Source organism: Oncorhynchus mykiss, chromosome 4, assembly GCF_057628025.1.
Source record: "Oncorhynchus mykiss isolate SJ-2025 chromosome 4, ASM5762802v1, whole genome shotgun sequence".
NCBI classification, from domain to species: domain Eukaryota; kingdom Metazoa; phylum Chordata; class Actinopteri; order Salmoniformes; family Salmonidae; genus Oncorhynchus; species Oncorhynchus mykiss.
In genome coordinates, this window is record NC_143025.1 from 95,569,318 (window position 1) to 95,641,406 (window position 72,089).

Consider the following 72,089-nt stretch of genomic DNA (forward strand, 5'->3'; position numbering starts at 1 on the left):
CTAATGCCAGAATGGCAACACAGCGTTCCGCCAGCTCGACTCCACCAGCGTTCCATAGCTACGACACAACACACACACACCCCTCCTCTACACCACACACACACACTTCCCCTGAAACTCTCTCTTTTTCTCTCTTTCTATCTCTAGTTAAACTCCTCTCTCTCTCTCTCTCTTTATCTCTGGTTAGGCTTTTCTCTCTCATTATCTCTAGATTGGTTTCTCTCTCTCCCTATATATATATATATACAGTGCCTTGCGAAAGTATTCGCCCCCCTTGAACTTTGCGACCTTTTGTGAAGAATCAACAACAAGTGGGACACAATCATGAAGTGGAACGACATTTATTGGATATTTCAAACTTTTTTAACAAATCAAAAACTGAAAAATTGGGCGTGCAAAATTATTCAGCCCCTTTACTTTCAGTGCAGCAAACTCTCTCCAGAAGTTCTGTGAGGATCTCTGAATGATCCAATGTTGACCTAAATGACTAATGATGATAAATACAATCCACCTGTGTGTAATCAAGTCTCCGTATAAATGCACCTGCACTGGGATAGTCTCAGAGGTCCGTTAAAAGCGCAGAGAGCATCATGAAGAACAAGGAACACACCAGGCAGGTCCGAGATCCTGTTGTGAAGAAGTTTAACCTTTCTGATCTCCCCATCCCGGATCCGGGTTCGTGAATACAGACTCAAGCTCATTACCATAACGCAACGTTAACTATTCATGAAAATCGCAAATGAAATGAAATAAATATGCTAGCTCTCAAGCTTAGCCTTTTGTTAACAACACTGTCATCTCAGATTTTCAAAATATGCTTCTCAACCATTGCAAAACAAGCATTTGTGTAACAGTATTGATGGCTAACGTAGCATTTAGCATTAGCATTCAGCTGGCAACATTTACACAAAAAAACAGAAAAGCATTCAAAAAAATAATTTACCTTTGAAGAACTTCAGATGTTTTCAATGAGGAGACTCTCAGATAGCAAATGTTCAGTTTTTCCTGAAAGATTATTTGTTTAGGACAAATCGCTCCGTTTTCTGCGTCACGTTTAGCTATGAAAAAACCCCTGTATCCAGGATTGTGTAAATCTATCAGCAAGCTCATTAGCATAACACAACGTTAACTATTTATGAAAATCGCAAATGAAATGAAATAAATATGCCATCTCTCAAGCTTAGCCTTTTGTAAACAACACTGTCATCTCAGATTTTCAAAATATGCTTCTCAACCATAGGAAAACAATAATTTGTGTAAAAGTAGCTAGCTAGAGTTAGCATTTCGCGTTAGCATTTAGCGTTAGCATTAGCGTTAGCATCCAGCACGCAACATTAACAAAAACATAAAAGCCTTCAAATAAAATCATTTACCTTTGAAGAACTTCTGATGTTTTCAATGAGGATACTCTCAGTTAGATAGCAGATGCTCAGTTTTTCCAAAAAGATTCCTTGTGTATTAGAAATAGCTCCGTTTTATACATCACATTTGGCTACCAAAAAAAATCCATAAATTCAGTCCTCAAAACGCAAACTTTTTTCCAAATTAACTCCATAATATCGACTGAAAACATGGCAAACGTTGTTTAGAATCAATCATCAAGGTGTTTTTCACATATCTCTTCATTGATACATCGTTCTTGGACACATGCTTTCTCCCCTGAATCAAATGGTAAAGTAGAAGCAGCTGGCAATTGCGCACCGAATTCGACGCAGGACACCAGGCGGACACTTGGAAAATGTAGTCTCTTATGGTCAATCTTCCAATGATATGCCTACAAATACGTCACAATGCTGCTAAGACCTTGGGCGAACGACAGAAAGTGTAGGCTCATTCGTTGCACAATCACAGCCATATAAGGAGAGAATGGAAAACAGAGCTTCAGAAATTCTGCTAATTCCTGGGTGATGCATCATCTTGGTTTCGCCTGTAGAATGAGTTCTGGGGCACTTACAGACAAAATCTTTACAGATTCTGAAACTTCAGAGTGTTTCCTTTCCAAAACTGTCAAGAATATGCATAGTCGAGCATCTTTTCGTGACAAAATATCGCGCTTAAAACGGGAACGTTTTTTATCCAAAAATGAAATAGCGCCCCTAGAGCTCTAACAGGTTTAAAGCCGGATTTGGATACAAAAAGATTTCCCAAGCTTTAAACATCCCAAGGAGCACTGTGCAAGCGATAATATTGAAATGGAAGGAGTATCAGACCACTGCAAATTTACCAAGACCAAAAAAGCAAAATCTACAATGGAATGGTTCAAAAATAAACATATCCAGGTGTTAGAATGGCCAAGTCAAAGTCCAGACCTGAATCCAATCGAGAATCTGTGGAAAGAACTGAAAACTGCTGTTCACAAATGCTCTCCATCCAACCTCACTGAGCTCGAGCTGTTTTGCAAGGAGGAATGGGAAAAAATGTTAGTCTCTCGATGTGCAAAACTGATAGAGACATACCCCAAGCGACTTACAGCTGTAATCGCAGCAAAAGGTGGCACTACAAAGTATTAACTTAAAGGGGCTGAATAATTTTGCACGCCCAATTTTTCAGTTTTTGATTTGTTAAAAAAGTTTGAACTATCCAATAAATGTCGTTCCACTTCATGATTGTGTCCCACTTGTTGTTGATTCTTCACAAAAAAATACAGTTTTATATCTTTATGTTTGAAGCCTGAAATGTGGCAAAAGGTCGCAAAGTTCAAGGGGGCCGAATACTTTCGCAAGGCACTGTATATATACATATATATATATATATATATATATATATATATACTGTACATACTGTACATACTTAATATATATATACATACATATTTAAATATATATACCTGTACATACATACATACATACATACATTATTAATATATATATATATATATATATATATATGTATTACTATATATATATATATATAAATTTAAGTATATGTATATATATATAGTGTATGTATATATATTTATGTATGCATATATACATACATATTTAAATATATGCACATAAATACAGACATGCATACATACATTCATATTTAAATATATGTACATACATACTTAAATATATATATATATATATATATATACATATATAGTTATACATACATACATATTTAAATATATATATACATACATACATATGTGTCCCTCTCTACTTATACTGTTCTCTCTCTCTATCTCTAGCTATACTGTTCTCTCTCTATATCTCTAGTTATACTGTTCTCTCTCTCTATCTCTAGTTATGCTGTTCTCTCTATTTCTCTAGTTATACTGTTCTCTCTCTATATATCTAGTTATACTGTTGTCTCTCTACATCTTTAGTAATACTGTTCTCTCTCTATATTTCTAGTTATACTGTTCTCTCTATATATCTCTAGTCATACTGTTCTGTCTCTATATCTCTAGTTATACTGTTCTCTCTATATATATCCAATTATAATGTTCTCTCTCTATCTGTAGTTATACTGTTCTCTCTATATCTATAGTTACACTGTTCTCTATCTCCCTCTCTAGTTATGCTGTTCTGTCTCTATATGTCTAGTTATGCTGTTCTCTATATCTCTAGTTATACTGTTCTCTATATCTCTAGTTATACTGTTCTCTATATCTCTAGTTATACTGTTCTCTATATGTCTAGTTATACTGTTCTCTCTCTGTATCTCTAATAATACTGTTCTCTCTACATCTCTAGTTATACTGTTCTCTCTGTATCTCTAATTATACTGTTCTCTCTATATCTCTAGTTCACTGTTCTCTATCTCCCTCTCTAGTTATACTGTTCTCTCTATATCTAGTTATACTGTTCGCTCTATATCTCTAGTCATACTGTTCTCTATATATATAGTTATAGTGCTCTCTATATCTCTAGTTATACTGTTCTCTCTATATCTCTAATTATACTGTTCTCTCTATATCTCTAGTTCACTGTTCTCTATCTCCCTCTCTAGTTATACTGTTCTCTCTATATCTAGTTATACTGTTCTCTCTATATCTCTAGTCATACTGTTCTCTATATATATAGTTATAGTGCTCTCTATATCTCTAGTTATACTGTTCTCTCTATCTCTAGTTATACTGTTCTCTCTCTATCTCTAGTTATACTGTTCTCTCTCTATCTCTAGTTATACTGTTCTCGATATCTCTAGTTATACTGTTTTCTATATTTCTAGTTATACTGTTCTCTATCTCCCTCTCTAGTTATACTGTTCTCTCTATATCTCTAGTTATACATTTCTGTCAATCTCTAGTTATACTGTTCTCTATGTCTAGTTATACTGTTCTCTATATATCTAGTTATACTGTTCTCTCTCTTTATCTCTAGTTATACTGTTCTGTCTTTATCTCTAGTTATAATGTTCTGTCTTTATCTCTAGTTATACTGTTCTGTCTTTATCTCTAGTTATACTGTTCTGTCTTTATCTCTAGTTATACTGTTCTGTCTTTATCTCTAGTTATAATGTTCTGTCTTTATCTCTAGTTATACTGTTCTGTCTTTATCTCTAGTTATACTGTTCTCTCTCTATATCTCTAGTTATACTGTTCTCTCTCTCTATCTCTAGTTATACTGTTCTCTCTCTATATCTCTAGTTATACTGTTCTGTCTTTATCTCTAGTTATACTGTTCTGTCTTTAACTCTAGTTATACTGTTCTCTCTCTCTATCTCTAGTTATACTGTTCTCTCTCTCTATCTCTAGTTATACTGTTCTCTCTCTCTATCTCTAGTTATACTGTTCTCTCTATATCTCTAGTTTACTGTTCTCTCTATATCTAGTTATACTGTTCGCTCTATATCTCTAGTTATACTGTTCTCCATATCTCTAGTTATACTGTTCTCTCTCTGTATCTCTAATTATACTGTTATCTCTATATCTAGTTATACTGTTCTCTCTATATCTCTAGTTATACTGTTCTCTCTATATCTAGTTATACTGTTCTCTCTATTTCTCTAGTTATACTGTTCTCTATATCTCTAGTTATACTGTTCTCTCTATCTCTAGTTATACTGTTCTCTCTCCCTCTCTAGTTATACTGTTCTCTCTCTATCTCTAGTTATACTTTTCTCGATATCTCTAGTTATACTGTTTTCTATATCTCTAGTTATACTGTTCTCCATCTTCCTCTCTAGTTATTCTGTTCTCTCTATATCTCTAGTTATACATTTCTGTCAATCTCTAGTTATACTGATCTCTATGTCTCTAGTTATACTGTTCTCTATATCTCTAGTTATACTGTTTTCTATATCTCTAGTTATACTGTTCTCTCTATCTCGAGTTATACTGTTCTCTCTATCTCTAGTTATACTAGTCTCTCTATATGTCTAGTTATACGGTTATCTCTATATCTCTAGTTATACTGTTCTCTCTATACCTCTAGTTATAGCTAACTTGGTATAGAATTTCTTAAATAACTCAGGTTGAATCCCATCAGGCCCTGGAGCCTTGCTGCTCTGCATTGACTTGATGGACTGAATAACTTCTTCAAGGCTGAGAGGAGAGTCACGGTCATCTGCAGCCTCAACTGTGGGAGTCTCCAGTTCACCCAGAAGTGTATTTATATGCCTGTATCTGATGGAAATTCAGACGTATACAGGGAGGAATATAAATATTTGAAGGTGTCATTGATCCCCCGTAGGGTCATAAATCAAACTATGAGAGGAATCTCTAATTTGGGGAATCAGACGGGAAGCAGTGCTGCGTTTTAATTGGTGTGCGAGCAGACGACTTGCCCTGTTGCCATATTCATAGTAGATACCACGTGAATGCAATAGTAACCGTTCTGCATCTATAGTGGACAAGATTATGAAATCAGATAAGTGTTGCTTATATAGCTCTGGAGATGGCGTCAGGGCATATTGATGGTCTGAGTTAAGGATGGCTTTAGAGTTCTTCTAGTTTAGATTCCCCAGTTTTGTTGAAATGAGAAGAATAAGAAATATGTTCTCCTTTAAGCCGTAAGTGATTCCCATAAGAGAGAAGTGAGAGGTTGAGCTTGTCCGATTTGAAAAAAGAAAATGATCAACAGAAGCAGAGATATCGTTACAGAAACCTCCAACAGAGAGGAGGAGGAGTTTGTCCTGATAGGACATGATGTCGAAGTTAAAGGTCCATGGTCAGAAATTACAATGGGTACATATTCACAAGAGGTGACATTTGGAAGTAACGTGTGATCAATAAAGAAATAGTCAATATGAGAAAAAGAAAAGAAAGAATACTCTCTTGCCTGGGAATTCTGAAATCTCCAGGGATCTATACACCCATTCTGAACCATAAAATCTGAGAAGGACTTTGACATAGCAGAAGGAGACATAGTTCTGGGGTTGGAGCGGTCTAAAGCCGGGCTAATAACACAATTCAGATCCCTGCCAAATATCAAAAGATGGGTGTTCAGAGAAGGGATTTTCCCCAAGCAACCCATTGGCAAATTCAATATAATTAAAATTGGGAGGACATACACTGGCCAATACTACAGGTGTGTGTCAAATGGTGCCAGTTATGAATAAATATCTCCCATTACCGTCTGAAATAACATTAGCAGTAGAGAATTGTATTATTTTACTAACCAAAATTGCAACCCCTCTGGCTTTTCTTTTTTCCAAAGCTTTGCCTTTGGAAAAACTGACTAAACCTGGAGTTTTGTAGCCTTGAGTGATCTTTAATGCGTAAATGAGTCTCTTGTAAAAAAAATACCACATCTGCTTTTAGCTTTTTGAAATGGAAGAAGACCCTAGAACAGGATTGTTCATTGTGCATTCCAAGAAAAAGGCTTTATGGGATTAGGCCTACCTATTCCTATATTACTATTATTAGCGATGGTAGCCATATAAAATATGGGAAAAGGTGTGAAAACAAACCAAGCGTTTTCAAAGATAACAGAGAAAACTGGAATGGAAAGAAAAACCCCAAATAGGACCAAAAAAGCTCACTCCTCCTCAACCCATCCCTCCCACCCAACCCAAAGTCTCCTCCCCTCCCAACCAACCCAAAGTCTCCTCCCCTCCCAACCAACCCCAAAGTCTCCTCCCCTCCCACCCAACCCAAAGTCTCCTCCCCTCCCAACCAACCCCAAAGTCTCCTCCCCTCCCACCCAACCCAAAGTCTCCTCCCCTCCCACCCAACCCAAAGTCTCCTCCCCTCCCACCCAACCCAAAGTCTCCTCCCCTCCCAACCAACCCCAAAGTCTCCTCCCCCTCCCACCCAACCCAAAGTCTCCTCCCCTCCCACCCAACCCAAAGTCTCCTCCCCTCCCAACCAACCCAAAGTCTCCTCCCCTCCCAACCAACCCCAAAGTCTCCTCCCCTCCCACCCAACCCAAAGTCTCCTCCCCTCCCAACCAACCCCAAAGTCTCCTCCCCTCCCACCCAACCCAAAGTCTCCTCCCCTCCCACCCAACCCAAAGTCTCCTCCCCTCCCACCCAACCCAAAGTCTCCTCCCCTCCCAACCAACCCCAAAGTCTCCTCCCCTCCCAACCAACCCCAAAGTCTCCTCCCCTCCCACCCAACCCAAAGTCTCCTCCCCTCCCACCCAACCCAAAGTCTCCTCCCCTCCCACCCAACCCAAAGTCTCCTCCCCTCCCACCCAACCCAAAGTCTCCTCCCCTCCCACCCAACCCAAAGTCTCCTCCCCTCCCAACCAACCCCAAAGTCTCCTCCCCCTCCCACCCAACCCAAAGTCTCCTCCCCTCCCAACCAACCCCAAAGTCTCCTCCCCCTCCCACCCAACCCAAAGTCTCCTCCCCTCCCACCCAACCCAAAGTCTCCTCCCCTCCCACCCAACCTCAAAGTCTCCTCCCCCTCCCACCCAACCCAAAGTCTGCTCCCCTCCCAACCAACCCCAAAGTCTCCTCCCCCTCCCATCCAACCCCAAAGTCTCCTCCCCTCCCACCAAACCCCAAAGTCTCCTGCCCCTCCCATCTAACCCCAAAGCTCCTTCCCCTCCCCTCCCACCTAAACCCAGTCTCCTTCCCCTCCCCTCCCACCCAAACCTAAAGTCTCCTCCCCCTCCCCCTCCCACCCAAACCTAAAGTCCCCTCCTCTCCCACCCAAACCCAAAGTCTCCTCCCCCTTCCCCTCTCCCTCCCACCCAAATCTAAAGTCTCCTCCCCTCCCCTCCCACCCAAACCCAAAGTCTCCTCCCCTCCCACCCAAACCCAAAGTCTCCTCCCCTCCCACCCAAACCCAAAGTCTCCTCCCCCTCCTGCTTTTAGGTAAGGACATTCAATAAGCATAGCACTTACACAAATTACTGATGATTGGCTGAGAGAATTTGATGATAAAATGATTGGGGGGCTGTCTTGTTATTCAGTGCAGCTTTTGACATTATTGATCATAGTCTGCTGCTGGAAACGCGTATGTGTTATGGCTTTACACCCCCTGTTATATTGTGGATAAAGAGTTACCTGTCGAACAAAACACAGAGGGTGTTCTTTAATGAAAGAACCTCAAATATAATCCAGTTAGAATCAGGAATTTCACAGGGCAGCTGTTTAGGCTCCTTGCTTTTTTCAATCTTTACTAACGACATGAGTAAAGCCAGTGTGTCTATGTATGCGGATGACTCAACACTATACACATCAGCTACTACAGCGACTGAAATGACTGCAACACTCAACAAAGAGCTGCAGTTAGTTTTGGGTGTCAAGAAATAAGTTAGGCCTAAGTATTTTGACAACTAAAAGCATTGTATTTGGGACAAATCATTCACTAAACCCTAAACCTCAACTAAATCTTGTAATAAATAATGTGGAAATTGAGCAAGTTGAGGAGACTAAACTGCTTGGAGTAACCCTAGATTGTAAACTGTCATGGTCAAAACATATTGATGCAGTAGTAGCTAAGATGGGGAGAAGTCTGTCCATAATAAAGCGATGCTCTGCCTTCTTATCAATACTATCAACAAGGCAGGTCCTACAGGCCATAGTTTTGTCGCACGTGGACTACTGTTCAGTCGTGTGGTCAGGTGCTACAAAAATGGACATTCGGAAAATTGCAATTGTCTCAGAACAGGGCAGCACGGCTGGCCCTTGGATGTACACAGAGAGCTAATTTTAATAATATGCATGTCAATATCTCCTGGCTAAAAGTGGAAGAAAGATTAATTTCAACACTACTTGTATTTATGAGAGGTATTGACATGTTGAATGTACCAAGCTGTCTGTCTAAACTACTGGCACACAGCTTGGACACCCATGCATACCCCACAAGACATGCCACCTGAGGTCTCTTCACAGTCCCCAAGTCCAGAACAGACTATGGGAGGCCCACAGTACTACATAGAGCCATGACTACATGGAACTCTATTCCGCATCAGATAACTGATGTAGAATCAGATTTAAAAAACACATAAAATACACCTTAAACCTGGTACAGACACATGGATAAACACACACGATAACATACACACTATACATACACGTGGATTTAGTACTGTACATATGTGGTAGTGCTGAGGTAGAGGCCTGAGGACACACAGTGTGTTGTGTTTTCTGTGAATGTATTGTAATGTTTTTAAAAATTCTATAAACTGAATTAATTTTGCTGGATCCCAGGAAGAGTAGCTGCTGCTTTGCCATCAGCTAATGGGGATCAATAATAAACACAAAATACAAATTGGGTGTAAAAAAGTGATGAGTAAGTAAGTATGATTCAGTAAGTAAAAAAATTAAAACAGGAACTGTAGCCAAGCGATCAAAGAAAAAGGATCTTCCAAACATGTACTGTAGCATAAATAACAACCACAGAAGACAGTACTAGTGTTTTTATCAGAGTTCAATAGTGTTTCTGCAGAGTAGAAAAGGAATGGCAACAGAGTGGAAAAAAATCTAAACATACCTTTGACTTGGCTATGCATGCTACCTGGCAAAAGAGTAGGTCAAAGATCCAATCTATGGCTGAGAAGTGACAGTCGAACCAACCCTGGGTTGTTCCTCGTGGGAGTCGAAGTGTAGCTTACCCCCGGCATGTTCAACGTGGAGACGAGCAAGGAAGTGGTGTGAGAATTTCACTTTCTTCTCATGAAGGTTGCGTTTCACATTGAGAAATGTAGCTCTTTTCTTGGAGACACTCAAGCTGAGGTCAAGAAAGATGAACACTTTGCGTCTGCCGAAGTGTAGCTGCCCTGGAGGATGCGCACCTTGTCAAAATGAAAACGGATGATAAACACTAGGCTTGGAGTTTTCATCTCCACCCGCGGAGGATGTGGCCAATGCGGTGGGCTCTGTCCAGCTTCGGAGGTGATGGAACTCTGGCCGGACCCAGCACCTCCGCAAAGAAGTCTGACATGAACTTAACTGAGTTAAGTTAAGTGCTTCAAGTTTTTCTGGTATACCAACAACCCGAAGATTGCAACGGAGAGAATGGGATTCCAAGTCATCGGTCTTGTTAGTCAGCTTTTGGTTTTCGGAGCTCAGACGGCCGACTGTTTTCTCAAATGCTACTGTGCAGTTGCTGTAGTCACACAGTTCAAAGCCGTCAATTCATCCACAGAGGCTCGGACACCATCCAGGATGGCGGAGAAGGGAGCCAGAGCAGCATCGATGGCAGTTTGGAGCTGAGTGGCTCGTAGCTGTTATTTCCGATACCAGAACCGTAGGGAGGTTCTAAAGATCTGCGAGGATTGAGACTCCAACGCCATTACCACTCACATCGCAGTTGAAACGTTGTTTACTGGCCTTCCGCTCCTCAAGTCGTGTGAATTTGAGTCAAAAAGCGAACTTAAGAACTCATCAATCAAATAAAATATGTAAGAAATTGGAATGCAAAGTACAAATTTGGCAAAATGAACTAATCCTCATCCAGCTCCTTCTTCATTCACATGCTGAACCAGAACTTTAATTTCATTTTTAAGTAAAACTTCTTCAGTGCTCTTCCATACCTCTTACATATCACTCCTCATCCTCAGCAATGCTGTTTACAGCCAAGGCATTCCAGAACTGCCTTCGATTTGCATCAGAGGACAAAGCTTTGTGACGATGACCATCTTCTTGGACTCTCATTGCTTATTTAGATTGCCGGATGGACAATGTCAAGAATTAAACCTTATTTCATGATGACGCCGACAGAGATGGTCGCCTCGCTTCGCGTTCTTAGGAAACTTTGCAGTATTTCGTTTTTTTAATTTATATTTTATATTTCTCACAATGTTACCCCAGGAAATCTTAAGTCTTATTACATACAGCCGGGAAGAACTATTGGATATAAGAGCAACGTCAACTCACCAACATTACAACCAAGAATAGGACTTTCCCGAAGCGGATCCTCTGATTGGACCACCACCCAGGACAATGGATCGGATCCCAGTAGGTGACCCAAAACAACGGCGCCGCAGAAGGGGCAGACGGAGCGGTCTTCTGGTCAGGCTCTGTAGATGGACACATCGCTCACCACTCCCGAGCATACTACTCGCCAATGTCCAGTGTCTTGACAACAAGGTCGACGAAATCCGAGCAAGGGTTGCCTTCCAGAGAGACATCAGAGATTGTAACATTCTCTGTTTCACGGAAACATGACTCACTCAGGATACTCACTCACTCAGGAGTCGATACAGCCACCCCGTTTCTTCACACATCGCGCCGACAGAAACTGTTATGGTGCGTGAATGAGGACCCAAAAGCGAATTAACAAAACAGAGTTTCTTTAATGACGAAACACACGTAGGCTCAGATGGACAGGCAGATTCTGACAGGACAGGACAAGGTTGCAGCAAACACGACGATAGTCTGGTTCAGGCATGAGTAACACAAACGAGAATCCGACAAAGACAGAAACAAAAACAGAGAGAGATATAGAGACCTAATCAGAGGGAAAAAGGGAACAGGTGGGAAAAGGGGTGAAGAAAAGGTAACCTAATACGACCAGCAGAGGGAGACAGGGTGAAGAGAAAGGACAGAAACAAGACACAACATGACAATACATGACAGTACCCCCCCACTCACCGAGCGCCTCCTGGCGCACTCGAGGAGGAAACCTGGCGGCAACGGAGGAAATCATCGATCAGCGAACGGTCCAGCACGTCCCGAGAGGGAACCCAACTCCTCTCCTCAGGACCGTACCCCTCCCAATCCACTAGGTACTGATGACCACGGCCCCGAGGACACATGTCCAAAATCTTACGGACCCTGTAGATAGGTGCGCCCTCGACAAGGATGGGGGGGGGGGGGGGGAAGACGAGCGGGGGCGCGAAGAACGGGCTTAACACAGGAGACATGGAAGACCGGGTGGACGCGACGAAGATATCGCGGAAGAAGAAGTCGTACTGCGACAGGATTAATGATCTGAGAAATACGAAACGGACCAATGAACCGCGGGGTCAACTTGCGAGAAGCTGTCTTAAGGGGAAGGTTCTGAGTGGAGAGCCAAACTCTCTGACCGCGACAATATCTAGGACTCTTAGTTCTACGCTTATTAGCAGCTCTCACAGTCTGCGCCCTATAACGGACAAGTGCAGACCTGACCCTCTTCCAGGTGCGCTCGCAACGTTGGACAAAAACCTGAGCGGAGGGGACGCTGGACTCGGCAAACTGAGACGAGAACAGCGGAGGCTGGTACCCGAGGCTACTCTGAAAAGGAGATAGCCCGGTCGTAGACGAAGGAAGCGAGTTGTGGGCGTATTCTGCCCAGGGGAGCTGTTCTGACCAAGACGCAGGGTTACGAAAAGAAAGACTGCGTAAGATGCGACCAATAGTCTGATTGGCCCGTTCTGCTTGACCGTTAGACTGGGGGTGAAAGCCGGAAGAGAGACTGACGGAAGCCCCAATCAAACGGCAAAACTCCCTCCAAAATTGAGACGTGAATTGCGGACCCCTGTCCGAAACGACGTCTGACGGAAGGCCATGAATTCTGAAAACATTCTCGATGATGATTTGTGCCGTCTCTTTAGCAGAAGGAAGCTTAGCAAGGGGAATAAAATGAGCCGCCTTAGAGAACCTATCGACAACCGTAAGAATAACAGTCTTCCCCGCTGACGAAGGCAGTCCGGTGATAAAATCTAAGGCGATGTGAGACCACGGTCGAGAGGGAATGGGAAGCGGCCTGAGACGGCCGGCAGGAGGGGAGTTACCGGACTTAGTCTGCGCGCAGACCGAACAAGCAACCACGAAACGACGCGTGTCATGCTCCCGGGTGGGCCACCAAAAACGCTGGCGAATGGAAGCAAGCGTACCCCGAACGCCAGGGTGGCCGGCTAACTTGGCAGAGTGAGCCCACTGAAGAACGGCCAGACGAGTAGGAACGGGAACGAAAAGAAGGTTCTCAGGACAAGCGCGCGGCGACGGAGTGTGAGTGAGTGCTTGCTTTACCTGCCTCTCAATTCCCCAGACAGTCAACCCGACAACACGCCCCTCAGGGAGAATCCCCTCGGGGTCAGTGGAGGCTACTGAAGAACTGAAGAGACGAGATAAAGCATCAGGCTTGGTGTTCTTAGAGCCCGGACGATAAGAAATCACGAACTCGAAACGAGCGAAAAACAGCGCCCAACGAGCCTGACGCGCATTAAGTCGTTTGGCAGAACGGATGTACTCAAGGTTCCTATGGTCAGTCCAAACGACAAAAGGAACGGTCGCCCCCTCCAACCACTGTCGCCATTCGCCTAGGGCTAAGCGGATGGCGAGCAGCTCGCGGTTTCCTACATCATAGTTACGTTCCGACGGCGACAGGCGATGAGAAAAATACGCGCAAGGGTGGACCTTGTCGTCAGAGGGGGAGCGCTGAGAAAGAATGGCTCCCACGCCCACCTCTGACGCGTCAACCTCGACAACGAACTGTCTAGAGACGTCAGGTGTAACAAGGATAGGTGCGGATGTAAAACGATTCTTGAGGAGATCAAAAGCTCCCTGGGCGGAAACGGACCACTTAAAGCACGTCTTGACAGAAGTAAGGGCTGTGAGAGGAGCTGCCACCTGACCGAAATTACGGATGAAACGACGATAGAAATTCGCGAAGCCGAGAAAGCGCTGCAACTCGACGCGTGACTTAGGGACGGGCCAATCAATGACAGCTTGGACCTTAGCGGGATCCATCTTAATGCCTTCAGCGGAAATAACAGAACCGAGAAATGTGACGGAGGAGGCATGAAAAGTGCACTTCTCAGCCTTCACAAAAAGACAATTCTCTAAAAGGCGCTGGAGGACACGTCGAACGTGCTGAACATGAATCTGGAGTGACGGTGAAAAAATCAGGATATCGTCAAGGTAAACGAAGACAAAGATGTTCAGCATGTCTCTCAGGACATCATTGACTAATGCCTGAAAAACAGCTGGAGCGTTAGCGAGGCCGAAAGGAAGAACCCGGTATTCAAAGTGCCCTAACGGAGTGTTAAACGTCGTCTTCCACTCGTCCCCCTCCCTGATGCGCACGAGATGGTAAGCGTTACGAAGGTCCAACTTAGTGAAAAACCTGGCTCCCTGCAGGATCTCGAAGGCTGAAGACATAAGAGGAAGCGGATAACGATTCTTCACTGTTATGTCATTCAGCCCTCGATAATCTATGCAGGGGCGCAGAGACCCGTCCTTCTTCTTGACAAAAAAAAACCCCGCTCCGGCGGGAGAGGAGGAGGGGACTATGGTACCGGCGTCAAGAGCTACAGACAAATAATCTTCGAGAGCCTTACGTTCGGGAGCCGACAGAGAGTATAGTCTACCCCGGGGGGGAGTGGTTCCCGGAAGGAGATCAATACTACAATCATACGACCGGTGTGGAGGAAGAGAGGTGGCCCTGGACCGACTGAACACCGTGCGCAGATCGTGATATTCCTCCGGCACCCCTGTCAAATCACCAGGCTCCTCCTGTGAAGAAGAGACAGAGGAAACAGGAGGGATAGCAGACATTAAAAATTTCACATGACAAGAGACGTTCCAGGAGAGGATAGAATTACTAGACCAATTAATAGAAGGATTATGACAAACTAGCCAGGGATGGCCCAAAACAACAGGTGTAAAAGGTGAACGAAAAATTAAAAAAGAAATGGTTTCGCTATGATTACCAGAGACAGTGAGGGTTAAAGGTAGCGTCTCACGCTGAATCCTGGGGAGAGGACTACCATCCAAGGCGAACAAGGCCGTGGACTCCCTTAACTGTCTGAGAGGAATGTCATGTTCCCGAGCCCAGGTCTCGTCCATAAAACAGCCCTCTGCCCCAGAGTCTATCAAGGCACTGCAGGAAGCTGACGAACCGGTCCAGCGTAGATGGACCGACAAGGTAGTGCAGGATCTTGAAGGAGAGACAGGAGTAGTAGCGCTCACCAGTAGCCCTCCGCTTACTGATGAGCTCTGGCTTTTACTGGACATGAAGTGACAAAATGACCAGCGGAACCGCAATAGAGACAGAGGCGGTTGGTGATTCTCCGTTCCCTCTCTTTAGTCGAGATGCGGATACCTCCCAGCTGCATAGGCTCAGCACCCGAGCCGGCAGAGGAAGATGGTAGTGATGCGGAGAGGGGGGCAACGGAGAACGCGAGCTCCTTTCCACGAGCTCGGTGACGAAGATCAACCCGTCGCTCAATGCGAATAGCGAGTTCAATCAAGGAATCCACGCTGGAAGGAACCTCCCGGGAGAGAATCTCATCCTTTACCTCTGCGCGGAGACCCTCCAGAAAACGAGCGAGCAAAGCCGGCTCGTTCCAGCCACTGGAGGCAGCAAGAGTGCGAAACTCAATAGAGTAGTCTGTTATGGATCGATTACCTTGACATAGGGAAGACAGGACCCTGGAAGCTTCCTCCCCAAAAACAGAACGATCAAAAACCCGTATCATCTCCTCCTTAAAGTCCTGATACTGGTTAGTACACTCAGCCCTTGCCTCCCAGATTGCCGTGCCCCACTCACGAGCCCGTCCAGTAAGGAGAGATATGACGTAGGCGATACGAGCTGTGCTCCTGGAGTAAGTGTTGGGCTGGAGAGAAAACACAATATCACACTGGGTGAGGAACGAGCGGCATTCAGTGGGCTCCCCAGAGTAACACGGCGGGTTATTGATTCTGGGCTCCGGAGATTCGAAAGCCCTGGAAGTGGCCGGTGGATCGAGGCGGAGATGGTGAACCTGTTCTGTGAGGTTGGAGACTTGGGCGGACAGGGTCTCAACGGCATGTCGAGCAGCAGACAATTCCTGCTCGTGTCTGCCTAGCATCGCTCCCTGGATCTCGACGGCAGAGTGGAGAGGATCCGAAGTCGCTGGGTCCATTCTTGGTCGGATTCTTCTGTTATGGTGCGTGAATGAGGACCCAAAAGCGAATTAACAAAACAGAGTTTCTTTAATGACGAAACACACGTAGGCTCAGATGGACAGGCAGATTCCGACAGGACAGGACAAGGTTGCAGCAAACACGACGATAGTCTGGTTCAGGCATGAGTAACACAAACGAGAATCCGACAAAGACAGAAACAAAAACAGAGAGAGATATAGAGACCTAATCAGAGGGAAAAAGGGAACAGGTGGGAAAAGGGGTGAAGAAAAGGTAACCTAATACGACCAGCAGAGGGAGACAGGGTGAAGAGAAAGGACAGAAACAAGACATAACATAACAATACATGACAGAAACAAACATCTCTCTGGTAAGAAGAAGGGTGGGGGTGTATGCATTATGATTAACGAGTCATGGTGTGATCATAACATACAGGAACTCAAGTCCTTTAGTTCACCTGACCTAGAATTCCTTACAATCAAATGCCGACTGCATTATCTATCAAGAGAATACTCCTCGATTATAATCACAGTCGTGTACATTCCCCCCTAAGCAGACACCTTGACCGCCCTGAAAGAACTTCATTGGACTCTGTAAACTGGAAACCACATATCCCGAGGCTGCATTTATTGTAGCTGGAGATTTTAACAAGGCTAATCTGAAAACAATGCTCCCTAAATCTTATCAGCATATCGAATGCGCGAACCGGGCTGGCAAAATTCTGGATCATTGCTACTCTAACTTCTGCGATGCATACAAAGCCCTCCCTGGCCCTCATTTCGGCAAATCTGACCATGACTCCATTTTGTTGCTTCAAGCCTATAGACAGAAACTAAAACAGGAAACGCCCGTGCTCAGGTCTGTTCAACGCTGGCCCGACCAATTGAATTCCACGCTTCAAAATTGCTTCGATCACGTGGACTGGGATGTGTTCCGGATAGCAGCGGACAACAACATTGATGTATACGCTGATTCGGTGAGTGAGTTTATTTGCAAGTGCATCGGTGATATTGTACCCACGGTGACTATTAAAACCTTCCCCAACCAGAAACCGTGGATTGATGGCAGCATTTGCACAAAACTGAAAGTGGGAACCATTGCTTTTAATCAGGGCAAGGTGACCGGAAACATGACCGAATACAAACAGTGTAGCTATTCCCTCCGCAAGGCAAACAAGTGAAGCGTCAGTATAGAGGCAAAGTAGAGTCGCAATTCAACGGCTCAGACACGAGACGTATGTGGCAGAGTCTACAGTCAATCACGGACTACAAAAGGAAAACCAGCCCCGTCGCAGACACCGATATCTTGCTCCCAGACAAACTAAACAACTTCTTTGCTCGCTTTGAGGACAATATAGTGCCACTGACACGGCCCGCTACCAAAACTTGTGGGCCCTCTTCACCGCAGCCAACGTGAGTAAAACATTTAAACGTGTTAACCCTTGCAAGGCTGCCGGCCCAGAAGGCATCCCTAGCCGTATCCTCAGACCATGCGCCGACCAGCTGGTAGAAGTGTATATATTTTATATTTGAGATTCTTCAAAGTAGCCAACACAGTTCCAGGCTGTGTAAGGGCTGGCTGGCTAGCTGGCTGGCTGGCTGTTTGTCCATCTGTCTGTCTGTCTATCTGGCTGGCTAGCTGGCTGGCTGGCTGGCTGGCTGGCTATCTATCTCTCTATCTATCTATCTATCTATTTATCTATCTATCTATCTATCATACTGTTCTCTCTCTCTCTATCTCTAATTTCAGACTGAGGGGAGTGGTAAACAGTCACCTATAACCCCAGATTCTGTCTGCTGCACAATGACACACACACCACACAACACACACCACACACACCAACACCAAGGCTGTAACACCTGTTTGTTACGTGTAGGGCTCCTGGAGTAAAAGTGAGAGACAGAGGGAGAGAGAGAGTGAGAGAGAGGGAGAGAGACAGAGAGAGAGACAGAGAGAGAGATAGACAGAGAGAGAGAGAGGGGTAGACAGAGAGAGAGGGAGACAGAGAGAGAGGGAGACAAAGAGAGAGAGAGAGAGAGAGAGCATATGTGTGTGTATATGTGGATGTGTGTGTGTGTGCGTGTGCGTGTGTGTGTGTGCCTGTGTATGTGTAGGGGGGTAATTACGGTGTAGGGTGTCTCCGGCTGTGACCTAGGAGCATCCACTAACTGCCAGAGAGAGAGAGAGAAAGAGAGAGAGAGAGAGGGAGAGAGAGAGGGAGGGAGAGAGAGAGAGAGAGAGAGAGAGAGAGAGAGAGAGAGAGAGAGCAGAGCCAGTTGACAGAGAGAGACAGAGCGCTTCATCGGCGAGAGCTGCACCTGATAAAGAGGAGATTGGAATTGGAAGCGAAGGATATTTTCTTGCTGGAACTAAGAGACTCTCACCTGTAGAGAAGAGAACACCTCTATTCCTTCATTCCACCAGCTCCTCTTCCTGCTCGGTGTCTGAGTGTGAGAGAGAGGTGCTGCGTGACTGTTGAGAGGAAAGTGTGTTTGTGTGTGGGACTGGCGTGCGTACATGTGAGTATTTATGTGCTTGTGGTGTGTGAGGTGGCCTGGTATGTGTGTGTTTATAGTTGTGAGTGAGTGGGAGTGTCTGTGTGTACGGTTGTGTGTGTGTGTGGAAGTGTATGAGCGTATATGAGCTTATGTACAGGCCCTAATGCCATCAGCAACAAAGGCAGAGTATGTGGAGGGTGGAGGTGTGGTGGGTGAGGGGGAGTGTGGTGGCATTGTGAACCAGTTGGAGGCCTCTGGGCTGGGTAGAGAGCGACATGCCCACTCCTGTCTGAAGGTCCCCAGGGAGCTTCTGAGGAGCTTCCCTCACTCCAAACGGGTGGGCTCCTATCTGGTGGGGAAGATGATCAACAAGGGCTCCTTTGCTAAGGTCATGGAGGGGCTACACATCAGCACAGGAGAAAAGGTACTTGTTTTTGTTTTATTTTACCTGTATTTAACTAGGCAAGTCAGTTCTCAAGTACCTCAAGTTCACAAAGTCTTATTCTCAATGACAGCCTAAGAACAGTGGGTTAACTGCCTTGTTCGGGGGCAGAACGTTGTCAGCTCGGGGATTCGATCAGCAACCTTTCGATTACTGGCCAAACGCTCTAACCACTAGACTACCCTGCAGAGGGGTTCTGGGATGGGGGTGTGGATCAGGAAGTCTCTAACCACTAGACTACCCTGCGGAGGGGTTCTGGGATGGTGGTGTGGATCAGGAAGTCTCTAACCACTAGACTTCCCTGCAGAGGGGTTCTGGGATGGTGGTGTGGATCAGGAAGTCTCGAACCACTTGACTACCCTGCAGAGGGGTTCTGGGATGGTGGTGTGGATCAGGAAGTCTCTAACCACTAGACTTCCCTGCAGAGGGGTTCTGGGATGGTGGTGTGGATCAGGAAGTCTCTAACCACTAGACTACCCTGCAGAGGGGTTCTGGGATGGGGGTGTGGATCAGGAAGTCTCTAACCACTAGACTACCCTGCGGAGGGGTTCTGGGATGGTGGTGTGGATCAGGAAGTCTCTAACCACTAGACTTCCCTGCAGAGGGGTTCTGGGATGGTGGTGTGGATCAGGAAGTCTCGAACCACTTGACTACCCTGCAGAGGGGTTCTGGGATGGTGGTGTGGATCAGGAAGTCTCTAACCACTAGACTTCCCTGCAGAGGGGTTCTGGGATGGTGGTGTGGATCAGGAAGTCTCTAACCACTAGACTACCCTGCAGAGGGGTTCTGGGATGGTGGTGTGGATAAGGAAGTCTCTAACCACTAGACTACCCTGCAGAGGGGTTCTGGGATGGTGGTGCGGTTCAGTGAGTCTCTAACCACTAGTCTGTGTATGTGACCTGGTCTCCATAGCGATGACCTCAGATGTATTTTTTTGCTTCAGTCTTGTTCATTTGAACCTCTGTTACAGCTGGTTCAACTCAGCTAAATCTGGAGGCTTGGTTTATACCTCTATTGACTGTGTTGTACTGTGTTGTATTGACTGTGTTGTATTGACTGTGTTATATTGACTGTGTTGTATTGACTGTGTTATATACAGTGCCTTGCGAAAGTATTCGGCCCCCTTGAACTTTGCGACCTTTTGCCACATTTCAGGCTTCAAACATAAAGATATAAAACTGTATTCTTTTGTGAAGAATCAACAACAAGTGGGACACAATCATGAAGTGGAACGACATTTATTGGATATTTCAAACTTTTTTAACAAATCAAAAACTGAAAAATTGGGCGTGCAAAATTATTCAGCCCCTTTACTTTCAGTGCAGCAAACTCTCTCCAGAAGTTCAGTGAGGATCTCTGAATGATCCAATGTTGACCTAAATGACTAATGATGATAAATACAATCCACCTGTGTGTAATCAAGTCTCCGTATAAATGCACCTGCACTGGGATAGTCTCAGAGGTCCGTTAAAAGCGCAGAGAGCATCATGAAGAACAAGGAACACACCAGGCAGGTCCGAGATACTCCCTATAGGCTGTCTCTTCATTGTCGGTAATCAGGCCTACGACTGTTGTGTCATCTGCAAACGTAATGACGGTTGGAGTCGTGCCTGGCCATGCAGTCATGAGTGAACAGGGAATGCAGGAAGGGACTGAGCACGCACCCCTGAGAGGCCCCTGTGTTGGGGGTCAGCATTGCGGATGTGTTGTTGCCTACACTTACCACCTGGGGGGCGGTCCGTCAGGAAGTCCAGGATCCAGTTGCAGAGGGAGATGTTTAGCCCCAGGGTCCTTAGCTTAGTGATGAGCTTTGAGGGCACTATGGTGTTGAATGCTGATCTGTAGTCAATGAATAGCATTCTCAAATAGGTCTTCATTTTGTCCAGGTGGGAAAGGGCAGTGTGAAGTGCAATAGAGATTGAATCATCTGTGGATCTGTTATGGCGGTATGCAAATTGGAGGTTTTACTCACATCGGCTTTGGAGAGCGCGATCACACAGTCATCCGGAACAATTGGTGCCCTCACGCATAGTTCAGTGTTGTGTGCCTCGAGCAGAGAAGGCATTTGCCCCATCTGGTAGGCTCACGTCACTGGACAGCTCTTGGCTGGGTTTCCCTTTGTATTCCGTAATAGTTTGCATCCGACGAGTGTCAGAGCCGGTGAAGTAGGATTTGATATTACTAGTATTTACACTTTGCCTGTTTAATGGTTTGTCGGAGGGCGTAGCAGGATTTCTTATAAGCGTCCGGATTAGTGTCCCACTTTTAGTGTCCCACTCTACCCTTTAGCTCAGGATGTTGCCTGTAATCCATGGCTTCTGGTTGGGATATGTACAGTATGTACAACGTCGTCGATGCAGTTATTAATGAAGACAGTGACTGATGTGGTAAACTTGTAAATGTTATCGGATGAGTCCCGGAACATATTGCAGTCTGCGCTAGCAAAACAGTCCTGTAGCATCCTCTTCATCAGATCATTGTCACATTGAGTGCATCACTGGCACTTCCTGATTGACCTTTTTTCTTGTAAGCAGGAATCAGGAGGACATAGTTATGTTCAGATTTGCCAAAGGGAAAGGGGGGAGAGCCTTGAATTGGCTGTGTTGTATTGACTGTGCTGTATTGACTGTCATGTATTGACTGTGGTGTGTTGACTGTGTTGTATTGATGGTGTTTAATTGACTATTGTGGTGACTGTGTTAAGCGTGTAGCTATAACTGTGTTGTAATGACTGTGTTGTGTTGACTGTGTTGACTGTATTGCATTGACTGTGTTGTTTTGACTGTGTTGACTGTATTGCATTGACTGTGTTGTTTTGACTGTGTTGACTGTATTGCATTGACTGTGTTGTTTTGACTGTGTTGTGTTGACTGTGTTGTGTTGACTGTGTCTGTGTCAGGTGGCCATCAAGGTGATTGATAAGAAGAAGGCGAGGCAGGACTCATATGTTCTAAAGAATATGAAGAGAGAACCTCGTATTCACCAGATGGTCAGACATCCTCATATAGTAGTTCTACTGGAGGTAAGATACACACACACACACAGCCACACAACTACACACACACAGCCACAGCCACACAACCACACACACACATACAGCCACACAACCACACACACACACACAGCCACACAACTACACACACACGCACAGCCACACGACTACACGCACACACACAGCCACAGCCACACAACCACACACACACACACAGCCACACAACCACATACACACACACACAGCCACACAACTACACACACACACAGCCACAGCCACACAACCACACACACACACACAGCCACACAACCACACACACACACACAGCCACACAACTACACACACACGCACAGCTACACAACTACACACACACACACAGCCACACAACCACACACACACGCACAGCCACACAACTACACACACACACACACACACACAACTACACACACACACACACAACTACACACACACACACAGCCACAAAACTACACACACACACACACACAGCCACACAACTACACACACACAGCCACACAACTACACACACACACACACAGCCACACAACTACACACACACACAGCCACACAACCACACACACACACACACAGCCACACAACCACACACACACACACACAGCCACACAACTACACACACACACACAGCCACACAACTACACACACACGCACAGCCACACAACCACACACACACACAGCCACACAACCACACACACACACACACAGCCACACAACTACACACACACGCATAGCCACACAACTACACACACACACACACACAACTACACACACACACACACACAACTACACACACACACAACTACACACACATACAGCCACACAACTACACACACACACAGCCACAAAAGTACACACACACACAGCCACACAACTACACACACACACACAGCCACAAAACTACACACACACACACACACACACACACAGCCACACACCTACACACACACAGCCACACAACTACACACACAGACACAGCCACAAAACTACACACACACACAAACTACACACTACACTCACACTGTCGTGGAAATGTCCTGTATTTACCAAATCATGAGAGCAAACCACACACAAGTCAGAGTTATCATAAAGTCCATCTTTAATTATATGAGCTCCATCACAACCCTGTGACTCTCAGATCAATTCAGTGTCTATAAATGAATTCTCTGAGAGTCCCTTACACATTGCAACTGAGATCCTTTATAGCAAAGACACACATAGCCAGACAGCATTGGCTATAAATTATCGTTCAGCTTTGTCTCCTAAACTATGTTCTTTTCTCAAACTCAGAACCATAAAACAAATCCTCCATATCAACAGGCATATATCAAATCCATCCTATCTTGACAAGATCACAGAGACACAGTGACTGGCACACAGACATTGTGGAGCCAAGAGATAATTGATTTAAAAGATATGTTTACATACGAAGACAAGCTTGACCCCTCCCCTCTCTGCGGCCCAAATAACTGACCCCATGACAAAGAACAGATGACTGCAAATGGCCACCACTATAGTACAACAAGATACATTCTAAATGAGAAGTAACTCATAAGCATATCATGAAAATAAAACATCTTATCTATGTTACCCAACTAATTCTGATTATTCCCCAACAACACACACAGCCACACAACTACACACACACACACAGCCACACAAATACACACACACACAAAGCCATGTAGACACCCACACACAGTCTCTCCCTCTCTCTCCCCTCAGACCCTGGAGACAGAGAACAGTTACTACATGGCGATGGAGCTGTGTGTTGGAGGAGATCTGATGGACCGAATCTGTGAGAAGAAACGTCTGGAGGAGAGAGAAGTCAGGAGATACACACGACAGATCCTCTCAGCTGTGGAGCACCTACACACACACGGCATCATACACAGGTCAGTACACACACGCACACACACACACACACACACACACACACACAGCATCATATAGAGGTCAGCATCATGTAGGCCACCCTGTTGGTTCATCATGTAGGCCACCCTGTTGGTTCATAATGTAGGCCACCATGTTGGTTCATCATGTAGGCCACCTTGTTGGTTTCATCACGTAGGCCACCCTGTTGGTTCATCATGTAGGCCACCCTGTTGGTTCATAATGTAGGCCACCCTGTTGGTTCATCATGTAGGCCACCCTGTTGGTTTCATCACGTAGGCCACCATGTTGGTTTCATCATGTAGGCCACCCTGTTGGTTCATCATGTAGGCCTCCCTGTTGGTTCATCATATAGGCCACCCTGTTGGTTTCATCACGTAGGCCACCATGTTGGTTTCATCATGTAGGCCACCCTGTTGGTTTCATCATGTAGGTCACCCTGTTGGTTTCATCATATAGGCCACCCTGTTGGTTCATCATGTAGGCCACCCTGTTGGTTTCATCATATAGGCCACCCTGTTGGTTTCATCCTATAGGCCATCCTGTTGGTTCATCATGTAGGCCACCCTGTTGGTTTCATCATGTAGGCCACCCTGTTGGTTTCATCATGTAGGTCACCCTGTTGGTTCATCATGTAGAAAACCCTGTTGGTTCATCATGTAGAAAACCCTGTTGGTTCCATCATATAGGCCACCCTGTTGGTTTCATCATGTAGGCCACCCTGTTGGTTCATCATATAGGCCACCCTGTTGGTTTCATCATGTAGGCCACCCTGTTGGTTTCATCATGTAGGTCACCCTGTTGGTTCATCATGTAGAAAACCCTGTTGGTTCATCATGTAGAAAACCCTGTTGGTTCCATCATATAGGCCACCCTGTTGGTTTCATCATGTAGGCCACCCTGTTGGTTTCATCACGTAGGCCACCATGTTGGTTCATCATGTAGGCCACCCTGTTGGTTCATCATGTAGGCCACCCTGTTGGTTTCACCATGTAGGCCACCCTGTTGGTTCATCATGTAGGCCACCCTGTTGGTTTCATCATGTAGGCCACCCTGTTGGTTCATCATGTAGGCCACCCTGTTGGTTTCATCATGTAGGTCACCCTGTTGGTTTCATCATGTAGGCCACCCTGTTGGTTCATCATGTAGGCCACCCTGTTGGTTTCATCATATAGGCCACCCTGTTGGTTTCATCATGTAGGCCACCCTGTTGGTTCATCATGTAGGCCACCCTGTTGGTTCATCATGTAGGCCACCCTGTTGGTTTCATCATGTAGGTCACCCTGTTGGTTTCATCATGTATGTCCCCCTGTTGGTTCATCATGTAGGCCACCCTGTTGGTTCATCATGTAGGCCACCATGTTGGTTCATCATGTAGGCCACCCTGTTGGTTTCATCATGTAGGCCACCCTGTTGGTTTCATCATATAGGCCACCCTGTTGGTTTCATCATATAGGCCACCCTGTTGTTTCATCATGTAGGCCACCCTGTTGGTTCATCATGTAGGCCACCCTGTTGTTTCATCATGTAGGCCACTCTGTTTGTTTCATCATATAGGCCACCCTGTTGGTTTCATCATGTAGGTCACCCTGTTTGTTTCATCATATAGGCCACCCTGTTGGTTTCGTCATGTAGGCCACCCTGTTGGTTTCATCATATAGGCCACCCTGTTGGTTTCATCATGTAGGCCACCCTGTTGTTTCATCATGTAGGCCACCCTGTTGGTTCATCATTTAGGCCACCCTGTTGGTTTCATCATGTAGGCCACCCTGTTGGTTTCATCATGTAGGCCACCCTGTTGGTTTCATCGTATAGGCCACCCTGTTGGTTTCATCACGTAGGCCACCCTGTTGGTTTCATCGTATAGGCCACCCTGTTGGTTTCATCATGTAGGCCACCCTGTTGGTTTCATCATGTAGGCCACCCTGTTGGTTTCATAATGTAGGCCACCATGTTGGTTTCATCATATAGGCCACCCTGTTGGTTTCATCATGTAGGCCACCCTGTTGGTTTCATCATGTAGGCCACCCTGTTGGTTTCATCATGTAGACCACCCTGTTGGTTTCATCATGTAGGCCACTCTGTTTGTTTCATCATGTAGGCAACCCTTTTGGTTTCTGTCATATAGGCCACCCTGTTGGTTTGTAGTAAAGAGAGCTACTGGAAAGGACAGAATCAGAGAAGCTAGGAAGGTGTAGTGCTAGTTAACCATCTAACTCTAACACTGGCACACACACACACAGACATGGAAAATCACACACACACACACACACACACACACACACACACACACACACACACACACACACACACACACACACACACACACACACACACACACACACACACACACACACACACACACACACACACACACACACAGGACGCACGCACCTACACACCCACACACACCCACACACAACGCATCATGAAGTACAGCACATAACAGCAACAGTTTCTAAACCTGAGGATATCTCACTCTGTCTCTCAATTAAAATCAACTCCATTTCAATTCAATTTTAGGGTTTTATTGGCATTTGAAACATATGTTAACCTTGTCAAAGCAAGTGGATTAGATATTATACAAAAGTGAAATAATAAATAATAAAATAAAATAAAAAATGAACAGCAAACTTCAAACTCACAGAGGTTCCACAAGAATAAAGACATTTCAAATGTCATATTATGCATATATACAGTGTTGTAACAATGTACAAATGGTTAAAGTATTTATTTACAAATGGTTAAAGTATTTACAATGGTGTTTATTCTTCACTGGTTGACCTTTTTGTTGTGAAAACAGGTCACAAATCTTGCTGCTGTGATGCACACTGTGGTATTTCACCCAGTATATATGGGAGTTTATCAAAATGTTCACTGAGTCTGTACATAGTCAAAGCTTTCCTTGAGTCTGGGTCAGTCACAGTGGACAAGTATTCTGCCACTGTGTACTCTCTGTTTAGGGCCAAATAGCATTCTAGTTTGCTCTGTTTTTTGTTAATTCTTTCCAATGTGTCAAGTAATTATATTTTTGTTTTCTCATGATTTGGTTGGGTCTAATTGTGTTTATCCGTCCTGGGGCTCTGTGGGGTCTGTTTGTGTTTGTGAACAGAGCCCTAGGACCAGCTTGCTTAGGGGACTCTTCTCCAGGTTCATCTCTCTGTAGGTGATGGCTTTGTTATGGAAGGTTTGGGAATCGGAGTCTCTTTTCTGGATTTTGATAACTAGATATTGGCCTAATTCCACTTTGCACACATTATTTGGTGTTCTATATTGTACACGGAGGATGTATTTGCAGAATTTGGCATGCAGAGTCTCAATTTGGTGTTTGTCCCATTTTGTGAAGTCTTGGTTGGTGAGCGGATCCCAGACCTCACAACCATAAAGGGCAATGGGTTCTATCACTGATTCAAGTATTTTTAGCCAGATCCTAATTGGTATGTTGAATTTTATGTTCCTTTTGATGGCATAGAAGGCCTTTCTTGCCTTGTCTCTCAGATCGTTCACAGCTTTGTGGAAGTTACCTGTGGCGCTGATGTTTAGGCCGAGGTATGCATAGTTTTTTGTGTGCTCTAGGGCAACGGTGTCTAGATGGAATTTGTATTTGTGGTCCTGGCGACTGGACCTTTTTTTGGAACACCATTATTTTGGTCTAACTGAGATTTACTGTCAGTGCCCAGGTCTGACAGAATCTGTGCAGAAGATCTAGGTGCTGCTGTAGGCCCTCATTGGTTGGTGACAAAGGCAACAGATCATCAGCAAACAGTGGACATTTGACTTCAGATTCTAGTAGGTGCTGCAGACTGTTCTAGCGCCCTCACCAATTCGTTAATATATATGTTGAAGAAGGTGGGGCTTAAGCTGCATCTCTGTCTCACCCCATGGCCATGTGGAAAGAAATGTGTGTTTTTTGCCTATTTTATCCACACACTTGTTGTTTGTGTACATGGATTGTATTATGTCGTATGTTTTTCCTTTATTTAACCAGGTAGGCTAGTTGAGAACACCTTTATTTAACCAGGTAGGCTAGTTGAGAACACCTTTATTTAACCAGGTAGGCTAGTTGAGAACACCTTTATTTAACCAGGTAGGCTAGTTGAGAACACCTTTATTTAACCAGGTAGGCTAGTTGAGAACACCTTTATTTAACCAGGTAGGCTAGTTGAGAACACCTTTATTTAACCAGGTAGGCTAGTTGAGAACACCTTTATTTAACCAGGTAGGCTAGTGGAGAACACCTTTATTTGACCAGGTAGGCTAGCTGAGAACACCTTTATTTAACCAGGTAGGCTAGTTGAGAACACCTTTATTTAACCAGGTGGGCTAGTTGAGAACACCTTTATTTAACCAGGTAGACTAGTTGAGAACACCTTTATTTAACCAGGTAGGCTAGTTGAGAACACCTTTATTTAACCAGGTAGGCTAGTTGAGAACACCTTTATTTAACCAGGTAGGCTAGTTGAGAACACCTTTATTTAACCAGGTTGGCTAGTTGAGAACACCTTTATTTAACCAGGTAGGCTAGCTGAGAACACCTTTATTTAACCAGGTAGGCTAGTTGAGAACACCTTTATTTAACCAGGTAGGCTAGTTGAGAACACCTTTATTTAACCAGGTAGGCTAGTTGAGAACACCTTTATTTAACCAGGTAGGCTAGTTGAGAACACCTTTATTTAACCAGGTAGGCTAGTTGAGAACACCTTTATTTAACCAGGTAGGCTAGTTGAGAACACCTTTATTTAACCAGGTAGGCTAGTTGAGAACACCTTTATTTAACCAGGTTGGCTAGTTGAGAACACCTTTATTTAACCAGGTAGGCTAGTTGAGAACACCTTTATTTAACCAGGTAGGCTAGTTGAGAACACCTTTATTTAACCAGGTAGACTAGTTGAGAACACCTTTATTTAACCAGGTAGGCTAGTTGAGAACACCTTTATTTAACCAGGTAGACTAGTTGAGAACACCTTTATTTAACCAGGTAGACTAGTTGAGAACACCTTTATTTAACCAGGTAGGCTAGTTGAGAACACCTTTATTTAACCAGGTAGGCTAGTTGAGAACACCTTTATTTAACCAGGTAGGCTAGTTGAGAACACCTTTATTTAACCAGGTAGACTAGTTGAGAACACCTTTATTTAACCAGGTAGGCTAGTTGAGAACACCTTTATTTAACCAGGTAGGCTAGTTGAGAACACCTTTATTTAACCAGGTAGGCTAGTTGAGAACACCTTTATTTAACCAGGTAGGCTAGTTGAGAACACCTTTATTTAACCAGGTAGGCTAGTTGAGAACACCTTTATTTAACCAGGTAGGCTAGTTGAGAACACCTTTATTTAACCAGGTAGGCTAGTTGAGAACACCTTTATTTAACCAGGTTGGCTAGTTGAGAACACCTTTATTTAACCAGGTAGGCTAGTTGAGAACACCTTTATTTAACCAGGTAGGCTAGTTGAGAACACCTTTATTTAACCAGGTAGACTAGTTGAGAACACCTTTATTTAACCAGGTAGGCTAGTTGAGAACACCTTTATTTAACCAGGTAGACTAGTTGAGAACACCTTTATTTAACCAGGTAGACTAGTTGAGAACACCTTTATTTAACCAGGTAGGCTAGTTGAGAACACCTTTATTTAACCAGGTAGGCTAGTTGAGAACACCTTTATTTAACCAGGTAGGCTAGTTGAGAACACCTTTATTTAACCAGGTAGACTAGTTGAGAACACCTTCATTTAACCAGGTAGGCTAGCTGAGAACACCTTTATTTAACCAGGTAGGCTAGTTGAGAACACCTTTATTTAACCAGGTAGACTAGTTGAGAACACCTTTATTTAACCAGGTAGGCTAGTTGAGAACACCTTTATTTAACCAGGTAGGCTAGTTGAGAACACCTTTATTTAACCAGGTAGGCTAGTTGAGAACACCTTTATTTAACCAGGTAGGCTAGTTGAGAACACCTTTATTTAACCAGGTAGACTAGTTGAGAACACCTTTATTTAACCAGGTAGGCTAGTTGAGAACACCTTTATTTAACCAGGTAGACTAGTTGAGAACACCTTTATTTAACCAGGTAGGCTAGTTGAGAACACCTTTATTTAACCAGGTAGGCTAGTTGAGAACACCTTTATTTAACCAGGTAGGCTAGTTGAGAACACCTTTATTTAACCAGGTAGGCTAGTTGAGAACACCTTTATTTAACCAGGTAGGCTAGTTGAGAACACCTTTATTTAACCAGGTAGGCTAGTTGAGAACACCTTTATTTAACCAGGTAGGCTAGTTGAGAACACCTTTATTTAACCAGGTAGGCTAGTTGAGAACACCTTTATTTAACCAGGTAGGCTAGTTGAGAACACCTTTATTTAACCAGGTAGGCTAGTTGAGAACACCTTTATTTAACCAGGTAGGCTAGTTGAGAACAAGTTCTCATTTACAACTGCGACCTGGCCAAGATAAAGCATAGCAGTGTGAACAGACAACACAGAGTTACACATGGAGTAAACAATTAACAAGTCAATAACACAGTAGAAAAAAAGAAAAAAAGAGAGTCTATATACATTGTGTGCAAAAGGCATGAGGAGGTAGGCGAATAATTACAATTTTGAAGATTAACACTGGGGTGATAAATGATCAGATGGTCATGTGCAGGTAGAGATACTGGTGTGCAAAAGAGCAGAAAAGTAAATAAATAAAAACAGCATGGGGATGAGGTAGGTAAATTGGGTGGGCTATTTACCGATGGACTATGTACTGCTGCAGCGATCGGTTAGCTGCTCAGATAGCAGATGTTTAAAGTTGGTGAGGGAGATAAAAGTCTCCAACTTCAGCAATTTTTTGCAATTAGTTCCAGTCACAGGCAGCAGAGAACTGGAAGGAAAAGCGGCCAAATGAGGCTTTAGGGATGATCAGTGAGATACACCTGCTGGAGCGCGTGCTACGGGTGGGTGTTGTCATCGTGACCAGTGAACTGAGATAAGGATAAATCAACAAAGCATGAGAAGACTTTGCCTTCGTTTTGGTTTGTTTGTTTGTCAATTAGGGTGTGCAGGGTGAATACGTGGTCTGTCGTACGATCATTTGGTAAAAAGACCATTTGCTCAGTACATTGTTTTCACTGAGGAAATGTACAAGAGTGCTGTTAATGATAATGCAGAGGATTTTCCCAAGGTTGCTCTCCCTCTCTCTCTGTCTCTGTGTGTGTATCTCTCTCTCTCTCTGTCTGTCTGTCTCGCTCTCTTTCTCTCTGTGTCTCTCTCTCTCTCTCTGTCTCTCTCTCTCTCTCTCTGTCTCTCTGCCTCTATCTGTCTCTCTCTCTGTGTGTCTCTCTCTCTGTCTCTGTGTGTCTCTCTCTCTCTCTCTGTCTCTCTCTGTCTCTCTGTCTCGGTCTGTCTCTCTCTCTCTCTCTCTCTCTCTCTCTCTCTCTCTCGCTCTCTCTCTCTCTCTGTGTCTGTCTCTCTGTCTGTCTCTCTGTCTGTCTCTCTGTCTGTCTCCGTCTCTCTCTGTCTGTCTGTCTCTGTCTGTCTCTCTTTCCCTGTGAGCAGTTACCAAGATAGCCCCATTTAATATAACTGGTAAAGACAGAAACATATGAGAGGAGTCATATTCCAGTAATTTAACTAAGGCGGGTTCTAGGGCATCTTTGTGTCCTGACTTCTTATCCCAGTAATTTAACTAAGGCAGGTTCTAGGGCCTCTTTGTCTCCTGACTGCAGCTCCGGAGTGTTAGAGATCGGTGGTCTCTCTTGTGTTTTACTTTGTCTGCAGGGATCTGAAGATTGAGAACTTCCTCCTGGATGAACACAACAACATCAAGATTGTTGGTACGTATGGATATGTCTAGATATGCATTATATTGTACATGCATGTAGCCAGGCTGATCCCTAAAGATAGACAGTGATATTTGAAAAGGTCCCCAAAACGCTGGAAAATGGCGTCCTCGGTGCTCACAAAAGAATAAGGAAATCCCTGCAATGGGATTGAACCAGAGACATGCATTTTAGACTACTGTACCACGGCCAATCACAATGCTTTAGCAAGCCGCAAGCATACATATTGATTCTCTATGGTAATAGGGCATCGTTTTTAATTATTTTGTTGTAAGCCTTTCCCAACTCATAAGTTATTTAACTAGGCAAGTCAGTAAATTACAAATTATTATTTATAATGATAGTCTACCAAAATACCATGTTGTGCTGCTGCCATGTTGTGTTGCTGCCGTGTTGATGTCATGTGTCGTTACCATGCTGTGTTGTCATGTGATGCTGCGGGGACGGGGGCTGGGATTAAAATAAAAAATATAGGACAAAACACACATCACGACAAGAGAGACCATGTCTACCAACACGGTAGCAACACAACATGGCAGCAGCACAACATGGTAGCAGCACAAAACATGGTACTATAACGACACAGGGCGAGACCCAGATGGAGGCAGATGGTTCGAGTCTCTGATATTTATTCAAATACAAGGCACAGGCAATAGGCAGGTTGAGGACAGGCAGAAGTTCATTAACCAGGTCAGAGTCTGAAAGGTACAGGGCGGCAGGCAGGCTCAGTGTCAGGGCAGGCTAAGGTCAGAACCGGAAGGGCTAGAAAACAGAGGAAAAACAGGAGCAGGGAAAAACATGCTGGTAGGCTTAACGAGACAAGACAAACTGGCAGCCGACAAACAGAGAACACAGTTATAAATGCACTGGGTATAATGGGGATGATGGGCGAAACCTGAAGGGGGGTAGAGACAAGCACAAAGACAGGTGAAACAGATCAGGGTGTGACAGGTACAAACATTATTGGGCACAGACAACAGCACAAAGGCTAAGAAGGTAGAGACAACAATACATCACGCGAAGCAGCAACAACTGTCAGTAAGAATGTCCATGATTGAATCTTTGAATGAAGAGATGGAGATAAAACTGTCCAGTTTGAGTGTTTTTTTGTGGAGGATGAGGGCTGCAGTACATATCTCAGAGAGGGGTGAGTGATGCCTAAGAGTGTTTTATAAATAAGCATCAACCAGTGGGACTTGCAACGGGTATACAGAGACAACCAGTTTACAGAGGAGTGTAGAGTGCAGTGATGTGTATTATAAGGAGCATTGGTGGCAAATCTGATGTCAGAATGGTAAAGAAGATATAACCACTCGAGAGCACCCTTACCTGCTGATCTATAAATGATGTCTCCGTAATCTAGTATGGGTAGGATGGTCATCTGAATCAGGGTCCGTTTGGCAGCTGGGGTGAAAGAGGACCGATTACCATAGAGGAAACCAAGTCTAGATTTAAACTTAGCCTGCAGCTTTGATATGTGCTGAGAGAAGGACAGTTTACCATCTAGCCATATTCCCAAGTCCTTGTATGAGGTGACTACCTCAAGCTCTAAACCCTCAGAGGTAGTAATAACACCGGTGGGGAGAGGGGCATTCTTCTTACTGAACCACATGACCTTTGTTTTGGAGGTGTTCAGAACAGGGTTAAGGGCAGAGAAAACCTGTTGGACACTAAGAAAGATTTGTTGTAGAGCATTTAATGCAAAATCCGGGGAGGGGCCAGTTGAGTACAATACTGTATCATCTGCATATAAATGGATGAGAGAACTTCCTACTGCCTGAGCTATGTTGTTGATGTAAATTAAGAAGAGTGTGGGGCCTAGGATCGAGCCTTGGGGTACTCCCATGGTGACAGGCAGTGGCTGAGACAACAGATGTTCTGACTTTATGCACTGCAGTCTTTGAGAGAGGTAGTTAGCAAACCAGACCAAAGACCCCTCAGAGACACCAATACTCCTTAGCCGGCCCACAAGAATGGAATGGTCTACCATATCAAAAGCTTTGGCCATGTCAAAAAAAATAGCAGCACAAAATTGCTTAGAATTAAGGGCAATGGTGACATCATTGAGGACCTATAAGGTTGCGGTGACACATCCATAACCTGAGCGGAAACCAGATTGCATACCAGAGAGAATACTATAGACATCAAGAAAGACAGTCAGTTGGGTATTGACAAGTTCTTTGAACACTTTTTGATAAGCAGGGCAAAATAGAAATTGGCCTAAAACAGTTAGCTTGATCTCCCCCTTTAAATAAAGGACTAACCGTGGCTATTGGAACCTCCCCAGAGAGGAGAGACAGGTCAGAGATAAGCTCGGTGATGATAGGGGCTGCAACCTTTTATTTTAATTTGAACCTTTAATTAACTAGGAAAGTCAGTTAAGAACAAATTCTTCATCATAATGTCCATAATGACGGCCTAGGAGCAGTGGGTTAACTTCCTTGTTCAGGGGTAGAATGACAGGTTTTTACATTGGGGATTCGATCTAGCAACCTGCTGCCCCAGGTTGGAAAACACCAACCTTAGAGAAGAAAGTATCTAAACAATCTGACCCAAATAGTTTTTTATTATCAAGTTTAAGGATCTCCTTTAGCACCTCAGACTCAGTGACTTCCTGCAGGGAGAAACTTTGTAGTGGGGCAGGGGAAAAGAGGAAGAAGCATCGGGGATTGTCGCATTTTAAGGGGTGTGAGATGAGGAAATATTGGACAGCAAGGAGGCATGACTGAGTCAAATAGGAATCCTGACTTAATGAAGTGGTGATTAAAGAGCTCAGCCATGTGCTTCTTGTCAATAACAACCACATCATCAACATTAAGGGACATGGGCAGCTGTGAGGAGGAGGGTTTATTCTCCAGGTCTTTAACTGTCTTCCAGAACTTATTGAGGTTAAACCCACAGAGAGAGAACTGCTCCTTAAAGTAACTAAATTTTGCCTTCTGGATAGCCTGAGTGCACTTATGTCTCATTTGACTGAACGAGAGCCAGTCATCCTGAGTGTGTTTCGCCAAATGCAATTCTTGAGGTGGAGTAACTCTGCCAGATCACAGTCGAACCAGGGGCTAAACCTATTTTTCATTTTAATTTTCTTTACGGGGGCGTTTGTTGGCAATACCACTGAAAATATCAAAAATAAAGGACCAAGCGTCTTCGACAGAGACCTTGGATCTAGCTGATTCTGTACCAGTTTACAGAGGCCAGTTCATGAAGGAAGGCTTTCTCATTTAAGTTTTTTAACAAGCGTCTATGACAAATCAGGACAGGTCGTTTCACTGAGCAGCCATTATGAACACAGGCTGTAAAACAGTGATCACTAAGGTCATTACAGAAAACACCAGACTGATACATATCAGGATTATTTGTGAGGGTGACATCAAGAAGAGTAGCCTTTTCTGGGTGTTTGGAGTCATACCTTGTGGGATTGGTGATAATCTGAGAAGTATTTAGGGAGTCACATTGCTTTAGGACTTGGTCAGGTGGTTTAAGCATGTCCCAGTTTAGGTCACCTAGCAGGACAGATTCAGACTTAGTGTACGGGGCCAGGAGAGAGCTTAGGGCAGGTAGTGTACAGGCCGGTGCCGATTAAGGACAATAGCACCCAGCAACAGTCAACAAAGAGATATTTGAAAGTTCAATGCTTAAAACCAGCATATCAGATTGTTTGGGGACAGACTTGGTGGATACAACAGAGCACTGAAGGTGATCCTTGGTAAAGATTGCCACTCCACCACCTTTGGAAGATCTGTCTTGCCGAAAAAAAAGTTAAAACCAGAAAGGTTAATACTGACCCCTAAATAACATATATCATTCTAGTACTGACCCCCCTAAATAGATCTGTTAACCCACACTTTCAAATGATACATTTTTGGTAATAAATGTCTGGTGTTAACGTGCAGAAAAATCCCAGGCATTTACGAGAGCAGATTTCAGTGAAACAGACATCAGAACAGTCGGGATTGGGTCTAGCAGCAGTAGATGGGCCAGGGTGTACATGCACCAGTCAGGATTGGGTCTAGCAGCAGTAGATGGGCCAGGGTGTATATGCACATTTCCAGATATCATCAGCAGTAATATAATCAGGGCACAGCAGAGGACAGGGAGAGCTCTGAATGTGCATCAGATGGCAACAAGATCATATTGTACAGCAATTTCATCAGGTAGCATAAATACCAAGCCTGTGAGAGGAGGTTAGAATAGGATGGGAAGCCAAGACTCAGTGTAACCAATAGAGACTCAAGAGTCCTGATTGTGGGAACAAACATCGTCTGCCCCACGGTTGGGTAAACAGCAAGTTCATAGTCAACAAAACACGCAGGAGTCATGCAGAAAATAGCATAAAGCCCAAGAAATAAATATAACGACTAGCCAAAGAGTAATTCGCTTCAGTGAGATAACTTGAGAGAGTAGCTCTCTCTGAGTCCAGTAGGCTATAAAAGTCTGAGATAAAATAAATAAATAGTAAGCCTATACTAGTTAATTAAAAAGTTTCTGAGTAAGCTCACATAATAAGCTTCACAAGTTAGCCTACATAACATTCAGATCAGTCCAAAGTCTGCGGTGTGTGTGTAAGTGCATGTGTGCTGGAGGAGAACGCAAGCTCGGGAGAGAGGGGGGAGTGTGGCGGGGGTACCTGTACCAGACAGGGGGAGACAGGCCAGGGAGAGAGGGAGGAGTGTGGCAGGGGTACCTGTACCAGACAGGGGGAGACAGGCCAGGGAGAGAGGAAGGAGTGTGGTGGGGGTACCTGTACCAGACAGGGGGATACAGGCCAGGGAGAGAGGGAGGAGTGTGGCAGGGGTACCTGTACCAGACAGGGGGAGACAGGCCAGGGAGAGAGGGAAGAGTGTGGCGGGGGTTCCTGTTACTATGTAGTAATATCAGTACATCAGTACGCTGATTCTATGTGTTATAATATCTTAGGGCTGTGAGGATGTTTGCCATGCTGCTTAACATGTTGTATGTTATAAATTATATGTTATTTCAGGGGGACAGTACTAGAATGCTATATAACCAGTTGTCATGGAGACCACTCTGGGTCAGTGGTGTTCCGACCAGCTGACATGGAGACCACTCTGAGTCAGTGGTGTTCCGACCAGCTGTCATGGAGACCACTCTGGGTCAGTGGTGTTCCGACCAGCTGTCATGGAGACCACTCTGGGTCAGTGGTGTTCCGACCAGCTGTCATGGAGACCACTCCGAGTCAGTGGTGTTCCGACCAGCTGTCATAGAGACCACTCTGGGTCAGTGGTGTTCCGACCAGCTGTCATGGAGACCACTCTGGGTCAGTGGTGTTCCGACCAGCTGTCATGGAGACCACTCTGGGTCAGTGGTGTTCCGACCAGCTGTCATGGAGACCACTCTGGGTCAGGGGTGTTCCGACCAGCTGTCATGGAGACCACTCTGGGTCAGTGGTGTTCCGACCAGCTGTCATGGAGACCACTCTGGGTCAGTGGTGTTCCGACCAGCTGTCATAGAGACCACTGTGGGTCAGTGGTGTTCCGACCAACTGTCATGGAGACCACTCTGGACAGGCACAGTGTCTCTGTATGGGACATTAAACAACTGGAGGGACACACACAAGTACACAGATACAAAAACACACACACACAGACACACTGGTAAATGAGGCATGTTGAGATGGTTAGGGCCAGAGTTAAGGTGAAGGGGTTACTATGTTTACAATGGTTACTATGGTTACAATGGTTGTGGGTTGAGTTTATGGCTGGATTAACCATCTCAGGGGAACCAGTTCTGACTACCGCTGTGTTTACAGTGCGTGTTTGTGTGTGTGTGTGTGTGTGTGCGTGCGTGCTTGTGTGTGTGTGTGTGTGTGCGTGCATGCGTGTGTATCTGCATGTGTGTAGACTTCGGTCTCAGCAACACTCTGAAGGTAGAGAGAGAGTCTGCTGAGCTGCTGAACACCCAGTGTGGAAGCCCAGCCTATGCCGCGCCTGAGCTACTCGCCCACAGCAAGTATGGACCCAAGGTCGACGTCTGGTCCGTGTGAGTAATGTGTTCTATGTCACATGCTATATGTTACGTGTTGTATGTCACATGTTGTATGTCACGTGTTGTATGTCACGTGTTGTATGTCACGTGTTGTATGTCACATGTTGTATGTCACGTGTTTCATGTCACGTGTTTCATGTCACGTGTTGTATGTCACGTGTTGTATGTCACGTGTTTCATGTCACGTGTTGTATGTCACGTGTTGTATGTCACGTGTTGTATGTCACGTGTTGTATGTCACGTGTTGTATGTCACGTGTTGTATGTCACGTGTTTTATGTCACATGTTTTATGTCACGTGTTGTATGTCACGTGTTGTATGTCACGTGTTGTATGTCACGTGTTGAATGTCACGTGTTGTATGTCACGTGTTGTATGTCACGTGTTGTACAGTATGTTGATGAATGTTACTGTGTCGTCAATACTAGAATGTTATATGTTATTTAGGGGGTCAGTACTAGAATGTTATATGTTATTTACAACACATAACAACAACTCGCCCAAGCCTTCCCCATTTCTCCTTCTCCCAAATCTGCTCAGCTGATGTTCTGAATGAGCTGCAAAATCTGGACCCCTACAAATCAGCCGGGCTAGACAATCTGGACCCTTTCCTTCTAAAATTATCTGCCAAAATTGTTGCCACCCCTATTACTAGCCTGTTCAACCTCTCTTTCGTGTCGTCTGAGATTCCCAAAGATTGGAAAGCAGCTGCGGTCATCCCCCTCTTCAAAGGGGGTGACACTATTGACCCAAATTGCTACAGACCTATATCTATCCTACCATGCCTTTCTAAGGTCTTCGAAAGCCAAGTCAACAAACAGATTACCGACCATTTCGAATCTCACCATACCTTCTCTGCTATGCAATCTGGTTTCAGAGCTGGTCATGGGTGCACCTCAGCCACGCTCAAGGTCCTAAATTATATCTTAACCGCCATCGATAAGAAACATTACTGTGCAGCCGTATTCATTGATCTGGCCAAGGCTTTCGACTCTGTCAATCACCACATCCTCATCGGCAGACTCGATAGCCTTGGTTTCTCAAATGATTGCCTCGCCTGGTTCACCAACTACTTCTCTGATAGAGTTCAGTGTGTCAAATCGGAGGGTCTGCTGTCCGGACCTCTGGCAGTCTCTATGGGGGTGCCACAGGGTTCAATTATTGGACCGACTCTCTTCTCTGTATACATCAATGGGGTCGCTCTTGCTGCTGGTGAGTCTCTGATCCACCTCTACGCAGACGACACCATTCTGTATACTTCTGGCCCTTCTTTGGACACTGTGTTAACAACCCTCCAGGCAAGCTTCAATGCCATACAACTCTCCTTCCGTGGCCTCCAATTGCTCTTAAATACAAGTAAAACTAAATGCATGCTCTTCAACCGATCGCTACCTGTACCTACCCGCCTGTCCAACATTACTACTCTGGACGGCTCTGACTTAGAATACGTGGACAACTACAAATACTTAGGTGTCTGGTTAGACTGTAAACTCTCCTTCCAGACCCATATCAAACATCTCCAATCCAAAGTTAAATCTAGAATTGGCTTCCTATTTCGCAACAAAGCATCCTTCACTCATGCTGCCAAACATACCCTTGTAAAACTGACCATCCTACCAATCCTCGACTTTGGCGATGTCATTTACAAAATAGCCTCCAATACCCTACTCAACAAATTGGATGCAGTCTATCACAGTGCAATCCGTTTTGTCACCAAAGCCCCATATACTACCCACCATTGCGACCTGTACCCTCTCGTTGGCTGGCCCTCGCTTCATACTCGTCGCCAAACCCACTGGCCTCATGTCATCAACAAGACCCTGCTAGGTAAAGTCCCCCCTTATCTCAGCTCGCTGGTCACCATTGCATCTCCCACCTGTAGCACACGCTCCAGCAGGTATATCTCTCTAGTCACCCCCAAAACCAATTCTTTCTTTGGCCGCCTCTCCTTCCAGTTCTCTGCTGCCAATGACTGGAATGAACTACAAAAATCTCTGAAACTGGAAACACTTATCTCCCTCACTAGCTTTAAGCACCAACTGTCAGAGCAGCTCACAGATTACTGCACCTGTACATAGCCCACCTATAATTTAGCCCAAACAACTACCTCTTTCCCTACTGTATTTAATTTATTTATTTATTTTGCTCCTTTGCACCCCCATTATTTTTATTTCTACTTTGCACATTCTCCCATTGCAAATCTACCATTCCAGTGATTTACTTGCTATATTGTATCTACTTTGCCACCATGGCCTTTTTGCCTTTTTCCCTTATCTCACCGAATTTGCTCACATCGTATATAGACTTGTTTATACTGTATTATTGACTGTATGTTTGTTTTACTCCATGTGTAACTCTGTGTCGTTATATGTGTCGAACTGCTTTGCTTTATCTTGGCCAGGTCGCAATTGTAAATGAGAACTTGTTCTCGACTTGCCTACCTGGTTAAATAAAGGTGAAATAAAATTGTAAAAATTTAAAAATTTAGGGGGTCAGTACTAGAAGGTTATATGTTATTTAGGGGGTCAGTACTAGAATGTTATGTGTTGTGTGTTATTTAGGGGGGTCAGTACTAGAATGTTATGTGTTGTGTGTTATTTAGGGGGTCAGTACTAGAATGTTATGTGTTGTGTGTTATTTAGGGGGGTCAGTACTAGAACGTTATGTGTTGTGTGTTATTTAGGGGGGTCAGTACTAGAATGTTATGTGTTGTATGTTATTTAGGGGGTCAGTACTAGAATGTTATGTGTTGTATGTTATTTAGTGGGTCAGTACTAGAATGTTATGTGTTGTGTGTTATTTAGGGGGTCAGTACTAGAATGTTATGTGTTGTATGTTATTTAGGGGGGTCAGTACTAGAATGTTATGTGTTGTGTGTTATTTAGGGGGTCAGTACTAGAATGTTATATGTTATTTAGGGGGTCAGTAGTAGAATGTTATGTATTGTATGTTATTTAGGGGGGTCAGTACTAGAATGTTATGTGTTTTATGTTATTTAGGGGGGTCAGTACTAGAATGGTATATGTTATTTAGGGGGTCAGTAATAGAATGTTATGTGTTATTTAGTGGGTCAGCACTAGAATGTTATGTGTTGTCTGTTATTTAGGGGGGTCAGTACTAGAATGTTATGTGTTGTGTGGTATTTAGGGGGTCAGTACTAGAATGTTATGTGTTGTCTGTTATTTAGGGGGTCAGTGCTAGAATGTTATGTGTTATCTGTAATGTGTTATTTAGTTGGTCAGTACTAGAATGTTATGTGTTGTGTTTTTTATATATGGGGTCAGTACTAGAATGTTATGTGTTATCTGTAATGTGTTATTTAGTGGGTCAGTACTAGAATGTTATGTATTGTGTGTTATTTAGGGGGGTCAGTACTAGAATGTTATGTGTTGTCTGTTATTTACGGGGTCAGTACTAGAATGTTATATGTTATTTAGGGGGTTAGTACTAGAATGTTATGTGTTGTGTGTTATTTAGGGGGGTCAGTACTAGAATGTTATGTGTTGTCTGTTATTTAGGGGGTCAGTACTAGAATGGTATGTGTTGTCTGTTATTTAGGGGGTCAGTACTAGAATGTTATGTGTAGTATGTTATTTAGTGGGTCAGTACTATAATGGTATATGTTATTTAGGGGGTCAGTACTAGAATGGTATATGTTATTTAGGGGGTCAGTACTAGAATGTTATGTGTTGTGTGTTATTTAGGGGGGTCAGTACTAGAATGGTATATGTTATTTAGGGGGTCAGTACTAGAATGGTATATGTTATTTAGGGGGTCAGTACTAGAATGTTATATGTTATTTAGGGGGGTCAGTGCCAGAATGTTATGTGTTATTTAGGGGGTCAGTACTAGAATGTTATGTGTTATTTAGGGGGTCAGTACTAGAATGTTATATGTTATCTAGGGGGTCAGTACTAGAATGTTATGTGTTGTGTGTTATTTGGGGGGTCAGTACTAGAATGTTATGTGTTGTGTGTTATTTTGGGGGTCAGTACTAGAATGTTATGTGTTGTATGTTATTTAGGGGGCCAGTACTAGAATGTTATCTGTAATGTGTTATTTAGGGGGGTCAGTACTAGAATGTTATGTGTTGTGTGTTATTTAGGGGGGTCAGTACTAGAATGTTATGTGTTGTATGTTATTTAGTGGGTCAGTACTAGAATGTTATGTGTTGTGTGTTATTTAGGGGGTCAGTACTAGAATGTTATGTGTTGTATGTTATTTAGGGGGGTCAGTACTAGAATGTTATGTGTTGTGTGTTATTTAGGGGGTCAGTACTAGAATGTTATATGTTATTTAGGGGGTCAGTAGTAGAATGTTATGTATTGTATGTTATTTAGGGGGGTCAGTACTAGAATGTTATGTGTTTTATGTTATTTAGGGGGGTCAGTACTAGAATGGTATATGTTATTTAGGGGGTCAGTAATAGAATGTTATGTGTTGTGTGTTATTTAGGGGGGTCAGTACTAGAATGTTATATGTTATTTAGGGGGTCAGTTCTAGAATGTTATATGTTATTTAGGGGGGTCAGAACTAGAATGTTATGTGTTGTCTGTTATTTAGGGGGTCAGTACTAGAATGTTATATGTTATTTAGTGGGTCAGCACTAGAATGTTATGTGTTGTCTGTTATTTAGGGGGGTCAGTACTAGAATGTTATGTGTTGTGTGGTATTTAGGGGGTCAGTACTAGAATGTTATGTGTTGTCTGTTATTTAGGGGGTCAGTGCTAGAATGTTATGTGTTGTGTGTTATTTAGGGGGGTCAGTACTAGAATGTTATGTGTTGTGTGTTATTTAGGGGGTCAGTACTAGAATGTTATGTGTTGTCTGTTATTTAGGGGGTCAGTGCTAGAATGTTATGTGTTATCTGTAATGTGTTATTTAGTTGGTCAGTACTAGAATGTTATGTGTTGTGTTTTTTATATATGGGGTCAGTACTAGAATGTTATGTGTTGTGTGTTATTTAGGGGGGTCAGTACTAGAATGTTATGTGTTGTGTGTTATTTAGGGGGGTCAGTACTAGAATGTTATGTGTTGTGTGTTATTTAGGGGGTCAGTACTAGAATGTTATGTTTTGTCTGTTATTTAGGGGGTCAGTGCTAGAATGTTATGTGTTATCTGTAATGTGTTATTTAGTTGGTCAGTACTAGAATGTTATGTGTTGTGTTTTTTATATATGGGGTCAGTACTAGAATGTTATGTGTTATCTGTAATGTGTTATTTAGTGGGTCAGTACTAGAATGTTATGTATTGTGTGTTATTTAGGGGGGTCAGTACTAGAATGTTATGTGTTGTCTGTTATTTACGGGGTCAGTACTAGAATGTTATATGTTATTTAGGGGGTCAGTACTAGAATGTTATGTGTTGTCTGTTATTTAGGGGGTCAGTACTAGAATGTTATATGTTATTTAGGGGGTTAGTACTAGAACGTTATGTGTTGTGTGTTATTTAGGGGGGTCAGTACTAGAATGTTATGTGTTGTCTGTTATTTAGGGGGGTCAGTACTAGAATGTTATGTGTTGTGTGTTATTTAGGGGGTCAGTACTAGAATGTTATGTGTTGTCTGTTATTTAGGGGGTCAGTACTAGAATGTTATGTGTTGTATGTTATTTAGTGGGTCAGTACTAGAATGGTATATGTTATTTAGGGGGTCAGTACTAGAATGGTATATGTTATTTAGGGGGTCAGTACTAGAATGTTATGTGTTGTGTGTTATTTAGGGGGGTCAGTACTAGAATGGTATATGTTATTTAGGGGGTCAGTACTAGAATGGTATATGTTATTTAGGGGGTCAGTACTAGAATGTTATATGTTATTTAGGGGGGTCAGTGCCAGAATGTTATGTGTTATTTAGGGGGTCAGTACTAGAATGTTATGTGTTATTTAGGGGGTCAGTACTAGAATGTTATATGTTATTTAGGGGGTCAGTACTAGAATGTTATGTGTTGTGTGTTATTTAGGGGGTCAGTACTAGAATGTTATGTGTTGTGTGTTATTTAGGGGGTCAGTACTAGAATGTTATGTGTTGTCTGTTATTTAGGGGGTCAGTACTAGAATGTTATATGTTATTTAGGGGGTCAGTACTAGAATGTTATGTGTTGTGTGTTATTTAGGGGGGTCAGTACTAGAATGTTATGTGTTGTGTGTTATTTAGGAGGTCAGTACTAGAATGTTATGTGTTGTGTGTTATTTAGGGGGGTCAGTACTAGAATGTTATGTGTTGTGTGTTATTTAGGGGGGTCAGTACTAGAATGTTATGTGTTGTGTGTTATTTAGGGGGGTCAGTACTAGAATGTTATGTGGTGTGTGTTATTTAGGGGGTCAGTACTAGAATGTTATGTGTTGTGTGTTTTTTAGGGGGGTCAGTATGTTTGCCATGCTGACTGGGACGTTGCCTTTCACTGTTGAGCCGTTCAACATCAAACAGCTGCATCAGAAGATGGTCAATGGAGAGATAGGAACCATACCCAATGATATCAGCAAAGGTTCCACACACACACACACACACACACACGCATATACACACACACACACACACGCATATACACACACACACACACACACACACACACACACACACACACACACACACACGCATATACACACACACATACACACACACACACACACACAGACACACACACACACACACACACACACACACACGCATATACACACACACACACACACACAAACACTACCCACCTCACACAGCCTTGTCAGCACAACAAACAGAGCTTGTGTTACCGTGGTGATAATGAGTACAGGTCATTTTACCGTTGTGATAGTGAGTACAGGTCATTTATCGTGGTGATAATGAGTACAAGTCCTGTTACCGTGGTGATAATGAGTACAGGTCATTTTACCGTGGTGATAATGAGTACAGGTCATGTTACCATGGTGATAATGAGTACAGGTCCTGTTACAGTGGTGATAATGAGTATAGGTCCTGTTACCGTGGTGATAATAAGTACAGGTCCTGTTACCGTGGTGATAATGAGTACAGGTCATGTTACCGTGGTGATAATGAGTACAGGTTATGTTACCGTGGTGATAATGAGTACAGGTCATGTTACCGTGGTGATAATGAGTATAGGTCCTGTTGCCGTGGTGATAATGAGTACAGGTCATGTTACCGTGGTGATAATGAGTACAGGTCATGTTACTGTGGTGATAATGAGTAAAGGTCATTTTACCGTGGTGATAATGAGTACATGTCATTTTACCGTGGTGATAAGGAGTACAGGTCATGTTACCATGGTGATAATGAGTACAGGTCCTGTTACCGTGGTGATAATGAGTACAGGTTGTGTTACCTTGGTGATGAGTACAGGTCCTGTTTACCCTGGTGATAATGAGTTCAGCTCAGACCCAATTCAATTAATCTCTCTCCCCCTCTCCACCCCATCCTCTCTTCACCTCTCCACCCCATCCTCTCTTCACCTCTCCACCCCATCCTCTCTTCTCCTCTCCACCCCATCCTCTTCTCTCCTCTCCTCTCCACCCCATCCTCTCTTCTCCTCTCCACCCCATCCTCTGCTCTCCTCTCCACCCCATCCTCTCCTCTCCTCTCCACCACATCTTCTCCTCTCCACCCCATCCTCTGCTCTACTCTCCACCCCACCCTCTGCTCTACTCTCCACCCCATCCTCTGCTCTCCTCTCCACCCCATCTTCCCCTCTCCACCCCATCCTCTCCTCTCCACAACATCCTCTCTTCTCCACCCCATCCTCTCCTCTCCACCCCATCCTCTCCTCTCCACCCCATCCTCTCCTCTCCTCTCCACCCCATCCTCTCCTCTCCTCTCCACCCCATCCTCTCCTCTCCACCCCATCTTCCCCTCTCCACACCATCCTCTCCTCTCCACCCCATCCTCTCCTCTCCTCTCCACCCCATCCTCTCCTCTCCACCCCATCCTCTTCTCTCCTCTCCTCTCCTCTCCTCTCCACCCCATCCTCTCTTCTCCTCTCCACCCCATCCTCTCCTCTCCTCTCCACCCCATCTTCCCCTCTCCACCCCATCCTCTCCTCTCCACCCCATCCTCTCCTTTCCACCCCATCCTCTCTTCTCCACCCCATCCTCTCCTCTCCACCCCATCCTCTCCTCTCCACCCCATCCTCTCCTCTCCACCCCATCCTCTCTTCTCCACCCCATCCTCTCCTCTCCTCTCCACCCCATCCTCTCCTCTCCTCTCCACCCCATCCTCTCCTCTCTTCTCCACCCCATCCTCTCCTCTCCACCCCATCTTCCCCTCTCCACACCATCCTCTCCTCTCCACCCCATCCTCTCCTCTCCTCTCCTCTCCACCCCATCCTCTCCTCTCCACCCCATCCTCTCCTCTCCTCTCCACCCCATCCTCTCCTCTCCACCCCATCCTCTCCTCTCCACCCTCTCCTCTCCTCTCCATCCTCTCCTCTCTTCTCCTCTCCTCTCCTCTCCTCTCCATCCTCTCCTCTCCACCCCATCCTCTCCTCTCCTCTCCACCCCATCCTCTCCTCTCCTCTCCACCCCATCCTCTCCTCTCCTCTCCACCCCATCCTCTCCTCTCCTCTCCTCTCCTCTCCACCCCATCCTCTCCTCTCCACCCCATCCTCTCCTCTCCACCCCTTCCTCTCTTCTCCACCCCATCCTCTCCACCCAATCTTCTTTTCTCCACCCCATCCTCTCCACCCCATCCTCTCCTCTCCTCTCCACCCCATCCTCTCCACCCCATCCTCTCTTCTCCACCCCATCCTGTCCACCCCATCCTCTCCTCTCCTCTCCTCTCCACCCCATCCTCTCCTCTCAACCCCATCCTCTCCTCTCCACCCCATCCTCTCCTCTCCTCTCCACCCCATCCTCTCCTCTCCTCTCCTCTCCTCTCCACCCCATCCTCTCCTCTCCACCCCATCCTCTCCTCTCCTCTCCACCCCATCCTCTCCTCTCCACCCCTTCCTCTCTTCTCCACCCCATCCTCTCCACCCAATCCTCTCTTCTCCACCCCATCCTCTCCTCTCCTCTCCACCCCATCCTCTCCACCCCATCCTCTCTTCTCCACCCCATCCTCTCCTCTCCACCCCATCCTCTCCTCTCCACCCCATCCTCTCCACCCCATCCTCTCTTCTCCACCCCATCCTCTCCTCTCCTCTCCTCTCCACCCCATCCTATCCTCTCCTCTCCTCCCCATCCTCTTCTCTCCCCCTATTTCTCCTCTCCCCCTCTTTCTCCTCTCCCCCTCTCTCGTCTTCTCCCCCTCTCTTCAGGTGCAGTAGGTTTCGTCCTGTCCCTGTTGGAACCAGAACCTTCTAAACGGCCGACAATCAGATCAGCTATGGAGGAGAAATGGATCAATGAGGGCTACACCAGAAAACCTTTACACACACTCACACACAGGAACAGGTAACACTGTCACACACCAAGAGACCTCTACATACAGGAACAGATAACACACACATCAAGAGACCTCCACACACAGGAACAGATAACACACACACACCAAGAGACCTCTACACACAGGAACAGATAGCACGCACACACACACACCGAGAGACCTCTACACACAGGAACAGATAACACACACACACCGAGAGACCTCTACACACAGGAACAGATAACACACACTTGCACACCAAGAGACCTCCACACACAGGAACAGATAACACACACACACCAAGAGACCTCTACACACAGGAACAGATAACACACACACACACACACCGAGAGACCTCTACACACAGGAACAGATAACACACACTTGCACGTGTTGAGTCATTCCTAAGTTGAGTCAGTTTTGGGGGCGATCTCAGAGCTAACAGAGTTAGGCCAACAGCAGCGTCTAGTTTCCTCTCAAACACGATTCACATCGTTAAACACACACACTTTGCTCATCACATAATTTCTTTGTCATGTCATTTCTTCACGATCTGCCTCTAGGCACCCTTACCAGATTTGAAAACCATAAAATGTGTGTGTTTGTATGTGTGTGTTTGTGTGATTGTACGTACGTGTCTGTGTCTCCAGACTGCGTCCTGAGGATCTGAACCAATCCGTGCTGTCCTACATGACAGAGTCTCTGGGTTACAGTCTGAGTGATGTCACCACCATGCTGACCAATAACAGGCCTTCTGCCATCCTGGCCTCCTATCAGCTGCTGCTCAGAAAACTGACCCGCGGAGAGAAAGGGGCCAGGGGCATCAAGGTCTATACACACCCCAGCTAGCATATAACGTTCTGAGAACCATATGTTTCTTACAGCTTGATGAGAGCGTGGTCATCCTATTGTTATGTAGCCTACATCCTTCTCACAACGTTCTGGGAATGATGCAGGGTAGTTACTTGGCTGTGGAACATTCTCAGGAGCTCCTTTGTTGTTGGTATTTCATTACTATAACAGAACGTTTCGTGAAAGTTCAAACATGGTTACATATCATTTCAATTTGACATTGGGAATGTTCTCCAATGTTTCAAGAGAACGTTAAGAAACAAGGTTGAGTACTTCAGCATAATGTTTCCTACAGGTTTCCTCATGGTTCTATTTAATGTCATGTTCTCAAATTGCTCTGAGAATATTAAGAAAACTTTCCATAAAAAACACAATAAAACGTTTGTAACGTCCAGGGAACGTTCTAAGAATGTTATTTAAAAACACATACATTCCATTCTCGGCATCAGCAAAACTTTCAATTCTGAAAAAAACTCCAGTTTTACCGGTCAGGAAACATTTCGCTTCATTCCCACAACCAACGTGAAACTAAAAACATACGCTCCCACAACTTCCAAGGAACCAAATGTGCTAGCTGGGACCTATACAGACACACACACACACGCACACACACACAGCTCCAGTGTGTGTATTGTTTGTTGTGTGTGTGACAGAAGCTGGACACCAGTGAATGGAACCTGCCCAGGAAAACCACCTGGAGAGAGAAGAGCAGCCCTGTAGCCAGGACACAGCAACACGTAAATATTACACTATACTATACTATACTATACCATACTATACTATACTATATTATACTATACCATACTGTACCATACTATACAATACTATACCATATTATACCATACTGCACTACACTATACAATACTATACAATACTATGCCATACTATACTACACCATACTGTGCCATACCATACTATACAATACAATGCTATACTATACTACACTATACAATACTATGCAATACTATACCATACAATACCATACAATGCTATACTATACTATACCATACTATACCGTACTATACCACACTATACTATGTCATGCTATACTAAACGGTGCCATACTATACTCCACTATACTATACAATACTATTCGATACTATCCCATACTACACTACACTGTACTATACTATACTACACCACACAATACTATACTATACAATACCATACACTGCCACACAATACCATAATACAATATACTACACCATACTATACTGTACTATGCTATACAATACTACACTATACTATACAATACGATACTATACAATACTATACAATACTGCGCTATACTGTGCTATCCAATGCGCCACTTTGTTATACAATACTATACAACACTATACTGCACTATACTATAGTATACAATATTATACTATGCGACACTATACTACACTATGATATACTATGCTATACTATACTATGCTACACTATACTGTACTGTACTATACTGTACCGTACTAGGCCGACCTATACTACATCACACTATACTATACTATGTTACACTATACTATACTATGTTGCGCTATACTATACTATGCCACACTACATCGCAATATACTATTCTATACTATACCATACTATACTATAACATACCGTACTATACCATACTATACCATACTAGACTACACTATACTACGTGCCACCATGCTACGCTATACTATACTATACTCTACTACACTACTACACTATACCATTCTATAGTATTCTATAGTATAATATGCCATACTACAAGATACTATACTATGTTATACTATGCTATACTATACCATACTATGCTGTGCCATACTATACTATACTATACTATGCTGTACTATACTATGCCATACTATGCCGTACCATACAATATTATGCTATACTATACCGTACTATACTACATCATACTATGCTATACCGTACCATACTATACCATACTATACTATAGCATGGCAATATCTACAGCTATACACTACACTATACTACACTACACTACAATACACTACACGACCCAACACCACGTACTATATACTTACAGAAGAGCAGCCCTGCAGCCAGGACACAGCAACATGTACATACATGTACATATAATACTATATAATACTATGCTACACAATACTATACTATCCTATTTCATACTATACTATGCCATACTATACAATGCTATGCTATACTATACAATACTGCACTATGCTGTTTCACGCTATAGTATACTATACAATGCTATACAACGTAATACCATACTATACAATACTACACTATATTATACTATACCATACTATACAACACTATACTATGCTATACTATGCTATATCATACTATACCGTGCTATACTATACTGTGCCAAACTATACTATGCTATATCATACCATACTATGCTATACCATACCATACTATACTATACTATACTATGTCATGCTATGCTATACTATCATGCTATGCTATGCTATGCTATACTACACATCTATATACTTATAGAAGAGCATTCCTTCAGCCAGGGCATAGCAAGAGGAAGGGTAAGTGTACCTATTAAACCTACTTCCATATTTGGATTTTAAAAATTCTAAGACAATCAGAAGATTTATTATTGGGTTGTTGACAGTTATGTGTAAATTCCCACTAGTGGCCCATTTCAAATCTGCAAAAAAAAGTCACACAGCAGCAACAAGACAATAGATTTCAGGCAGGCCGAGCTGACGTTTTAAATGCCTTCTGTCTTATTTAACTGTTCAATTGCAATGTAATAAATACAAAATAAAAGTCAAGTCAAAACATCCACTTTTCTTACAAAGATTAGGGCAGTATGTTAGGGCAGTAGATTAGGGCAGTATGTTAGGGCAGTAGATTAGGGCAGTATGTTAGGGCAGTAGATTAGGGCAGTATGTTAGGGCAGTATGTTAGGGCAGTATGTTAGGGCAGTAGATTAGGACAGTATGTTAGGGCAGTAGATTAGGGCAGTATGTTAGGGCAGTATGTTAGGGCAGTATGTTAGGGCAGTAGATTAGGGCAGTATGTTAGGTTAGGGCAGTAGACTAGGGCAGTATGTTAGGGCAGTAGACTAGGGCAGTATGTTAGGGTAGTAGATTAGGGCAGTATGTTAGGGCAGTATGTTAGGGCAGTATGTTAGGGCAGTAGATTAGGGCAGTATGTTAGGGCAGTATGTTAGGGCAGTAGATTAGGGCAGCATGTTAGGACAGCATGTTAGGGCAGTATGTTAGGGCAGTATGTTAAGGCAGTAGATTAGGGCAGTATGTTAGGGCAGTATGTTAGGGCAGTAGATTAGGGCAGTAGATTAGGGCAGTATGTTAGGGCAGTATGTTAGGGCAGTAGATTAGGGCAGTATGTTAGGGCAGTATGTTAGGGCAGTAGATTAGGGCAGTATGTTAGGGCAGTAGATTCGGGCAGTATGTTAGGGCAGTATGTTAGGGCAGTATGTTAGGGCAGTAGATTAGGGCAGTAGATTAGGGCAGTATGTTAGGGCAGTATGTTAGGGCAGTATGTTAGGGCAGTAGATTAGGGCAGTATGTTAGGGCAGTATGTTAGGGCAGTATGTTAGGGCAGTAGATTAGGGCAGTATGTTAGGGCAGTAGATTCGGGCAGTATGTTAAGGCAGTATGTTAGGGAAGTATGTTAGGGCAGTAGATTAGGGCAGTATGTTAGGGCAGTATGTTAGGGCAGTAGATTAGGGCAGTATGTTAGGGCAGTATGTTAAGGCAGTATGTTAGGGCAGTATGTTAGGGCAGAATGTTAGGGCAGTAGATTAGGGCAGTATGTTAGGGCAGTATGTTAGGGCAGTATGTTAGGGCAGTAGATTAGGGCAGTATGTTAGGGCAGTAGATTCGGGCAGTATGTTAAGGCAGTATGTTAGGGAAGTATGTTAGGGCAGTAGATTAGGGCAGTATGTTAGGGCAGTATGTTAGGGCAGTAGATTAGGGCAGTATGTTAGGGCAGTATGTTAAGGCAGTATGTTAGGGCAGTATGTTAGGGCAGAATGTTAGGGCATTATGTTAGGGCAGTATGTTAGGGCAGTATGTTAGGGCAGTATGTTAGGGCAGAATGTTAGGGCATTATGTTAGGTTAGGGCAGTATGTTAGGGCAGTAGACTAGGGCAGTATGTTAGGGTAGTAGATTAGGGCAGTATGTTAGGGCAGTATGTTAGGGCAGTAGATTAGGGCAGTATGTTAGGGCAGTATGTTAGGGCAGTATGTTAGGGCAGTATGTTAAGGCAGTATGTTAGGGCAGCATGTTAGGGCAGAAGATTAGGGCAGAAGATTAGGGCAGAAGATTAGGGCAGTATGTTAGGGCAGTGGAATAGGGCAGTATGTTAGGGCAGTAGTCTAGGGCAGTATGTTAGGGCAGTAGATTAGGGCAGTATGTTAGGGCAGTAGATTAGGGCAGTATGTTAGAACTAAACCTTTGGTAGGCTTAATATGTACATTAATATGTACAGTTACCCTGAATCATATACCGCAATATGACACCATATATAACACTATGTACTACAATATAATACTATATACCGCACTATATACTAGACTATAATACTATATACTACCAAACACTATATACTACACTATAATACCATATATTACACTATGTACTACACTATAATACTATATACTGCACTATATACTACACTATAATACTATACACTACACTATACACTACACTATATACTACACTATAATACTATATACCGCACTATATACTACACTATAATAATATGACACTATATACTACACTATGACACTATATAATACTACACTATAATATCATAAACTATATACTACACTATAATACTATATACCACACTATATACTACACTAGAATAATATATACTACCATACACTATATACTACAATATGATGCCATATACTACCAAATACTATATACTACACTATAATACTATATACTACACTATATACTACACGATAATACCATATACTACACCATATAATACACTATAATACTATGTACCGCACTATATATTACACTATAATAATATGTACTACCAAACACTATATACTACACTATAATACTATGTACTACCATACACTATATACTACACTATGATACCATACACTATATACTACACTATAATACTATATACCGCACTATATACTACACTACAATACTATATACTACCATATACTATATACTACACTATGATACCATATACTACCATACACTATATACTACACTGATACCCTACACTACAATATATACTACACTATAATAATATATACTACCATACACTGTATACTACACTATAATACTATATACTACCATACACTATATACTACACTATGCCACTATATACTACCATACACTATATACTACACTATAATACTATATACACCCATGCACTATATACTACACTATTACACTGTATACTACCATACACTATATACTACACTAAGATACTATATACTACCATACACTATATACTACACTATGATACTATATACTACCATACAATACATACTACACTATGATACCATGTACTACCATACACTATATACTACACCATGATACCATATACAACCATACACTATATATTACACTCTGATACCATATACTACACTATATACTACACTATAATACTATATACTGCACTATATACTACACTATAATACTATATACTACCATACACTATATACTACACTATACTACCATATACTACACTATATACTACACTATAATACTATATGCCACACTATATACTACACTATAATACTATATACTACCATACACTATATACTACACTATGATACCATATACTACCATACACTATATACTACACCATGATACCATATACAACCATACACTATATATTACACTCTGATACCATATACTACACTATATACTACACTATAATACTATATACTGCACTATATACTACACTATAATACTATATACTACCATACACTATATACTACACTATACTACCATATACTACACTATATACTACACTATAATATTATATGCCGCACTATATACTACACTATAATACTATATACTACCATACACTATATACTACACTATAATACTATATACTACCATACACTATATACTACACTATAATACTATATACTACCATACACTATATATTACACTATGATACCATATACTGCCATACACGATATACTACACTATGATACCATATACTACCATACACTATATACTACACTATAATACTATACACTACACTATATACTACACTATGATACTATATACTACACTACAATACTATACTAAATTATACTGTAAAATACTACACATGGTAGATATTACAGCTTTGCGGCAGGTACCAAGGCTCAGCCAATCACTGTTGTTGTAGACTATGGCAGCCAATGAGAAGGTCTCTAAGCAGTCCAGCCGGCCCCCGAGGAGCCAACCACAGTCCACAGAGGAGGAATGTCTCAGCAACAAGAAGAGACAGGAAGACCCTCCCACAGAGACCCGCCACTCCTCCACCTCTCTCCTCCCTGGCCTCCCTTCCCCTTGCCCCACGCCTCTCGTTGATGAAGAGGTCGCCATCACACTGTTTCCTGAAGGTAGGACACTAACGCACACACACACACACACGCACAGGCACATGTTCGCACACAGACACATGCACACACATATGGTTAGAAGAGTGTAATTAGAGAAAAGCAGAACCTGCACCAACACCACAGCCCTGACAGAGAAACAGCTTGCATCCTGGGGCTTTACGTTAGAGACCGACTGGGTTTGAACTCGGCACACTTCAAGACTTGGGTCACCAAACCACCTTTGTTACACTTCTGTGTTCTAAGCTACTGTGATGTGTGTTCTAGTCTCTGTGTTATAGTATCTGTGTTATAAACTCTGTGTTATACACTCTGTGCTCTGTGTTCTAGTCTCTGTGTTCTAGTCTCTGTGTTCTAGTCTCTGTGTTCTAGTCTCTGTGTTATAAACTCTGTGTTATACACTCTGTGTAGTGTGTTCTAGTCTCCGTGTTTTGTGGTCGAGTCTCTGAGTTCTGTGTTCTAATCTATGTGTTTTAGTATATGTCTCTCTCAGTCTCTGTGTTTTAATCTGTGTGTTCTGTTTCTAGTCTCTGTATTCTGTGTGCCATTCATTGTGTTCTAGTCTCTGAATTATGTGTTTTAGTCTCTGTGTTTTGTGGTCTAGTCTCTTTGATCTAGTCTTTGTGTTATGTTTTCTAGTCTTTAGGTTCTGTGTTTTATTCTCTGTATTCTGCGTTCAGTTTCTGTCTTTTCATCTCTGTGTTCTAGTCTTTGTGTTCTGTGTTCTAGTCACTGTATTTTGTGTTCTGTGTTCTACTCTCTCTGTTCTGTGTCCCAGTCTCTGTGTTCTGTGTTCTAGTCTTTGTGTTCTGTTATCTAGTCTCTGTGTTCTGTGTCCCAGTCTCTGTGTTCTGTGTCCCAGTCTCTGTGTTCTGTGTCCCAGTCTCTGTGTTCTGTGTCCCAGTCTCTGTGTTCTGTGTCCAGTCTCTGTGTGCTGTGTTATAGTTTCTGTGCTCTCTGATCCAGTCTCTGTGTTCTGTGTCCAGTCTCTGTGTGCTGTGTTATAGTTTCTGTGCTCTCTGATCCAGTCTCTGTGTTCTGTGTCCAGTCTCTGTGTGCTGTGTTATAGTGTCTGTGCTCTCTGATCCAGTGTCTGTGTTCTGTGTTCTAGTCTCTGTTCTATTCTCTGTGTGCTGTGTTCCAGTCTCTGTGCTCAGTGTTCCAGTCTCTGTGTGCTGTGTTCCAGTCTCTGTGTTCAGTGTTCCAGTCTGTGTTCAGTGTTCCAGTTTCTGTGTTCAGTGTTCCAGTCTCTGTGTTCTGTGTCCCAGTCTCTGTGTTCTAGTCTCTGTGTTCTGTGTCCAGTCTCTGTGTTTAGTGTTCCAGTCTCTGTGTTATAGTCTATGCGTTTTGCGGTTCTGGTCTCTGTGGTCTGTGTTCTAGTCTCTTTTTTAGTCCCTGTGTTCTGTGTTCTAGTCTCTTTTCTAGTCTCTGTGTTCTGTGTTCTAGTCTCTTTTCTAGTTTCTGTGTTCTGTGTTCTAGTCTATGTGTTCTCGTCTCTGTGGTCTGTGTTCTAGTCTCTTTTCTAGTCTCTGTTCTGTGTTCTGTGTTCTAGTCTCTGTGTTCTCATCTCTGCGTTCTGTGTTTGTCTCTGTTGTCCGTGTACAAGTCTCTTTTCTAGTCTCTGTGTTCTGTGTTCTAGTCTATGTGTTCCAGTCTCTGTGTTCTGTGTTCCAGTCTCTGTTTTCTGTGTTCCAGTCTCTGTGTTCTGTGTTCCAGCCTCTGTGTTCTGGTCTCTGTGGTCTGTGTTCTAGTCTCTTTTCTAGTCTCTGTGTTCTGTGTTCCAGTCTCTGTGTTCTGTGTTCCAGTCTCTGTGTTCTGTGTTCCAGCCTCTGTGTTCTGGTCTCTGTGGTCTGTGATCTAGTCTCTTTTCTAGTCTCTGTGTTCTGTGATCCAGTCTCTGTGTTCTGTGTTCCAGCCTTTGTGTTCTGGTCTCTGTGGTCTGTGTTCCAGTCTCTGCATTCCAGCCTCTGTGTTCTGTGTTCCAGTCTCTGTGTTCGGGGACAGAGAGCTGGTCCATCTCGCACCTCCTAAAAGCTCTGCCTCCAAGCTGTGTGACTCCACCCCCCTGCCACGCCTGTTGGAACCAACCAGAGAAGTCCAGGTCAGACTGGTCAAGCTCTTCAGAATGTTGTTTGCTATGTATCAGGAGTGTGGTCAATTCCATTTCAATTCCAGTCAATTCAGAAAGGAAACCAGATTCCAATTCCAAACGTTCCTCTTGAAAATAATTGAAGGGAACTGGAATTGGAGTTTCAGTGTACTTCTGGAAGTGGAGTTTCAGTGTACTTCTGGAATTGACCCACTCATAGCCACTAATGACCCACTCATAGCCACTAAAATCTTTATTACCAGATGAGTTGATGTAACAGCTAAAGCATCATTTAAACCCTACGTATGTAGGCAATGCAAGAACAGAGTTAACGATGCAAAATGGCCGTCCAGTGTCCGATCCTGCGATCCTGCGTTGAGTTACACATTGTTGGACTGCACACATTTGTGCATTTTTGCTTTGCAAATTCACAGGATGGGCATTTTTATAGATTGATGTAGTTGTTGCATTCATCTGTATCTAGGCTTTAACAGTGAGCAGATGTTGTCCTTTTCTCCATAGATTTTCATTCATGTTCAGTTTGATGTTACCACTATAATCTTTAGTGTCCAGCTCCTGTCTGATGTTACCACTATATTCTTTATTGTCCAGCTCCTGTCTGATGTTACCACTATATTCTTTAGTGTCCAGCTCCTGTCTGATGTTACCACTATATTCTTTAGGGTCCAGCTCCTGTCTGATGTTACCACTATATTCTTTAGTGTCCAGCTCCTGTCTGATGTTACCACTATAATCTTTAGTGTCCAGCTCCTGTCTGATGTTACCACTATAATCTTTTGTGTCCAGCTCCTGTCTGATGTTACCACTATATTCTTTAGTGTCCAGCTCCTGTCTGATGTTACCACTATATTCTTTAGTGTCCAGCTCCTGTCTGATGTTACCACTATATTCTTTAGTGTCCAGCTCTTGTCTTATATTGCCACTCTCTGTACAGGTCCGTCCAGTCCTTCCACCCCATGAGCTCAGAACCACACACTCCGATGGGGCGGAACTCGACAACAGCCACCTCCACGACGACGGTTGTCACGATGACCACGTTCACCCTCATCGCCTCGGCAACAATGATCGGTTAAAAAAGCTGCAGATGTTCTACTCCTCGGAGACGAAGGGCGGAGTTTCTCCCAGAATGATCCTGGAGACCACGGAGGCTCGCCCCTCGGACAGAGAACACTTGGCAGGTGCCATGGAAATGGCACAAACTGCCCCGCCCCCTCTCCCCCAGCTACGGAATGCTGGGCTGAAGGAGGGAGGCGGGGGAGGAAGGGGGGGGAAGGTCACATGGGTGGGCCACATGGTACGGCCGCAGGGCACCACAGGGCTGCTGGTCAACGGGACCAAACCCCCGGCCTTCCCCTCCCATAGACAGCACGCTCTGGTCATCAAGAGCCTTCGCCAGGAGAAGGCGAGGAGAGGAGGAGGGGGAAGAGGAGGAGGAGGGATGAGAGGAGGAGTGCAGCGTAACTCTGTTCAGCTGCGTCAGTCCTTACAGCGTCGAGTAGCTGACCTGAACCTCCCTCTGCTCCCAGCAGCCCCGCAGAGACCATATTGACCTATTAACCTAAGACACTAACCCTACAGAAATACAGAGACCCTACTGACCTACTGAGACCCTACTGACCTACTGACCTACAGAGACCCTACTGACCCTGACCTAAAGAGACCCTACTGACCCTGACCTACAGAGACCCTACTGACCTACAGGGACCCAACTGACCTACAGAGACCCTACTGACCTACAGAGACCCTACTGACCCTGGCCGACAGAGACCCTACTGACCCTGACCTACAGAGACTCTACTGACCTACAGAGACCCCACTGATCCTGACCTACAAAGACCCTACTGAGCCTGACCTACAGAGACCCTACTGAGCCTGACCTACAGAGATCTACTGACCGACCTACAGAGACCCTACTGACCTACTGACCTACAGAGACCCTAATGACCTACAGAGACCATACTGACCTACAGAGACCTTACTGACCAACTGACTTACTGCCCTACAGAGACCCTACCGACCCTAACCTACAGACCTAATGAGACCCTACTGGCCTACGGACCCTACTGACCTACAGGGACCCTACTGACCTATTTACCAACAGAGACCCTACTGACCTACAGACCTACTGACCTACAGAGACCCTACTGACCTACAGAGAACCTACTGACCTACAGAGACCCTACTGACCTACTGACACCCCATTGACCTACAGAGACCCTAATAACCTACAGAGACCCTACTGAACTACTGACCTACTGACCTACAGAGACCCTACTGACCTACTGAGACCCTACTGACCTACTGAAACCCTATTGACCTACTGAGACCCTACTGACCTACTGAGACCCTACTGACCTACTAAGACCCTACCGATCTACAGAGACCCTACTGACATACTGACCTACAGAGATCCTACTGACCTACTGACCTACAGAGACCCTACTGACCTACAGAGACCCTACTGACATACTGACCTACAGAGATCCTACTGACCTACTGACCTACAGAGACCCTACAGACCTACTGACCTACTAAGACACTACTGACCTACAGAGACCCAACTGACCTACAGAGACCCTACAGACCTACTGACCTACAGAGACCCTACAGACCTACTGACCTACTAAGAGACTACTGACCTACTGACCAACAGAGACCCTACTGACCTACTGACCTAAAGAGAGCCTACAGACCTACAGAGACCCTACTGACCTACAGAGACCCTACTGACCTACTGACCTACAGAGACCCTACTGACCTACTGACCTGCAGAGACCCTACTGACCTACTGACCTACAGAGACCCTACTGACCTGCAGAGACCCTACTGACCTACTGACCTACTGACCTACAGAGACCCTACTGACCTACTGACCTACAGAGACCTTACTGACCTACTGAGACACTCTGACCTACTGACCAACAAAGACCCTACTGACCTACTGACCTACAGAGACCTTACTGACCTAATAACCTACTGATCTACAGAGACCCTACTGACCAACTGACCTACAGAGACCCTACTGACCAACAGAGACCCTACTGACCAACTGACCTACAGAGAACCTACTGACCTACTGACCTAGATAGACCTTACATACCTAATGACCTACTGATCTACAGAGACCCTACTGACCTACTGACCTACAGAGACCCTACTGACCTACTGACCTACAGAGACCCTACTGACCTACAGAGACCCTACTGACCTACTGACCTACAAAGACCCTGCTGACCTACTGACCTACTGAGACACTACTGACCTACAGAGACTCTACTGACCTACAGAGACCCTACTGACCTACTGACCTAGATAACCTACTGACCTACTGACCTAGATAGATCCTACTGACCTACTGACCTAGAGACCCTACTGACCTACTGAGACCCTACTGACCTACTGACCTAGAGACCCTACTGACCTACAGAGACCCTACTGACCTACTGAACTAGATAACCTACTGACCTACTGACCTAGATAGATCCTACTGACCTACTGACCTAGAGACCCTACAGAGACCCTACTGACCTACTGAGACCCTACTGACCTAGAGACCCTACTGACCTACAGAGACCCTACTGACCTACTGACCTACAGAGACCCTACTACTGACCTACTGACCTAGAGAGACCCTACTGACATAAAGAGACCCTACTGACCTACTGAGACACTACTGACCTACTGACCTACAGAGAACCTACTGACCTACTGACCTACAGAGACCCTACTGACCTACTGAGACAATACTGACCTACTGACCTACAGAGACCCTACTGACATACTGACCTACAGAGACCCTACTGACCTAGATAACCTACTGACCTACTGACCTGGATAGACCCTGCTGACCTACTGACCTAGAGACCCTACTGACCTACAGAGACCTTACTGACCTACTGACCTAGAGAGACCCTACTGACCTACTGAGACCCTACTGACCTACAGAGACCCTACTGACCTACTGACCTACAGAGACCCTACTGACCTACAGAGACCCTACTGACATACTGACCTACAGAGACCCTACTGACCTAGAGAACCTACTGACCTAGAGAGACCCTACTGACCTACTGACCTAGAGACCCTACTGACCTACAGAGACCCTACTGACCTGACCTACAGAGACCCTACTGACCGACCTACAGAGACCCTACTGATCTACTGACCTACAGAGACCCTACTGACCTACTGACCTACAGAGACCCTAATGACCTACAGAGACCCTACTGACCTACAGAGACCTTACTGACCAACTGACTTACTGACCTACAGAGACCCTACCGACCCTAACCTACAGACCTAATGAGACCCTACTGGCCTACGGACCCTACTGACCTACAGGGACCCTACTGACCTATTTACCAACAGAGACCCTACTGACCTACAGACCTACTGACCTACAGAGACCCTACTGACCTACAGAGAACCTACTGACCTACAGAGACCCTACTGACCTACTGACACCCCATTGACCTACAGAGACCCTAATAACCTACAGAGACCCTACTGAACTACTGACCTACTGACCTACAGAGACCCTACTGACCTACTGAGACCCTACTGACCTACTAAGACCCTACCGATCTACAGAGATCCTACTGACCTACTGACCTACAGAGACCCTACTGACCTACAGAGACCCTACTGACATACTGACCTACAGAGATCCTACTGACCTACTGACCTACAGAGACCCTACAGACCTACTAACCTACTAAGACACTACTGACCTACAGAGACCCAACTGACCTACAGAGACCCTACAGACCTACTGACCTACAGAGACCCTACAGACCTACTAAGAGACTACTGACCTACTGACCAACAGAGACCCTACTGACCTACTGACCTACAGAGACCCTACAGACCTACAGAGACCCTACTGACCTACAGAGACCCTACTGACCTACTGACCTGCAGAGACCCTACTGACCTACTGACCTACAGAGACCCTACTGACCTGCAGAGACCCTACTGACCTACTGACCTACTGACCTACAGAGACCCTACTGACCTACTGACCTACAGAGACCCTACTGACCTACTGAGACACTCTGACCTACTGACCAACAAAGACCCAACTGACCTACAGAGACCTTACTGACCTAATAACCTACTGAGCTACAGAGACCCTACTGACCAACTGACCTACAGAGACCCTACTGACCAACTGACCTACAGAGACCCTACTGACCAACTGACCTACAGAGAACCTACTGACCTACTGACCTAGATAGACCTTACATACCTAATGACCTACTGATCTACAGAGACCCTACTGACCAACTGACCTACAGAGACACTACTGATCTACAGAGACCCTACTGACCTACTGACCTACAGAGACCCTACTGACCTACTGACCTACAGAGACCCTACTGACCTACAGAGACCCTACTGACCTACTGACCTACAGAGACCCTACTGACCTACTGACCTACAGAGACCCTGCTGACCTACTGACCTACTGAGACACTACTGACCTACAGAGACTCTACTGACCTACAGAGACCCTACTGACCTACTGACCTAGATAACCTACTGACCTAGATAGATCCTACTGACCTACTGACCTAGAGACCCTACTGACCTACTGAGACCCTACTGACCTACTGACCTAGAGACCCTACTGACCTACAGAGACCCTACTGACCTACTGAACTAGATAACCTACTGACCTAGATAGATCCTACTGACCTACTGACCTAGAGACCCTACAGAGACCCTACTGACCTACTGAGACCCTACTGACCTACTGACCTAGAGACCCTACTGACCTACAGAGACCCTACTGACCTACTGACCTACAGAGACCCTACTACTGACCTACTGACCTAGAGAGACCCTACTCACATACAGAGACCCTACTGACCTACTGAGACACTACTGACCTACTGACCTACAGAGACCCTACTGACCTACAGAGACCCTACTGACCTACAGAGAACCTACTGACCTACTGACCTACAGAGACCCTACTGACCTACTGAGACAATACTGACCTACTGACCTACAGAGACCCTACTGACATACTGACCTACAGAGACCCTACTGACCTAGATAACCTACTGACCTACTGACCTAGATAGACCCTGCTGACCTACTGACCTAGAGACCCTACTGACCTACAGAGACCCTACTGACCTACTGACCTACAGAGACCCTACTAATGACCTACTGACCTAGAGAGACCCTACTGAGACCCTACTGACCTACTGAGACACTACTGACCTACAGAGACCCTACTGACCTACTGACCTACAGAGACCCTACTGACCTACAGAGACCCTACTGACATACTGACCTACAGAGACCCTACTGACCTAGAGAAGCTACTGACCTAGAGAGACCCTACTGACCTACTGACCTAGAGACCCTACTGACCTACAGAGACCCTACTGACCTACTGACCTACAGAGACCCTACTGACCTACTGACCTACTGACCTAGAGAACCTACTGACCTAGAGAGACCCTACTGACCTACTGACCTAGAGACCCTACTGACCTACAGAGACCCTACTGACCTGACCTACAGAGACCCTACTGACCGACCTACAGAGACCCTACTGATCTACTGACCTACAGAGACCCTACTGACCTACTGACCTACAGAGACCCTAATGACCTACAGAGACCCTACTGACCTACAGAGACCTTACTGACCAACTGACTTACTGACCTACAGAGACCCTGCTGACCTACTGACCTACTGAGACACTACTGACCTACAGAGACTCTACTGACCTACAGAGACCCTACTGACCTACTGACCTAGATAACCTACTGACCTAGATAGATCCTACTGACCTACTGACCTAGAGACCCTACTGACCTACTGAGACCCTACTGACCTACTGACCTAGAGACCCTACTGACCTACAGAGACCCTACTGACCTACTGAACTAGATAACCTACTGACCTAGATAGATCCTACTGACCTACTGACCTAGAGACCCTACAGAGACCCTACTGACCTACTGAGACCCTACTGACCTACTGACCTAGAGACCCTACTGACCTACAGAGACCCTACTGACCTACTGACCTACAGAGACCCTACTACTGACCTACTAACCTAGAGAGACCCTACTCACATACAGAGACCCTACTGACCTACTGAGACACTACTGACCTACTGACCTACAGAGACCCTACTGACCTACAGAGACCCTACTGACCTACTGAGACAATACTGACCTACTGACCTACAGAGACCCTACTGTTATACTGACCTACAGAGACCCTACTGACCTAGATAACCTACTGACCTACTGACCTAGATAGACCCTGCTGACCTACTGACCTAGAGACCCTACTGACCTACAGAGACCCTACTGACCTACTGACCTACAGAGACCCTACTAATGACCTACTTACCTAGAGAGACCCTACTGAGACCCTACTGACCTACTGAGACACTACTGACCTACAGAGACCCTACTGACCTACTGACCTACAGAGACCCTACTGACCTACAGAGACCCTACTGACATACTGACCTACAGAGACCCTACTGACCTAGAGAAGCTACTGACCTAGAGAGACCCTACTGACCTACTGACCTAGAGACCCTACTGACCTACAGAGACCCTACTGACCTACTGACCTACAGAGACCCTACTGACCTACTGACCTACTGACCTAGAGAACCTACTGACCTAGAGAGACCCTACTGACCTACTGACCTAGAGACCCTACTGACCTACAGAGACCCTACTGACCTGACCTACAGAGACCCTACTGACCGACCTACAGAGACCCTACTGATCTACTGACCTACAGAGACCCTACTGACCTACTGACCTACAGAGACCCTAATGACCTACAGAGACCCTACTGACCTACAGAGACCTTACTGACCAACTGACTTACTGACCTACAGAGACCCTACCGACCCTAACCTACAGACCTAATGAGACCCTACTGGCCTACGGACCCTACTGACCTACAGGGACCCTACTGACCTATTTACCAACAGAGACCCTACTGACCTACAGACCTACTGACCTACAGAGACCCTACTGACCTAAAGAGAACCTACTGACCTACAGAGACCCTACTGACCTACTGACACCCCATTGACCTACAGAGACCCTAATAACCTACAGAGACCCTACTGAACTACTGACCTACTGACCTACAGAGACCCTACTGACCTACTGAGACCCTACTGACCTACTGAAACCCTATTGACCTACTGAGACCCTACTGACCTACTGAGACCCTACTGACCTACTAAGACCCTACCGATCTACAGAGATCCTACTGACCTACTGACCTACAGAGACCCTACTGACCTACAGAGACCCTACTGACATACTGACCTACAGAGATCCTACTGACCTACTGACCTACAGAGACCCTACAGACCTACTAACCTACTAAGACACTACTGACCTACAGAGACCCAACTGACCTACAGAGACCCTACAGACCTACTGACCTACAGAGACCCTACAGACCTACTAAGAGACTACTGACCTACTGACCAACAGAGACCCTACTGACCTACTGACCTACAGAGACCCTACAGACCTACAGAGACCCTACTGACCTACAGAGACCCTACTGACCTACTGACCTGCAGAGACCCTACTGACCTACTGACCTACAGAGACCCTACTGACCTGCAGAGACCCTACTGACCTACTGACCTACTGACCTACAGAGACCCTACTGACCTACTGACCTACAGAGACCCTACTGACCTACTGAGACACTCTGACCTACTGACCTACAGAGACCCTACTGACCAACTGACCTACAGAGACCCTACTGACCAACTGACCTACAGAGACCCTACTGACCAACTGACCTACAGAGAACCTACTGACCTACTGACCTAGATAGACCTTACATACCTAATGACCTACTGATCTACAGAGACCCTACTGACCAACTGACCTACAGAGACACTACTGATCTACAGAGACCCTACTGACCTACTGACCTACAGAGACCCTACTGACCTACTGACCTACAGAGACCCTACTGACCTACAGAGACCCTACTGACCTACTGACCTACAGAGACCCTACTGACCTACTGACCTACAGAGACCCTGCTGACCTACTGACCTACTGAGACACTACTGACCTACAGAGACCCTACTGACCTACTGACCTAGATAACCTACTGACCTAGATAGATCCTACTGACCTACTGACCTAGAGACCCTACTGACCTACTGAGACCCTACTGACCTACTGACCTAGAGACCCTACTGACCTACAGAGACCCTACTGACCTACTGACCTACAGAGACCCTACTACTGACCTACTGACCTAGAGAGACCCTACTCACATACAGAGACCCTACTGACCTACTGAGACACTACTGACCTACTGACCTACAGAGACCCTACTGACCTACAGAGAACCTACTGACCTACTGACCTACAGAGACTCTACTGACCTACTGAGACAATACTGACCTACTGACCTACAGAGACCCTACTGACATACTGACCTACAGAGACCCTACTGACCTAGATAACCTACTGACCTACTGACCTAGATAGACCCTGCTGACCTACTGACCTAGAGACCCTACTGACCTACAGAGACCCTACTGACCTACTGACCTACAGAGACCCTACTAATGACCTACTGACCTAGAGAGACCCTACTGAGACCCTACTGACCTACTGAGACACTACTGACCTACAGAGACCCTACTGACCTACTGACCTACAGAGACCCTACTGACCTACAGAGACCCTACTGACATACTGACCTACAGAGACCCTACTGACCTAGAGAACCTACTGACCTAGAGAGACCCTACTGACCTACTGACCTAGAGACCCTACTGACCTACAGAGACCCTACTGACCTACTGACCTACAGAGACCCTACTGACCTACTGACCTAGAGAACCTACTGACCTACTGACCTACAGAGACCCTACTGACCTACTGACCTACTGACCCAGAGAACCTACTGACCTACTGACCTACAGAGACCCTACTGACCTAGAGAACCTACTGACCTACAGAGACCCTACTGACCTAGAGAACCTACTGACCTACAGAGACCCTACTGATCTACAGAGTGTCAGTGTCTGCACAGCCATTTTGTAGAATATTGAATCTCATACTTCTTCAATTCTCACTCAAGGAATTCCACTATTCGACATCACATTCACGGAAGTATGTGGAGCCACAGACATATTGCTCAATGGGCCGCAAGACTATTGCTGCTCTGTGACTGAACGACAGAGACCCGACTGATCCTGCTGACTAGGTCAGGAAGAGAACCATATGTCAACCAGCTACTGGTCTATAGTGCCAAAGGATTACGGTTAACCATGAACAAGGCGCTAGAGTAATGTCATCAGGTGGAACCAGGTAAAACCAGGTAGAACATTCCACAGCATTATCACAATACTGAATGGGTTAACTCTCTCATTATCAGTCTCTACAGTACTGTATGGGTTAACTCTCTCATTATCAGTCTCTACAGTACTGTATGGGTTAACTCTCATTATCAGTCTCTACAGTACTGTATGGGTTAACTCTCTCATTATCAGTCTCTACAGTACTGTATGGGTTAACTCTCTCATTATCAGTCTCTACAGTACTGTATGGGTTAACTCTCATTATCAGTCTCTACAGTACTGTATGGGTTAACTCTCTCATTATCAGTCTCTACAGTACTGTATGGGTTAACTCTCTCATTATCAGTCTCTACAGTACTGTATGGGTTAACTCTCTCATTATCAGTCTCTACAGTACTGTATGGGTTAACTCTCTCATTATCAGTCTCGAAAGTACTGTATGGGTTAACTCTCTCATTATCAGTCTCTACAGTACTGTATGGGTTAACTCTCTCATTATCAGTCTCTACAGTACTGTATGGGTTAACTCTCATTATCAGTCTCTACAGTACTGTATGGGTTAACTCTCTCATTATCAGTCTCTACAGTACTGTATGGGTTAACTCTCTCATTATCAGTCTCTACAGTACTGTATGGGTTAACTCTCTCATTATCAGTCTCTACAGTACTGTATGGGTTAACTCTCTCATTATCAGTCTCTACAGTACTGTATGGGTTAACTCTCTCATTATCAGTCTCTACAGTACTGTATGGGTTAACTCTCTCATTATCAGTCTCTACAGTACTGTATGGGTTAACTCTCATTATCAGTCTCTACAGTACTGTATGGGTTAACTCTCTCATTATCAGTCTCTACAGTACTGTATGGGTTAACTCTCTCATTATCAGTCTCTACAGTACTGTATGGGTTAACTCTCTCATTATCAGTCTCTACAGTACTGTATGGGTTAACTCTCTCATTATCAGTCTCTACAGTACTGTATGGGTTAACTCTCTCATTATCAGTCTCTACAGTACTGTATGGGTTAACTCTCTCATTATCAGTCTCTACAGTACTGTATGGGTTAACTCTCATTATCAGTCTCTACAGTACTGTATGGGTTAACTCTCTCATTATCAGTCTCTACAGTACTGTATGGGTTAACTCTCTCATTATCAGTCTCTACAGTACTGTATGGGTTAACTCTCTCATTATCAGTCTCTACAGTACTGTATGGGTTAACTCTCTCATTATCAGTCTCTACAGTACTGTATGGGTTAACTCTCTCATTATCAGTCTCTACAGTACTGTATGGGTTAACTCTCTCATTATCAGTCTCTACAGTACTGTATGGGTTAACTCTCATTATCAGTCTCTACAGTACTGTATGGGTTAACTCTCTCATTATCAGTCTCTACAGTACTGTATGGGTTAACTCTCTCATTATCAGTCTCTACAGTACTGTATGGGTTAACTCTCTCATTATCAGTCTCTACAGTACTGTATGGGTTAACTCTCTCATTATCAGTCTCTACAGTACTGTATGGGTTAACTCTCTCATTATCAGTCTACAGTACTGTATGGGTTAACTCTCTCATTATCAGTCTCTACAGTACTGTATGGGTTAACTCTCTCATTATCAGTCTACAGTACTGTATGGGTTAACTCTCTCATTATCAGTCTCTACAGTACTGTATGGGTTAACTCTCATTATCAGTCTCTACAGTACTGTATTTTTTATTTATTTTTATTTTTTTCTCCTTTATTTAACCAGGTAGGCTAGTTGAGAACACCTTTATTTAACCAGGTAGGCTAGTTGAGAACACCTTTATTTAACCAGGTAGGCTAGTTGAGAACACCTTTATTTAACCAGGTTGGCTAGTTGAGAACACCTTTATTTAACCAGGTAGGCTAGTTGAGAACACCTTTATTTAACCAGGTAGGCTAGTTGAGAACACCTTTATTTAACCAGGTAGGCTAGTTGAGAACACCTTTATTTAACCAGGTAGGCTAGTTGAGAACACCTTTATTTAACCAGGTTGGCTAGTTGAGAACACCTTTATTTAACCAGGTAGACTAGTTGAGAACACCTTTATTTAACCAGGTAGGCTAGTTGAGAACACCTTTATTTAACCAGGTAGGCTAGTTGAGAACACCTTTATTTAACCAGATAGGCTAGTTGAGAACACCTTTATTTAACCAGGTAGACTAGTTGAGAACACCTTTATTTAACCAGGTAGGCTAGTTGAGAACACCTTTATTTAACCAGGTAGGCTAGTTGAGAACACCTTTATTTAACCAGGTAGGCTAGTTGAGAACACCTTTATTTAACCAGGTAGGCTAGTTGAGAACACCTTTATTTAACCAGGTAGGCTAGTTGAGAACACCTTTATTTAACCAGGTTGGCTAGTTGAGAACACCTTTATTTAACCAGGTAGACTAGTTGAGAACACCTTTATTTAACCAGGTAGACTCGTTAAGAACACCTTTATTTAACCAGGTAGGCCAGTTGAGAACACCTTTATTTAACCAGGTAGACTAGTTGAGAACACCTTTATTTAACCAGGTAGACTCGTTAAGAACACCTTTATTTAACCAGGTAGGCCAGTTGAGAACACCTTTATTTAACCAGGTTGGCTAGTTGAGAACACCTTTATTTAACCAGGTAGGCTAGTTGAGAACACCTTTATTTAACCAGGTAGGCTAGTTGAGAACACCTTTATTTAACCAGGTAGGCTAGTTGAGAACACCTTTATTTAACCAGGTTGGCTAGTTGAGAACACCTTTATTTAACCAGGTTGGCTAGTTGAGAACACCTTTATTTAACCAGGTAGGCTAGTTGAGAACACCTTTATTTAACCAGGTTGGCTAGTTGAGAACACCTTTATTTAACCAGGTTGGCTAGTTGAGAACACCTTTATTTAACCAGGTAGGCTAGTTGAGAACACCTTTATTTAACCAGGTAGGCTAGTTGAGAACACCTTTATTTAACCAGGTAGGCTAGTTGAGAACACCTTTATTTAACCAGGTTGGCTAGTTGAGAACACCTTTATTTAACCAGGTAGGCTAGTTGAGAACAAGTTCTCATTTGCAACTGCGACCTGGCCAAGATAAAGCATAGCAGTGTGAGCAGACAACACAAAGTTACACATGGAGTAAACAATTAACAAGTCAATAACACAGTAGAAAACAAAGGGGGAGTCTATATACAATGTGTGCAAAAGGCATGAGGAGGTAGGCGAATAATTACAATTATGCAGATTAACACTGGAGTGATAAATGATCAGATGGTTATGTAAAGGTAGAGATAGAGATATTGGTGTGCAAAAGAGCAGAAAAGTAAATAAATAAAAACAGTATGGGGATGAGGTAGGTGAAAATGGGTGGGCTATTTACCAATAGACTATGTACAGCTGCAGCGATCGGTTAGCTGCTCAGATAGCAGATGTTTGAAGTTGGTGAGGGAGATAAAAGTCTCCAACTTCAGCGATTTTTGCAATTCGTTCCAATCACAGGCAGCAGAGAACTGGAACGAAAGGCGGCCAAATGAGGTGTTGGCTTTAGGGATGATCAGTGAGATACACCTGCTGGAGCGCGTGCTACGGATGGGTGTTGCCATCGTGACCAGTGAGCTGAGATAAGGCGGAGCTTTACCTAGCATGGACTTGTAGATGACCTGGAGCCAGTGGGTCTGGCGACGAATATGTAGCGAGGGCCAGCCGACTAGAGCATACAAGTCGCAGTGGTGGGTGGTATAAGGTGCTTTAGTGACAAAACGGATGGCACTGTGATAGACTGCATCCAGTTTGCTGAGTAGAGTGTTGGAAGCCATTTTGTAGATGACATCGCCGAAGTCGAGGATCGGTAGGATAGTCAGTTTTACTAGGGTAAGCTTGGCGGCGTGAGTGAAGGAGGCTTTGTTGCGGAATAGAAAGCCGACTCTTGATTTGATTTTCGATTGGAGATGTTTGATATGAGTCTGGAAGGAGAGTTTACAGTCTAGCCAGACACCTAGGTACTTATAGATGTCCACATATTATAGATGTCCACATACATACTGTATGGGTTAACTCTCTCATTATCAGATCTCTACAGTACTGTATGGGTTAACTCTCATTATCAGATCTCTACAGCACTGTATGGGTTAACTCTCATTATCAGTCTACGGGGTTAATTTGCTCATTATCAGTCTGTACAGGGTTAACTCTCTCATTATCAGTCTCTACAGTACAATATGGGTTAACTATCTTATTATCAGTCTCTAAAGTACTGTATGGGTTAACTCTCTCATTATCAGTCTCTACAGTACTGTATGGGTTAACTCTCTCATTATCAGATCTCTACAGTACTGTATGGGTTAACTCTCATTATCAGTCTCTACAGTACTGTATGGGTTAACTTTCATCAGTCTCTACAGTACTGTATGGGTTAACTCTCTCATTATCAGTCTCTACAGTACTGTATGGGTTAACTCTCTCATTATCAGTCTCGAAAGTACTGTATGGGTTAACTCTCATTATCAGTCTCGAAAGTACTGTATGGGTTAACTCTCTCATTATCAGTCTCTACAGGGTTAACTCTCTTATTATCAGTCTCAGCAGGGTTAACTCTCTTATTACCAGTCTCTACAGGGTTAACTCTCTTATTATCCATCTCTACAGGGTTAACTCTCTTATTATCAGTCTCTACAGGGTTAACTCTCTTATGATAAGTCTCAGCAGGGTTAACTCTCTTATTATCAGTCTCTACAGGTTTAACTCTCTTATGATCAGTCTCAGCAGGGTTAACTCTCATTATCAGTCTCTACAGGTTTAACTCTCTCATTATCAGTCTCTACAGGGTTAACTCTCTTATGATCAGTCTCAGCAGGGTTAACTCTTATGATCAGTCTCAGCAGGGTTAACTCTCTCATCATCAGTCTCCACAGGGTTAACTCTCTTATTATCAGTCTCTACAGGTTTAACTCTCTTATGATAAGTCTCAGCAGGGTTAACTCTCTTATTATCAGTCTCTACAGGGTTAACTCTCTTATGATCAGTCTCAGCAGGGTTAACTCTTATGATCAGTCTCAGCAGGGTTAACTCTC

The 72,089-nt window shown here is 44.3% G+C and overlaps 1 protein-coding gene across 1 annotated transcript; it reads left to right on the plus strand.

Annotated features, from left to right (window-relative positions):
* Positions 1 to 18,722: 18,722 nt before the first annotated feature.
* On the plus strand, positions 18,723 to 58,313 carry LOC118964506 (uncharacterized). The gene is made up of 16 exons (XM_090230795.1): positions 18,723 to 19,083; positions 22,001 to 22,123; positions 23,852 to 24,021; positions 31,777 to 31,832; positions 37,703 to 37,841; positions 44,204 to 44,331; positions 47,089 to 47,224; positions 47,846 to 48,023; positions 48,701 to 48,784; positions 54,358 to 54,574; positions 55,476 to 55,507; positions 55,683 to 55,830; positions 56,051 to 56,072; positions 56,288 to 56,309; positions 56,445 to 56,672; positions 57,616 to 58,313. The coding sequence occupies exons 1-16, from the start codon at positions 18,823 to 18,825 to the stop codon at positions 58,228 to 58,230; spliced, it is 2,559 nt and encodes an 852-aa protein (XP_090086921.1). The 5' UTR covers positions 18,723 to 18,822; the 3' UTR covers positions 58,231 to 58,313.
* Positions 58,314 to 72,089: the final 13,776 nt, after the last annotated feature.

Coding starts and splice junctions, on each gene's coding strand:
- LOC118964506 (XM_090230795.1), top strand. CDS start 18,823: ATGCCATCAGCAACAAAGGCAGAGTATGTGGAGGGTGGAGGTGTGGTG. Junction 22,124..23,851: donor ATATAGTAGTTCTACTGGAG/GTAAGATACACA, acceptor CTCTCCCCTCAG/ACCCTGGAGACAGAGAACAG. Junction 48,785..54,357: donor TAGCCAGGACACAGCAACAC/GTAAATATTACA, acceptor CTGTTGTTGTAG/ACTATGGCAGCCAATGAGAA.